Below are 72,089 nucleotides of genomic sequence, written 5' to 3'. Positions count from 1 at the left end.
TCCCCAGTCATTCGACCGACGTAAAGGAGGAATATGCATAGGAGAAATCATATGATACCGTGGTGACTGTAGTTAGAGAAAATAATTCATCAGACCTGATTAAAAAACCAGGGCGGGCCGTGGACCGGACACACCGTTGGAGAAAGTAATTTATCAGGTAAGCATAAATTCTGTTTCCTCCAACATAGGTGTGTCCGGTCCACGGCGTCATCCTTACTTGTGGGAACCAATACCAAAGCTTTAGGACACGGATGAAGGGAGGGAGCAAATCAGGTCGCCTAGATGGAAGGCACCACGGCTTGCAAAACCTTTCTCCCAAAAATAGCCTCAGAAGAAGCAAAAGTATCAAATTTGTAGAATTTGGTAAAAGTGTGCAGTGAAGACCAAGTCGCTGCCTTACATATCTGATCAACAGAAGCCTCGTTCTTGAAGGCCCATGTGGAAGCCACGGCCCTAGTGGAGTGAGCTGTGATTCTTTCAGGAGGCTGCCGTCTGGCAGTCTCATAAGCCAATCGGATGATGCTTTTAAGCCAAAAAGAGAGAGAGGTAGAAGTTGCTTTTTGACCTCTCCTTTTACCAGAATAAACAACAAACAAAGAAGATGTTTGTCTGAAATCCTTTGTAGCTTCTAAGTAGAATTTTAGAGCACGAACTACATCCAAATTGTGCAATAAACTTTCCTTCTTTGAAACTGGATTTGGACACAAAGAAGGCACGACTATCTCCTGGTTAATATTTTTGTTAGAAACAACTTTCGGAAGAAAACCAGGTTTAGTACGCAAAACCACCTTATCTGCATGGAACACCAGATAAGGAGGAGAACACTGCAGAGCAGATAACTCTGAAACTCTTCTAGCAGAAGAAATTGCAACCAAAAACAAAACTTTCCAAGATAATAACTTTATATCAACGGAATGTAGGGGTTCAAACGGAACCCCCTGAAGAACTGAAAGAACTAAATTGAGACTCCAGGGAGGAGTCAAAGGTTTGTAAACAGGCTTGATTCTAACCAGAGCCTGAACAAAAGCTTGAACATCTGGCACAGCCGCCAGCTTTTTGTGAAGTAAAACAGATAAAGCAGAAATCTGTCCCTTCAAAGAACTTGCAGATAATCCTTTCTCCAAACCCTCTTGAAGAAAGGATAGAATCTTAGGAATTTTTATCTTGTTCCATGGGAATCCTTTAGATTCACACCAACAGATATATTTTTTCCATATTTTATGGTAGATTTTTCGAGTTACAGGCTTTCTAGCCTGAACCAGAGTATCAATGACAGAATCTGAGAACCCTCGCTTTGATAAAATCAAGCGTTCAATCTCCAAGCAGTCAGTTGGAGTGAGGCCAGATTCGGATGTTCGAACGGACCTTGAACAAGAAGGTCCTGTCTCAAAGGTAGCTTCCATGGTGGAGCCGATGACATATTCACCAGGTCTGCATACCAAGTCCTGCGTGGCCACGCAGGAGCAATCAAGATCACCGATACCCTCTCCTGTTTGATCCTGGCTACCAGCCTGGGAATGAGAGGAAACGGTGGGAACACATAAGCTAGGTTGAAGGTCCAAGGTGCTACTAGTGCATCCACTAGAGTCGCCTTGGGATCCCTGGATCTGGACCCGTAGCAAGGAACCTTGAAGTTCTGACGAGACGCCATCAGATCCATGTCTGGAATGCCCCACAATTGAATTATTTGGGCAAAGATTTCCGGATGGAGTTCCCACTCCCCCGGATGAAACGTCTGACGACTCAGAAAATCCGCTTCCCAATTTTCCACTCCTGGGATGTGGATTGCAGACAAGTGGCAGGAGTGATTCTCCGCCCATTGAATTATTTTGGTCACTTCTTCCATCGCCAGGGAACTCCTTGTTCCCCCCTGATGGTTGATGTACGCAACAGTCGTCATGTTGTCTGATTGAAACCTTATGAATTTGGCCTTTGTTAGCTGAGGCCAAGCCTTGAGAGCATTGAATATCGCTCTCAGTTCCAGAATGTTTATCGGTAGAAGAGATTCTTCCCGAGACCAAAGACCCTGAGCTTTCAGGGGTTCCCAGACCGCGCCCCAGCCCACCAGACTGGCGTCGGTCGTGACAATGACCCACTCTGGTCTGCGGAAGCTCATCCCTTGTGACAGGTTGTCCAGGGTCATCCACCAACGGAGTGAATCTCTGGTCCTCTGATCTACTTGTATCGTCGGAGACAAGTCTGTATAATCCCCATTCCACTGTCTGAGCATGCACAGTTGTAATGGTCTTAGATGAATTCGCGCAAAAGGAACAATGTCCATTGCCGCAACCATCAAACCTATTACTTCCATGCACTGCGCTATGGAAGGAAGAAGAACAGAATGAAGTACTTGACAAGAGCTTAGAAGTCTTGATTTTCTGGCCTCTGTTAGAAAAATCTTCATTTCTAAGGAGTCTATTATTGTTCCCAAGAAGGGAACTCTTGTTGACGGAGATAGAGAACTTTTTTCTACGTTCACTTTCCACCCGTGAGATCTGAGAAAGGCTAGGACAATGTCCGTATGAGCCTTTGCTTGAGGCAGAGACGGCGCTTGAATCAGTATGTCGTCCAAGTAAGGTACTACTGCAATGCCCCTTGGTCTTAGCACCGCTAGAAGGGACCCTAGTACCTTTGTGAAAATTCTTGGGGCAGTGGCTAATCCGAATGGGAGTGCCACAAACTGGTAATGTTTGTCCAGAAAGGCGAACCTTAGGAACCGATGATGTTCCTTGTGGATAGGAATATGTAGATACGCATCCTTTAAATCCACCGTGGTCATGAATTGACCTTCCTGGATGGTAGGAAGAATTGTCCGAATGGTTTCCATTTTGAACGATGGAACCCTGAGAAATTTGTTTAGGATCTTGAGATCCAAAATTGGTCTGAATGTTCCCTCTTTTTTGGGAACTATGAACAGATTGGAGTAGAATCCCATCCCTTGTTCTCTTAATGGAACAGGATGAATCACTCCCATTTTTAACAGGTCTTCTACACAATGTAAGAATGCCTGTCTTTTTATGTGGTCTGAAGACAATTGAGACCTGTGGAACCTTCCCCTTGGGGGTAGCTCCTTGAATTCCAGAAGATAACCTTGGGAGACTATTTCTAGGGCCCAAGGATCCAGAACATCTCTTGCCCACGCCTGAGCGAAGAGAGAAAGTCTGCCCCCCACCAGATCCGGTCCCGGATCGGGGGCCAACATCTCATGCTGTCTTGGTAGCAGTGGCAGGTTTCTTGGCCTGCTTACCTTTGTTCCAGCCTTGCATTGGCCTCCAGGCTGGCTTGGTTTGAGAAGTATTACCCTCTTGCTTAGAGGATGTAGAACTTGAGGCTGGTCCGTTTCTGCGAAAGGGACGAAAATTAGGTTTATTTTTGGCCTTGAAAGACCTATCCTGAGGAAGGGCGTGGCCCTTTCCCCCAGTGATATCTGAAATAATCTCTTTCAAGTCAGGGCCAAACAGCGTTTTCCCCTTGAAAGGTATGTTAAGCAATTTGTTCTTGGATGACGCATCCGCTGACCAAGACTTTAGCCAAAGCGCTCGGCGCGCCACAATAGCAAACCCTGAATTTTTCGCCGCTAATCTAGCTAATTGCAAGGTAGCGTCTAAAGTAAAAGAGTTAGCCAATTTAAGAGCGTGAATTCTGTCCATATTCTCCTCATAAGAAGAATCTTTATCTAGCGACTTTTCTAGTTCATCGAACCAGAAACACGCTGCTGTAGTGACAGGAACAATGCATGAAATTGGCTGTAGAAGGTAACCTTGCTGAACAAACATCTTTTTAAGCAAACCTTCTAACTTTTTATCCATAGGATCTTTGAAAGCACAACTATCTTCTATAGGGATAGTAGTGCGTTTGTTTAGAGTAGAGACCGCCCCCTCGACCTTAGGGACTGTCTGCCATAAGTCCTTTCTGGGGTCGACCATAGGAAACAATTTCTTAAATATAGGGGGAGGGACAAAAAGTATGCCGGGCCTTTCCCATTCTTTGTTTACAATGTCCGCCACCCGCTTGGGTATAGGAAAAGCTTCGGGGGGCACCGGGACCTCTAGAAACTTGTCCATCTTACATAATTTCTCTGGAATGACCAGATTGTCACAATCATCCAGAGTAGATAACACCTCCTTAAGCAGAGCGCGGAGATGTTCCAATTTAAATTTGAATGTAATAACATCAGGTTCAGCTTGTTGAGAAATTTTTCCTGAATCTGAAATTTCTCCCTCAGACAAAACCTCCCTGGCCCCTTCAGACTGGTGTAAGGGCATGTCAGAACCATTATCATCAGCGTCCTCATGCTCTTCAGTATCTAAAACAGAGCAGTCGCGCTTTCGTTGATAAGTGGGCATTTTGGCTAAAATGTTTTTAATTGAATTATCCATTACAGCCGTTAATTGTTGCATAGTAAGAAGTATTGGCGCACTAGATGTACTAGGGGCCTCTTGTGTGGGCAAGACTGGTGTAGACACAGAAGGGGATGATGCAGTACCATGCTTACTCCCCTCATTTGAGGAATCATCTTGGGCATAATTTTCTCTAAATTGTTTGTCACATGCATCACATCTATTTAAATGAGAAGGAACCTTGGCTTCCTCACATACAGAACATAGTCTATCTGATAGTTCAGACATGTTAAACAGGCATAAACTTGATAACAAAGTACAAAAAACGTTTTAAAATAAAACCGTTACTGTCACTTTAAATTTTAAACTGAACACACTTTATTACTGAATATGCGAAAAAGTATGAAGGAATTGTTCAAAATTCACCAAAATTTCACCACAGTGTCTTAAAGCCTTAAAAGTATTGCACACCAAATTTGAAAGGATTAACTCTTAAAATAACGGAACCGGAGCCGTTTTTATATTTAACCCCTATACAGTCCCTGGTATCTGCTTTGCTGAGACCCAACCAAGCCCAGAGGGGAACACGATACCAAATGACGCCTTCAGCAAGCTTTTTCTGTGTATCTGAGCTCCTCACACATGCATCTGCATGCCTTGCTTCCCAAAAACAACTGCGCATTAGTGGCGCGAAAATGAGGCTCTGCCTATGATTAGAGAAGGCCCCCAGTGAAAAAGGTGTCCAATACAGTGCCTGCCGTTTTTTTAAACATAATTCCCAAGATTAAAATAACTCCTCAAAGCTATAAACCATTAACCATGCTTATAAAATAATCGTTTTAGCCCAGAAAAATGTCTACCAGTCTTTAAAGCCCTTGTGAAGCCCTTAATTCTTGTTAATAAAATGGCTTACCGGATCCCATAGGGAAAATGACAGCTTCCAGCATTACCAAGTCTTGTTAGAAATGTGTCATACTTCAAGCAGCAAAGTCTGCACACTGTTCCCCCCAACTGAAGTTACTTCATCTCAACAGTCCTGTGTGGAAACAGCCATCAATTTTAGTAACGGTTGCTAAAATCATCTTCCTCTTACAAACAGAAATCTTCATCTATTTTCTGTTTCAGAGTAAATAGTACATACCAGCACTATTTTAAAATAACAAACTCTTGATAGAAGAATAAAAATACATTTAAACACCAAAAAACTCTTAACCATCTCCGTGGAGATGTTGCCTGTGCAACGGCAAAGAGAATGACTGGGGAAGGCGGAGCCTAGGGGGGATCATGTGACCAGCTTTGCTGGGCTCTTTGCCATTTCCTGTTGGGGAAGAGAATATCCCACAAGTAAGGATGACGCCGTGGACCGGACACACCTATGTTGGAGAAATAGGTAATGTGTATTTTTATTACACAAATATTCATTCATTGATAATAAAAGTAGTAATATAAGATATTATACCAAGCAGTCTTGACAGCATATCACTTTGAGGTGAAGTAATATTTTAATTAAATCAAATAACATGAGGGTGCTACATGGCCTTGCACAGTCACACACAAAAAATATGTAATAATGAAACTATAACACTCACAGGTGCTGTATAAGTAGGATGACCATATTGCCGCTTTAAAATGGGACACATATGAAAAATACAGGACAGGTTAAAAAAATGCTTTGAATAATGTTCTGTTATAAGAACCCTGACATGTATTTTTCATATGTGTCCATTTTTAAAGAGGCAATATGGTCAGCCTATGTATAAGCAGACTGGGACCTCTTAGTCTCGTGGCTAACTGCACTTTATGGGGCCCATTTATCAAGCTCCGGATGGAGCTTGAGGGCCCCGTGTTTCTGGCGAGCTCTGAGCAGGCGGACAGACATCGCTGCAATTCAACCCAATTGAGTATGATCGGGTTGATTGACACCCCCCTGCTGGCTGCCGATTGGCTGCGAGAGCTGCCAAGAGCTGCTGGTGCAATGCTGAATACGGAGAGTGTATTGCTCTCCACATTCAGCGAGGTCTGGCGGACCTGATCCGCACTGTCAGACCAGGTCCGCCAGACCTTTGATAAATATCCCCTCAAGTCAATGCAGGAACAGGAGACTTCAACTCTCATAGCAGCAGAAAGAGGCAGGAACTTATAAGTGCAGACAATATTTATAAAATAATATAGAGCAAGTAATGTTATATGATATATGATATAAAATCTATAATCTAAATAAATCAGCAACACATTTCTCAGCCATGATATTTCCTCAGGCAACCTTGTTATTTAAGTTCAGATACATATTGTGGACAAGGTGGACCAACACCTGGTGACGAGGAGCAGCCTGGGCTGTAACCTTTCTTGGAAGATATGAAGGAGACTTGAGCTTTATTTATATATCTTGTGCAATTTGGTTCTGTTCTTAGAAAGACTTTTCATAGGCTCCAATGAGAGCCTCGTTTTCATGCCGTGAGACAAGGCAAAACACCTAGCGCAGCACAGGGGGCAATTTGCCCAGTTTAATGTCCTTTTGTACAAAGCCATGCACTTACTTTTAGATTAAAAAAAAAACAACTTTAACGTAACATTTTTTCGTACACAAAAGTATTTGAAAACATTTAAACAGTGCTCTTTAATATACACAATTGATTTATTTTAGATTTTATTTTTTGGTCCCATTCAAGTGTTTCTGAAATTTTAAGGTCTTCTGCGGTGCAATGTTCTGATTTAGTTGGAACAGGATAACAAACCTGCCCAGTACATTCTAGAAAGCCATTGATAACTGTCTCTTATTGTCCTTATCAGAAAAAGAAGCCTAAGTTACAATATGGCGGCACCCACTGTTTTATGGACATTAGAATGTTACCCTTATATTTTCAATATTTAAAAAAACTAATGTCATTTAATGTCTAATGTTATTTAAAAAAAAAACAATATTCTCAGGCTAACATTTGCTCTGAATACATCATCCTATCAATGATTTATATACGGCTAGATTTAGAGTTCTGCGGCCAAAGGGGTGCGTTAGCTACGCATGCTTTTTTTCTCCCGCACCTTTTAAATACCGCTGGTATTTAGAGTTCACAGAATGGCTGCGTTAGGCTCCAAAAAGGGAGCGTACAGGCATATTTACCGCCACTGCAACTCTAGATACCAGCGTTGCTTACGGACGCGGCCAGCTTCAAAAACGTGCTTGTGCACGATTCCCCCATAGAAAACAATGGGGCTGTTTGAGCTGAAAAAAAACCTAACACCTGCAAAAAAGCAGCGTTCAGCTCCTAACGCAACCCCATTGTTTGCTATGCGGAAACACTTCCTATGTCTGCACCTAACACCCTAACATGAACCCCGAGTTTAAACACCCCTAACCTTACACTTATTAACCCCTAATCTGCCGCCCCCGCTATCGCTGACCCCTGCATATTATTATTAACCCCTAATCTGCCACTCCGTACAGCGCTGCCACCTACGTTATCCCTATGTACCCCTAATCTGCTGCCCCTAACACCGCCGACCCCTATATTATATTTCTTAACCCCTAATCTGCCCCCCTCAACGTCGCCTCCACCTGCCTACACTTATTAACCCCTAATCTGCCGAGTGGACCGCACCGCTACTATAATAAAGTTATTTACCCCTAATCCGCCTCACTCCCGCCTCAATAACCCTATAATAAATAGTATTAACCCCTAATCTGCCCTCCCTAACATCGCCGACACCTAACTTCAATTATTAACCCCTAATCTGCCGACCGAATCTCGCCGCTACTGTAATAAATGTATTAACCCCTAAAGCTAAGTCTAACCCTAACACTAACACCCCCCTAAGTTAAATATAATTTAAATCTAACTAAATAAATTAACTCTTATTAAATAAATTATTCCTATTTAAAGCTAAATACTTACCTGTAAAATAAACCCTAATATAGCTACAATATAAATTATAATTATATTATAGCTATTTTAGGATTAATATTTATTTTACAGGCAACTTTGTATTTATTTTAACCATGTACAATAGCTATTAAATAGTTAAGAACTATTTAATAGCTAAAATAGTTAAAATAAATACAAAATTACCTGTAAAATAAATCCTAACCTAAGTTACAATTAAACCTAACACTACACTATCAATAAATTAATTAAATACAATATCTACAAATAAATACAATGAAATAAACTAACTAAAGTACAAAAAATAAAAAAGAACTAAGTTACAAAAAAAAAAAAATATTTACAAACATTAGAAAAATATTACAACAATTTTAAACTAATTACACCTACTCTAAGCCCCCTAATAAAATAACAAAGACCCCCAAAATAAAAAAATGCCCTACCCTATTCTAAATGAAAAAAGTTCAAAGCTCTTTTACCTTACCAGCCCTGAACAGGGCCCTTTGCGGGGCATGCCCCAAAGAATTCAGCTCTTTTGCCTGTAAAAAAAACACATACAATACCCCCCCCCAACATTACAACCCACCACCCACATACCCCTAATCTAACCCAAACCCCCCTTAAATAAACCTAACACTAAGCCCCTGAAGATCTCCCTACCTTGTCTTCACCTCACCGGGTCCCGATCTGTCCAGAAGAGCCTCCTATGTCTTTATCCAAGCCCAAGCGGGGGGCTGAAGAGTGACGTCCATCCTCGGGCTGAAGTCTGGATCCAAGCGGCGGCTGAAGAAATCCATCATTGGGCTGAAGTCGGAAGTCCATCATCGAGATGAAGTCTTCTATCAAGCAGCATCTTCAATCTTCTTTCTTCCGGAGCGGAGCGGAGCCATCTTCTTCCCAGCCGATGCGGATCCATCCTCTTCTATCGACGCCTACTAGCCGAATGATGGTTCCTTTAAATGACGTCATCCAAGATGGCGTCCGTCGAATTCCGATTGGCTGATAGGATTCTATCAGCCAATCGGAATTAAGGTAGGAAAATTCTGATTGGCTGATGGAATCAGCCAATCAGATTGAGCTTGCATTCTATTGGCTGATCGGAACAGCCAATAGAATGCGAGCTCAATCTGATTGGCTGATTGGATCAGCCAATCGGATTGAACTTTATTCTGATTGGCTGATTCCATCAGCCAATCAGAATTTTCCTACCTTAATTCCGATTGGCTGATAGAATCCTATCAGCCAATCGGAATTCGAGGGACGCCATCTTGGATGACGTCCCTTAAAGGAACCGTCATTCGTCGGGAAGTCGTCGGTGAAGATGGATGGATCCGCGCTGGAGGTCTTGAAGATCAGCCGGTCGTCATCGGATTGAAGAACATAGAAGATGCGGCTTGGAAGAAGATGTTTGCCGGTCCGGATGTCCTCTTCTGCCCGCTTGGATCAAGACTTCAGCCGGAGGATGGACGTCACTCTTCAGCCCCCGCTTGGGCTTGGATCAACACTTCCGAGGCTTGGATCAAGACTTCCGAGGACGGATCGGTGAACCTGGCGATAAGGTAGGAAGATCTTCAGGGGCTTAGTGTTAGGTTTATTTAAGGGGGGTTTGGGTTAGATTAGGGGTATGTGGGTTGTAAATGTTGGGGGGGTATTGTATGTTTTTTTTTTACAGGCAAAAGAGCAGAATTCTTTGGGGCATGCCCCGCAAATGGCCCTTTTCAGGGCTGGTAAGGTAAAAGAGCTTTGAACTTTTTTAATTTAGAATAGGGTAGGGCATTTTTTTATTTTGGGGGTCTTTGTTATTTTATTAGGGGGCTTAGAGTAGGTGTAATTAGTTTAAAATTGTTGTAATATTTTTCTAATGTTTGTAAATATTTTTTTATTTTTTGTAACTTAGTTCTTTTTTATTGTTTGTACTTTAGTTAGTTTATTTAATTGTAGTTATTTGTAGGTATTTTATTTAATTAATTTATTGATAGTGTAGTGTTAGGTTTAATTGTAGGTAATTGTAGGTAGTTTATTTAATTTATTCATTGATAGTGTAGTGTTAGGTTTAATTGTAACTTAGGTTAGGATTTATTTTACAGGTAATTTTGTAATTATTTTAACTATTTTAGCTATTAAATAGTTATTAACTATTTAATAGCTATTGTACCTGATTAAAATAAATACAAAGTTGCCTGTAAAATAAATATTAATCCTAAAATAGCTACAATATAATTATTATTTATATTGTAGCTATATTAGGGTTTATTTTACAGGTAAGTATTTAGCTTTAAATAGGAATAATTTATATAATAAGAGTTAATTTATTTTGTTAGATTTAAATTATATTTAACTTAGGGGGGTGTTAGTGTTAGGGTTAGACTTAGCTTTAGGGGTTAAAAAATTTATTACAATAGCGGTGAGCTCCGGTCGGCAGATTAGGGGTTAATGTTTGAAGTTAGGTGTCGGCGATGTTAGGGAGGGCAGATTAGGGGTTAGTACTATTTATTATAGGGTTATTGAGGCGGGAGTGAGGCGGATTAGGGGTTAATAACTTTATTATAGTAGCGGTGCGGTCCGCTCGGCAGATTAGGGGTTAATAAGTGTAGGTAGGTGGCGGCGACGTTGGGGGGGGCAGATTAGGGGTTAATAAATATAATATAGGGGTCGGCGGTATTAGGGGCAGCAGATTAGGGGTACATAGGGATAACTTAGCTGGCGGCGGTGTACGGAGCGGCAGATTAGGGGTTAAAAAATGTAATAGAGTGGCGGCGATGTGGGGGGACCTCGGTTTAGGGGTACATAGGTAGTTTATGGGTGTTAGTGTACTTTAGAGCACAGTAGTTAAGAGCTTTATAAACCGGCGTTAGCCCAGAAAGCTCTTAACTACTGTTTTTTTTCTGCGGCTGGAGTTTTGTTGTTAGATTTCTAACGCTCACTTCAGCCACGACTCTAAATACCGGCGTTAGAAAGATCCCATTGAAAAGATAGGATACGCAAATGGCGTAGGGGGATCTGCGGTATGGAAAAGTCACGGCTGTAAAGTGAGCGTTAGACCCTTTCCTGACTGACTCCAAATACCAGAGGGCGGTAAAAACCAGCGTTAGGAGCCTCTAACGCTGGTTTTGACGGCTACCGCCCAACTCTAAATCTAGCCGTTAGTGTTTAATGTCCCTTTAAACCAATTGTATATATAAACCTGCAGCTCAGAGTTGCCAACCTCTCATTCGGCTAGAATACGAGTAGTGCATTAGGGTTAAAAAGCAGTGTTAACAGGTCCTAAAGCTGCTTTTTTACTACCGCTGGTATTACGAGTCTTGCAAGTTTAGGGGCCCGCACACTTTTTTGGCCTTACTGCAAAACGACTTACGTAACCTTCGTAAAGTCTTTTTTCTATGGGACTTCCATAGCGCAGGTATTACGAGTCTGTCCTGGAAAGCCAAAAAGTGAGCGGTACACCCTCTACCTCCAAGATCCCTAACGCATTCTAAAGTCAGTAGTTATGAGTTTTACACTACAACGCCGTAGCATAAAACTCATAACTAAAGTGCTAAAAAGTACACTAACACCCATAAACTACCTATTAACCCTTAAACGGAGGCCCTCCAGCAACGCAAATACTAAAATAAAAATTTTAACCCCTAATCTGCCGCTCCGGACATCGCCGCCACTATAATAAACATATTACCCCCTAAACTGATGCACTCCCGCCTCGCAAACACTAGTTAAATAATATTAACCCCTAATATCCCGTCCCTAACATCGCCGCAACCTACATTATATTTATCAACCCCTAATCTGCTGCCCCCAACATCGCCTCCAGTATATTAAATGTATTAACCCCTAAATCTAAGTCTAACCCTAACCCTAACACCCCCTAACTTAAGCATAATTTAAATAAATCTAAATAAAATTACTATAATTAACTAAAGTATTCCTATTTAAAACTAAATAATCACCTATAAAATAAACCCTAAGCTAGCTACAATATAACTAATAGTTACATTGTATCTAGCTTAGGGTTTATTTTTATTTTACAGGCAAGTTTGTATTTATTTTAACTAGGTAGAATAGTTATTAAATAGTTATTAACTATTTAATAACTACCTAGCTAAAATAAAGACAAATTTACCTGTAAAATAAAACCTAACCTAAGTTACAATAACACCTAACACTACACTACTATTAAATAAATTAACTAAATGAAATACAATTAAATAAATCAAATTAAATTAGCTAAATTACAACCCCCCCACTAAATTACAGAAATTAAAAAACAAATTACAGATCTTTAAACTAATTACACCTAATCTAATAGCCCAGCAAAATAAAAAAAGCCCCTCCAAAATAAAAAAAAACCCTAGCCTAAACTAAACTATCAATAGCCCTTAAAAGGGCCTTTTGCGGGGCATTGCCCCAAAGAAATCAGCTCTTTTACCTGTAAAAAAAATGCAAACACCCCCAACAGTAAAACCCACCACCCACACAAACAGCCCCCCAAATAAAAAGCTAACTAAAAAATCATAAGCTCCCCATTGCCCTGAAAAGGGCATATGGATGGGCATTGCCCTTTAGCTCTTTTGCAGGTCCAAAGTCCCTAACCTAAATAATAAACCCATCCAGTACACCCTTAAAAAAAATCCTAACACTAACCCCTGAAGATTCACTTACTTGGAGAAGTCTTCATCCAAGCGTCAAGATGTCCTCAACAAAGCCAGCAGAAGTGGTCCTCCAGACGGGCAGAAGTGGTCCTCCAGATGGGCAGAAGTCTTTATCGAGACGGCATCTTCTATCTTCATCCTTCTGACGCGGAGTGGCTCCATCTTCAAGACATCTGGCACAGAGCATCCTCTTCAAACGACGTCTTCTTCCGAATGAATATCACTTTAAGTGACGTCATCCAAGATGGCGTCCCTTAGATTCTGATTGGCTGATAGAATTCTATCAGCCAATCGGAATTAAGGTAGAAAAAATCAACTTCAATCCTATTGGCTGATCCAATCAGCCAATAGGATTAAACTTGCATTCTTTTGGCTGATTGGAACAGCCAATAGAATGCCAGCTCAATCCTATTGGCTGATTGCATCATCCAATAGGATTTTTTCTACCTTAATTCCGATTGGCTGATAGAATTCTATTAGCCAATCGGAATCTAAGGGACGCCATCTTGGATGATGTCACTTAAAGTGATATTCATTCAGAAGAAGACGTTGTTTGAAGAGGATGCTCCACGCCGGATGTCTTGAAGATGGAGCCGCTCCGTGTCGGAAGGATGACGATAGAAAATGCCATCTGGATGAAGACTTCTGCCCGTCTGGAGAACCACTTCTGCCCATCTGGAGGACCACTTCTGCCCGTCTGGAGGACTACTATTGCCGGCTTCATTGAGGACATCTTGCCGCTTGAATGAAGACTTCTCCCGGTAAGTGAATCTTCGGGGGTTAGCGTTAGGATTTTTTTTAAGGGTGTATTGGGTGGGTTTATTTTTTAGGTTAGGGACTTTGGGCCTGCAAAAGAGCTACAATACCCATCCAAATGCCCTTTTTCGGGCAATGGGGAGCTTAGGTTTTTTTAGTTAGCTTTTTATTTGGGAGGTTGTTTGTGTGGGTGATAGGTTTTACTGTTGGGTGGGTTGTTTGTATTTTTTTTACAGGTAAAAGAGCTGATTTCTTTGGGGCAATGCCCCACAAAAGGCCCTTTTAAGGGCTATTGATAGTTTAGGCTAGGTTTTTTATTTTATTTTGGGAGGGCTTTTTTTATTTTGATAAGGCTATTAGATTAGGTGTAATTAGTTTAAAGATCTTGTAATTTGTTTTTTATTTTCTGTAACTTAGTGTTTTTTATTTTGTGATTTAGCTAATTTAATTTATTTAATTGTATTTAATTTAGTTAATTTATTTAATAGTAGTGTAGTGTTAGGTGTTAGTGTAACTTAGGTTAGGTTATATTTTACATGTAAATTTGTATTTATTTTAGCTAGGTAGTTATTAAATAGTTAATAACTATTTAATAACTATTCTACCTAGTTAAAATAAATACAAACTTGCCAGTAAAATAAAAATAAACCCTAAGATAGCTACAATGTAACTATTAGTTATATTGTAGCTAGTTTAGGGTTTATTTTATAGGTAAGTATTTAGTTTTAAATAGGAATAATTTAGTTAATTATAGTAATTTTATTTAGATTTATTTAAATTATATTTAAGTTAGGGAGCGTTAGGTTTAGGGTTAGACTTAGATTTAGAGGTTAATACATTTAATATAGTGGCGGCGAAGTTGAGGGTGGCAGATTAGGGGTTAATAAGTGTAGGTAGGTTGCGGCGACATTGGTTGTGGCAGATTAAGGGTTAATAAATATAATGTAGGTGGCGGCGATTTTGGGGGCAGCAGATTAGGGGTTAATAAATATAATGTAGGTGGCGGCGATGTTGGGGGCAACAGATTAAGGGTTAATAAGTATAATGTAGGTGGCGGCGGTGTCCGGAGCGGCAGATTAGGGGTTAATAAGAATAATGTAGGTGTCGGCGATGTCAGGGGCAGCAGATTAGGGGTTAATAAGTGTAAGATTAGGGGTGTTTAGACTCAGGGTTTATGTTAGGGTGTTAGGTGTAAACATAACTTTTATTTCCCCATAGAAATCAATGGGGCTGCGTTACTAGGTTTATGCTGCTTTTTGGCAGGTGTTAGACTTTTTCTCAGCCGGCTCTCCCCATTGATGTCTATGGGGAAATCGTGCACGAGCACGTACAACCAGCTCACCGCTGACTTAAGCAGCGCTGGTATTGGAGTGAGATATGGAGCTAAATTTTGCTCTACGCTCACTTCTTGCCTTTTAACGTCAAGTTTGTAAAAACCTGTAATACCAGCACTGTAGGTAAGTGAGCGGTGAGAAAAAAATGCTCGTTACTTAGCACCGCACAGCTCATAACGCAAAACTCGTAATCTAGCCGTTTATTTCCAGGGATCTCCCTTATTTGCCCAAAGTTTTTTTTTTTTACAGTCTCCTATGCTCCTTTATTTATCTGCTCTGAACATTTTCCGCCTTTTTCTTTTTATAACATATACAATCTTAATTTCAAGCATTAAAGGGACAGGAAACCCTAAAATTTTCTTTCATGATTTGGATAGAACCTTTAATTTTAAACAACTTTCCAATTTACTTATATTATCAAATTTGTGTCCAAAAAATAAATAAAAAAGTTCAATAGCATGGTATACATAAACAAGTAAACAGATATGCAATGCCAGCAAACTAGATAAAGAAAGTACTACTGTGATACAACATAACTGAATCAACGGTTCTATCTGTAGTTTAAAGGGACATGAAACCCAAAACTTTTCTTTCCTGATTCAGATTGAACATACAATTTTAAACAACTTTCCAATTCATTTCTATTATGTAATTTGTTTTGTTCTCTTGGTATTTTTTCTTGAAAAGCATACCTAGAGCAGCAATACACTACTTAGAACTAGCTGCTGATTGGTGGTTGCTCAGTTATACCTCTTGTCATTGGTTCACCCAAAGTGTTAGAAGCTAGTTTCCTGAAATGTGATGCTGTTCCTTAAACAAAAAATACCAAAGGAGTACAGCAAGTTTGCTAATTGAAGTAAATTGGAAAGTTATTTAAAATTGTGTGCTCTATCGGAATCATGAAAGAACATTGTTGGGTTTCATAACCATTTAATTAATAACAGAGTGCTTTCAGAGATAATAATAGCATCCTAAGACCGATAGAATGTTTTTGCATCAGTCAAGATGGATCCACTGGATTCGCTGTGTGACCAAATACATAATAAAAATAGCACTTACAATTATATGAAAATTTGTAACTATTTACCAACAGTCTAAGATACTGAAGTGAAATAAAGTAGAGCCTTGTCCCCGAGAAAGAGTATGAGAGGGAAGAGAGAGAGAGGAAATAAATAATATAAAAAACTGTATCTACCTCCATTGAGTTTTGTAAAGTTAGACACATATTGTGTGACATTATGGTCTAAAGAGCTATGGGGTAAAAGTGATGCTTCATAAAACATCTAGAAATAAACAGTTTAATGTAGAGGCACAATACACCAGTGAGACAAAAGACTAACAGTCAGTTTCTATATATTACAGGGGGGGGGGGGGATTTGGCTTCTCAAAGGTCCCATATCTCCTATAGAGACCAGGGTTATTATGATCAAGGAATATATGTTCCTCCATCCTAGGCTGACCATATTGCCACTTTAAGAAGGGACACATAAGAAAAATACATATGTCAAGGTTCTTATACAAAACATTTCTTTAAACAGCCCTGAAAACAGCCCTGATATATGTATTTTTCATATGTGTCCCTTTTTAAAGCAGTAATATGGTCACCCTACTCCATCTGCTAAAGATATTTCACTATTTCCAGTACTTGGATCCATGTTAGGTGTACGAGAATCACAGTGACACACCAAGGATAATTTGGTAGCTAGGAGTAGATACATGCATACGTGTCTGGGTTCCTAATGTCTACCAGTAGTGAATCACTAATCCTTGGGACAAATGTAAATACTCAGGTCCATAGAGATCTGATACATGGGCAAAACCACCAAAAGTGAGCTGCATTACCCACTAAGCCGTAATGCCTCCAACACTTATCAGTTCTTTTAAGAAACACATGGTAAACGTTTAATGGGACCCAATGCCATTGAGAGTATTTTTAAATAAAGCCAAAATAATGTCACACAATAAACAGCTGATTTAGCATATATTAAACTTTTCTCCATGAGGCTTGAAGATAATAAAGTAGGCCTTTAATGAAATGGATTGGTAATGGATAAGGAGCAGCCATAGCAGAGTTACGGAGGTGGTACCAACTTTTTAAGCACACTTTGATAATTTGATTGGAGAGTAAATGGGGGACTCCTCTAAGGACAGGAATCCATAACATATAATCTAGTTCTAGAAAGTCCAGAAGAGAGGCTTGATGCAAATCTCTCCATCTGGTAGATTCAAGCTGCAGACCCCATGCCTCCTCATGCTAGAGCATTGCAGCTTCATAGTACAATTTTACATTATATAGACATATAAAGAAGTGCATTGGAGCCCTTTGCAGTTAAGTAGATAAAAACATGTAAAAGCATATTTATACAATATTCATACTTAATAAAGTGTTAGTGTGTATTAACTAATATTTTACATTCAAAAATATGTTCTATGTATTTATAAATAGATATGCCTATATATATCTGTATATATCTATACCTATACCTATATATATATATATATATATATATGTGTATATACATATATATATATATATATACATATATATGCAGAAACTGAATGAGGAATAGTGCTATCACATGGTACAAAATAGAAGAAATCTCATCAACTAGGTATCGGGAGAAGAGTGACGTCACTTTGAAGGAGTCAGATAAGCCTTTATATATTTTTTACTTTTTTAACTATTTTTTGATATTACATACATTTTTTATATATTGCTTTTTTCATAGGTGCATTTTTAACCAGTGTGATCACAGTGCTTGTTCTTTTATCTGAGTCGTATCGTTTTATCTGTTTTTTTGCTCGTTTTATATTTGTTATATTAGTTTTTCATCGTTTTCTATTTGTATCTGTTTTTTGGATTAAAAGTATTTTCTATCACATTAATTTATTATACAATTAGCAGCATTTATTTACTTGGTCGACAGCCTTACCCTCATACATTCAACGAGTTAGAGGGTATTGAGCAACTTGACCTATATTAAGTAATTGGCCTAATATTGGTTTTAACTGTGTCAGCTTGTCTAAATAAAGTCTTTTCAAATTTTCTTTTGTCTTGTTTTTTCTTTTGGTCTTAGGACCTATAGAACACTGATATTCAATTGATTAGTGCACATTGATACTGGTGATAACAGTAACACTTTGTTACAATCGCCTAGATTACGAGTTTTGTGGTAACAGGGGTGTGGTGCTAAAGAGCATTTTTTTCTCACCGCTCACTTTCCTGCAGCGTTGGTATTACGGGTTTTCAGAAACCCGGCGTTAATAGACAAGAAGTGAGCGTAGAGCAAAATTTTGCTCCAAATCTCACTTCAATACCAGCGCTGCTTAAGTCAGCGGTGAGCTTGTGTAACGTGCTCGTGCATGATTTCCCCATAGGAATCAACGGGGAGAGCTGGCTGAAAAAAAGTCTAACACCTGCAAAAAAGCAGCGTAAAACTCAGTAACACAGCCCCATTGATTCCTATGAGGAAACAAAATGTATGTTTACACCTAACACCCTAACATGAACCCTGAGTCTAAACACCCCTAATATTACACTTATTAACCCCTAATCTTCCGCCCCCGACATCGCCGACACCTACATTATAATTATTAACCCCTAATCTGCTGCTCCGGACACCGCCGCCACCTACATTATACTTATGAACCCCTAATCTGCCGCCCCCAACGTCGTCGTCACTATAATAAACATATTAACCCCTAAACCGCCGCACTCCCGCATCGCAAATACTAGTTTAATATTATTAACCCCTAATCTGCCGTCCCTAACATCGGCGCCACTATATTAAAATTATTAACCCCTAAACCTAAGTCTAACCCTAACACCCCCTAACTTAAATATAATTTAAATAAATCTAAATAAATATTCCGATCATTAACTAAATTATTCCAATTTAAAACTAAATACTTACCTATAAAATAAACCCTAAGCTAGCTACAATATAACTAATAGTTACATTGTATCTAGCTTAGGATTTATTTTTATTTTACAGGCAAGTTTGTATTTATTTTAACTAGGTAGAATAGTTACTAAATAGTTATTAACTATTTGCTAACTACCTAGTTAAAATAAATACAAAAGTACCTGTAAAATAAAACCTAGCCTATGTTACAATAACACCTAACACTACACTATAATTAAATTAACTAAATTAAATACAATTAAATAAATTAAATTAGCTAAAGTACAAAAACAAACACTAAATTACAGAAAATAAAAAACAAATTACAGATATTTAAACTAATTACACCTAATCTAATCAAAATAAAAAAATGCCCCCCCAAAATAAAAAAAAAACCCTAGCCTAAACTAAACTATCAATAGCCCTTAAAAGGGCCTTTTGCGGGGCATTGCCCCAAAGTAATCAGCTCTTTTACCTTTAAAAAAAATACAAACAACCCCCCCAACAGTAAAACCCACCACCAACACAACCAACCCCCAAATAAAATACTAACTGCCCTTTTAAGGGCAATGCCCACCCAAATGCCCTTTTCAGGACAATGGGGAGCTTAGGTTTTTTTAGTTAGTATTTTATTTGGGGGTTGGTTGTGTGGGTGGTGGGTTTTACTGTTGGGGGGGTTGTTTGTATTTTTTTTTTCAGGTAAAAGAGCTGATTTCTTTGGGGCAATGCCCCGCAAAAGGCCCTTTTAAGGACTATTGTTAGTTTAGTTTAGGCTAGGGTTTTTTTTTATTTTGGGGGGGCATTTTTTTATTTTGATAGGGCTATTAGATTAGGGGAAATTAGTTTAAATATCTGTAATTTGTTTTTATTTTCTGTAATTTAGTATTTTTTTTTGTACTTTAGCTAATTTAATTTAATTTATTTAATTGTATTTAATTTAGTTAATTTATTTAATTATAGTGTAGTGTTAGGTGTTATTGTAACATAGGTTAGGTTTTATTTTACATGTACTTTTGTATTTATTTTAACTAGGTAGTTAGTAAATAGTTAATAACTATTTAGTAACTATTCTACCTAGTTAAAATAAATACAAACTTGCCTGTAAAATAAAAATAAATCCTAAACTAGATACAATGTAACTATCGCCTAGATTTCTGCGTTAGCCGTCAAAACCAGCGTTAAGGGCTCCTAACGCTGGTTTTTACCGCCCGCTGGTATTTAGAGTCAGTCAGGAAAGGGTCTAACGTTCACTTTCCAGCCGCGACTTTTCCATACCGCAGATCCCCTTACGCCAATTGCGTATCCTATCCTATCGGAACAGCCAATAGAATGCGAGCTCAATCTGATTGGCTGATCCAATCAGCCAATCAGATTGAACTTGAATCTGATTGGCTGATTCAATCAGCCAATCCGATTTTTCATACCTTAATTCCGATTGGCTGATAGAATCCTATCAGCCAATCAGAATTCGAGGGACGCCATCTTGGATGACGTCATTTAAAGGAACCTTCATTCGTCGTTAGTCCGTCGCTGACGAAGGATGGCTCCGCGTCGGCTGCTTCAAGATGGACCCGCTCCGCTCCGGATGGAAGAAAATAGAAGATGCCGTCTGGATGAAGACTTTGGACCCTCTTCTGGACCTCTTCTTGCCGGATAGGATGAAGACTTCGGACCTCTTCTGGACCTCTTCTTGCCGGATAGGATGAAGACTTCGGACCCTCTTCTGGACGGATCGGTGATACCCGGCTGGGTGAATACAAGGTAGGGAGATCTTCAGGGGCTTAGTGTTAGGTTTTTTAAAGGGGGTTTGGGTGGGTTACATTTTTTTATTTTGGGGGACTAATTAGAGTAGGTGTAATTAGTTTAAAATTCTTGTAATCTTTTGTTATTTTTTGTAATTTAGTGTTTTTTTTTTGTTGGTAATTTAGTGTTTTTTTTGTTTGTAATTTAGTTTAGTTGATTTAATTGTAGGTAATTGTAGGTAGTTTATTTAATTAATTTATTGATAGTGTAGTGTTAGGTTTAATTGTAACTTAGGTTAGGATTTATTTTACAGGTAATTTTGTAATTATTTTAACTAGGTAGCTATTAAATAGTTATTAACTATTTAATAGCTATTGTACCTAGTTAAAATAAATACAAAGTTGCCTGTAAAATAAATATAAATCCTCAAATAGCTACAATATAATTATTCATTATATTGTAGCTATATTAGGGTTTATTTTACAGGTAAGTGTTTAGTTTTAAATAGGATTAATTTATTTAATAAGAAATAATTTATTTCGTTAGATTTAAATTATATTTAACTTAGGGGGGTGTTAGGGTTAGGGTTAGACTTAGCTTTAGGGGTTAATACATTTATTAGAGTAGCAGAGAGGTCCGGTCGGCAGATTAGGGGTTAATAAGTTTAGGTAAGGTATCAGTGACGTTGGGGGGGCAGATTAGGGGTTAATAAATATAATGTAGGTGTCGGCGACGTTGGGGGCAGCAGATTAGGGGTTCATAGGGATAATGTAGGTTGCGGCGGTGTCCGGAGCGGAAGATTAGGGGTTAATAATAAAATGCAGGGGTCAGCGATAGTGGGGGTGGCAGATTAGGGGTTAATAAGTGTAAGGTTAGGGGTGTTTAGACTCGGGGTACATGTTAGGGTGTTAGGTGCAGACTTAGAAAGTATTTCCCCATAGGAAACAATGGGGCTGCGTTAGGAGCTGAACGCTGCTTTTTTGCAGGTGTTAGTTTTCCTATGGGGGAATCGTGCACGAGCACGTTTTTCAAGCTGGCCGCTACCGTAAGCAACGCTGGTATTGAGAGTTGAAGTGGCGGTAAATATGCATGTACGCTCCCTTTTTGGAGCCTAACGCAGCCCTTCAGAGAACTCTAAATACCAGCGTTATTTAAAAGGTGCGGGGGAAAAAAAACATGCGTTAGCTAACGCACCCCTTTGGCCGCAAAACTCTAAATCTAGCCGTATTAGTTATATTGTAGCTATCTTAGGGTTTATTTTATAGGTATTTAGTTTTAAATAGGAATAATTTAGTTAATGATCGGAATATTTATTTAGATTTATTTAAATTATATTTAAGTTAGGGGGTGTTAGGGATAGACTTAGGTTTAGGGGTTAATAACTTTAATATAGTGGCGGCGATGTTAGGGACGGCATATTAGGGGTTAATAATATTTAACTAATGTTTGCGAGGCAGGAGTGCGGCGGTTTAGGGGTTAATATGTTTATTATAGTGGCGGCAATGTCGGGGGCGGCATATTAGGGGTTAATAAGTGTAGGTAGGTTGCAGCGACATTGGGGGCGGCCGATTAGCGGTTAATACATATAATGTAGGTGGCAGCGATGCCCGGAGCGGCAGATTAGGGATTAATAAATTTATTATAGTGTATGCGATGCGGGAGGGCCTTGGTTTAGGGGTTAATAGGTAGTTTATGGGTGTTTAGTGTACTTTGTAGCAGTTTAGTTATGAGTTTTATGGTACCGCGTTGTACATAAAACTCTTAACTGCTGACTTTCAAATGTGGTTCGAATCTTGGCAGTAGAGGGTGTACCGCTCACTTTTTGGCCTCCCAGGACAGACTCGTAATACCAGCGGTATGAAAGTCCCATAGAAAAAAGACTTTACGAAGTTTATGTAAGTCGTTTTGCGGTAAGGCCAAAAAAGTGTGCTACCGCAACACTCGTAATCTAGGCCTTTGTTTGTTGTGTTTATTTAGTTTATTTTGTTTATTCTGTTATTCCCTAATACGATATACATTTTTATCGTTCAATATTTTGTAGTTGATGAGTTTTCCTCTATTTTGTACCATGTGATAGCGCTATTCCTCATTCCTTTTCTGCATGTTTTTTACATTCTAGTCTGGCTGGTGGTATCTAGGCTTAACTAGAGAATTAGCAGCTCCACAGGGTACATTTATGTATGTATATACACACATGTATACATATATTGACACACTTATTTGAATTTTCTAACTCTAACTGAGTGCATCTAAATAGACAAATACGTGGGCACAGTATCTATTAGGACAGTGCTTTGAAATATATCCTTTTTTTCATATATATATATCAAAATAAGAGAGGTATTTAATCGCTCAGAGTATACCAACTACATACACAAAAGGGAGGAGAAATACTTAGTAGGTGGAACTAATAAATCTATTCCACACTTAATAATGTCCTACAAAAAAGTTCCAGCCTTAGATAGTTATTTCCAAATGTGGTAGGAACCAGTCTCCTGTAAAACTTCACCAGATGACACTTATGTATCTCTGCAGCTCAGTCCCAAATGTAAAGTACAAGGTGCGCACATGAAGCTGAAAGAGAAGAGAAGAACAAGCTCCTGGTGAAGTATGTCCCAAACAGATTTAAAGGGACAGTCAAGTAAAAAAAAAAGTTCATGATTTAAACAGGGCATTTCCAATTTACTTTTATAACCAATTTTGCTTTGTTCTCTTGGTATTCTTAGTTTAAATCTAAACCTAGGAGGTTCATATGCTAATTTCTTAGACCTTGAAGGCTGCCTCTAATCTGAATACATTTTGACAGTTGAATGTTCACCACTAGAGGGCATTAGTTCATGTGTTTCATATAGATAACATTGAGCTCATGCACGTAAAGTTACCTAGGAGTGAGCACTGATTGGCTAAAATGCAAGTCTGTGAAAAGAACTGAAATAAGGGGGCAGTCTGCAAAGGCTTAGATACAAGGTATAGTAAAAAGAATTTTAATATAACTGTGTTGCTTATGCAAAACCAGGGAATAGGTAATAAAGGGATTATCTATTTTTATTTTTTTATAAATTTATTTTATTGGGCATCCAAAATGAAAACAGTATTCACATTTACATACAGTTGTCATCACATACAAGTTATATATCATTTACATGTGAAAAATTGCAAACATGAAAACTCCTTTCGGTGAGAATATTGGATTCCGCTTTTATATATAAATCATTTTAACATACATATAAAACTTTTCAAAACCATAACTGCAAGCCAGACTGAACTTTCTGTGGGAGGAACACGAATGTCACTGCGTGAAATTATAGTATGTGTTTTTAACTAAGTGCGCACACCCCCTCTCTAGGTTGTCCGTTGTCATGCATTTTCGCCCCTGATTGACCCCTGGTTCTCGAATCTGTGTTCTGTGTAGGCCTCCCACATTGACACCAACTGTGCGTACATATCTGAGCATCTAACCCTCATGTAGTGATATTCTTCCATTTTGAGCGTGTCATTACACTTGTGTATCCACTGTGACACATCTGGTACACTATGGGACTTCCAATTCTGGGCTAATAGGTTCTTCAAACTATTGCTTAGAATTCCCAACATCTTTTTTTGTGCTGTAGTACATTTTTTAGGGTAGAGTAGGAATAACCAAATCTTAGGTTCAAGAGGCACAGATCTACCCAACACCTTGGAGGACTCTGCAGCTATGTGTTCCCATAAGTGAACTATGTTTTTACAAGACCACCAAATGTGAGACATTGTGCCCTTCTCTGTACCGCATCGCCAACAGATATTAGTTTGTGTGTGGAAAAGCTTATGTATTCTGACTGGTGTCATGTACCACCTATGTAGAATTTTGAGGTTTAGCTCTGTCAAGTTAGCTGATACTGATGATTTTGCGATATTATAAAAGACTCTATTCGCCTCACTCTGGTTGATATTTATTCCAAGTTCATTATTCCATCTCTCAATGTAATATGGAACCTGTCCAGGGGGTTGTATCTGTAGAATTTTATATAATAAGGAAAGGGAATGACCTATCGGTTTTGGGGAAATGCACATATTCTCAAAGTGCGTCAAAGGTCTAATTAGGTTCTTCCTGTCACAGTGTTTAAAAATAAATGAAACGCATTGATGGTAAAACAGCCAGTCTTTAAACATCAGTAATCCCTCCACTACCAGATCGTCTCTGGCACGAAGGGATTGTTCATTTCCCAACTGGAATACCTGCAGAGTTCTATTTGTCGTGTTGGAGATGAAGTGTGAGCAACGTGATCCCGCTGCAAAGTCTGTATTCTCAGAAAGGGGGGGCAGCTGGGAATGTTTGGAAGATATGTGTGGAAATTTTATTAGTATACTGCTCCAGACTCTGAGAGTCTAGGAGCACAACACTTGGGGGACACCCCCTCTGTCTGTAACATCTTGTCTAGTCCAACATTGGGCACCTAGATGTTTAATATTAGACATCTCATGTTCTAATTGTACCCAGGCCTTTGACTGCTAATTATAGAACCAATCTAAGATTCTTTGTAGAAAAATGGCGTATCTATATTTAACCAAGTCAGGTACCCCCAGCCCGCCTTTCAATAAAGGTGTACACATAATATGTCTATTTATTCTTGCGCTTTTTTTGTCCCAGACAAACTCTAAGACTTTGGACTGCAGAGACGAGAGGAAGTTAAGTGGCAGCGGGATGGGTAGCGCCTGTAATACGTACAGTACGCGTGGAAGGACATTCATTTTAAAGATATTTATTCTCCCCAACCAAGAGGTATGTAGAGATCTCCAGGAGGAAAGGTTGGCTATTATACTTCTCTGCAGGGGGATAAAATTGGCTTTGAATAAGTCTTGTGGGTTTTTAGTGAGCAGGATCCCAAGGTATTTTAAGGACTTTTCCTGCCATTTGAAAGGGCAGATCTCTTTTAGTTGGGTAAGGTGTGTTTGTGTGAGGGAGATATTAAGTATTTCCAACTTTGTCTGATTAATAAGGAAGTTTGATGCGAGTTGGAAGTCGTTCAGATGTTGTAGTATGTGTGGTAGGGATGTGATTGGTTCTGTGATGGTAAATAAGATATCGTCTGCATATAACATAATTTTATAATCCTTTTCTCTAACCCTAACTCCCTTGATATTTGTATCGTTCCGTATAGTCACATCTAAAGCTTCTACCGCACAAGCGAGCAGCAGAGGGGACAGGGGACACCCCTGTCTCGTACCATTGCTAATTAGGAAGGGCTTGGATAGTATATTGTTCACTCTTACTTGCGCCGAGGGGGAACTGTATAATGACATGATTTTCGCTATAAATGAGGTCCCTATGCCAAATTTTTCTAACACCTTCCTCAGAAATCTCCACCGGACGCGGTCAAAATCTTTTTCCGCGTCTGTGGAGACCAGGACCAGTAGGGTATTCCACGAGACCGCATAATCTATCAGGTTGATGGCTCTCACAGAATTGTCCCTAGCCTCTCTGCCTATCACAAACCCCACCTGATCTTTATCAACTATCCATGGAATAACGGGGTTCAGCCTGTTTGCTAGTAATTTCGCATATATTTTTATATCATTATTAAGTAGGGATATGAGCCTGAATTTCTCCACTCTATCTGCCTTCTTTCCGGGTTTAGGGAGTACGACTATATGTGCCATCAATTACTCTTCCAGGAAGGGGTTTTGTTCAGATATATTTTGGAATAGATCTAAAAGGTGTGGTGACAGGATGTCTATAAACTTTTTAAAATAGTAAGTCGTAAAGCCATCAGGGCCAGGGGCTTTTTTATTTGGTAGTTCTCTGATTATGCTTTTAATTTCATTTAGAGTGAAAGGCTCGTTGAGGCGAGCCCTTTCCTCCTCCCCTATGTCGGGCAGGGCTAGTTGGTCCAGAAAGGTATCGATATTCTCTGGTGGGGATTCATTCAGGTTGTATAGTGTTTCATAGTATGCCCTGAAAGCCTCAGCTATATGTGTAGATGCGGCGTTCTCCCGCCCCTTGGGGTCCCTAATTTTTAAAATGTAGGTTTTATTAATTTTGCGTTTCAGTTTCCTGGTGAATAATCTGCTACATTTATTGTGTCCCTCGTAATTCTGTTGTTTTAATTTAAGGGCTGTGATTTTGCATTCCTTATCAAATATTGTGTTAAGTTTGCTCTTATATTCCGTTAAGAGATCTAAAGTGTGTGTGTCGCTAGGATTCTGTTTATGGGATCTCTCTAGGTCTTCTATTTTGTTTAACACTGAATTTAAATAAGCTCTTTGCTGTTTCAGCTGGTGCGCTTTCGTGCTCATTAATTCCCCCCTAATGGTTGCTTTATGTGCACACCAGCGGTATCTAATGTCCACCTCAGCATCCGAATTGAACGAAAAAAATTCCTGTAACGCTTTCTCTATTCTCTCCGCATATAAAGGGTCATCTAGCAGTCTGTCCTCCAGTTTCCACATATAACTAGCCCTGTCTCTAGTGTCCCATCGCATATGACAGCTGACCATGGAGTGATCTGTCCATGTTGTGGGGAGTATCTTGCAAGCTTTTACCCAGGCTAAGCTAGTGACGTCTGCTAAGATATAATCTATTCTCGAGTATCTAACATGTGGGTGGGAATAGAATGTATAGTCTTTTACTGACCCGTTTAGTATCCTCCAGCTGTCATGCAGCGCGAGGTCCCGTAAGTGTTTTCTGATTCTATGAATAACTACGTGTGGAGTGGATGATGTCCCTGTAGAGTTATCTAGCGTGGGGTCTAGTGTACAATTGAAATCCCCGCATACTATTAAGGAGCCCCTTACTACGTCTAATATGGCGCTGGTCTGGGTTTTAAAAAAGGTATCCTGCTTTGTGTTTGGAGCATATGCGTTGACCAGAGACACTTGCTTATGACATAAGGTACCCACCAATATGAGGAATCTACCCATTTTATCTTTTATACACTTATGAACCTGGAAGGGTATATTCTTTTTGAACAATAAACCCACTCCTCCCTTTTTAGCTGTGTTAGAGGCGTAATAAGAGCTCCCAAACTTATATCTAAATGTGTGAGGTTCCCTATTCTTTAGGAAGTGTGTCTCCTGCAAGAAAATCACATCACCCTTCTTTTCATTAAAATCTCTCATGGCAGTATTCCTCTTAAATGGGCTATTGAGTCACTTAGCGTTAACCGTGAGGAAGGTTATGCCCTTCTGTCTATCTAGGGGGTCCATGTGATGTGTTGGATACAGTATTGGCAGTGGGATGACCTCCCTTGACTAGCATGTGTGAAACAACCCCCATATTAGTTCACGTGTTCCTCCTTAGTCTGGTGCTTAAAAATTTGAAACGTCAGCTTGTGCAGTTTTTTCAAAAGAAACATTAACATAAAAAACCTTAAAGGGACACTGTAACCAAAATTTTTCTTTCATGATTCACATTGAGCATGAAATTTTAAGCAACTTTCTAATTTACTTCTATTATCAAATTTTCTTCATTCTCTTGGTATCTTTATTTGAAATGCAAGAATGTAAGTTTAGATGCCGGCCCATTTTTGGTGAACAACCTGGGTTGTCCTTGCTGATTGGTGGATAAATTCATCCACCAATAAAAAAGTGCTGTCCAGAGTACTGAAACCAAAAAAAGCTTAGATGCCTTCTTTTTCAAATAATGATAGCAAGAGAACGAAGAAAAATTGATAATAGGAGTAAATTGGAAAGTTGCTTAAAATTGCATGCTCTTTCTGAATTACAAAAGAAAAAATTTGGGTACAGTGTCCCTTTAACACAACTATAAAATAACCAAAAAGAACAAAAAGATGGCGCATTGCCATGAGTCTTGAGGGATGCAAAACAGCAGCATAGCCCTCTTTTTACATTAATAATTTCGACCTCTAATAAAACTTACAGTGCATACAATTCCCAAGCGTTTAGTCATACAATTCCCAAGCGTTTAGTCATACAATCCTCACCAACCTTAACCAGTCATTTCCAACTATCTTAAACATAGTAAAGAAAGAAAATGGCACAATCTCACCCATATGCATTCAGCTTCATGTCTCTTGAGCGGTAGAAACCAAGTCCCCATCTTTAGAAGATGTTTGGAGTCTGTCCCTTCTGCGCTTGCTGGACTTTACCACCTGCCAGTGGTGTTTTCCCTGTGAAGGCCTAGAGTCCAAAGTCTCTCCAACTGTATTAGTCTCCTGGGAGACACAATCTGTAGGAGTGTTAAAAGCAATATTTAGTCCCTTGGAGAGAGCTTCCAGATCTTGAGGTTCCTTGTAGGTGAATACGCTACCGTCTTGTGTGACCACCAGGCTAAATGGGAATCCCCATCTGTATCTTATCTTTCTGTCCCTGAGCTCGCTGGTTATAAAGGAAATTTCCCTTCTTCTTTGTAATGTGTTTGGGCTCAAGTCCACAAAGATTTGGAGATGATGGTCTAGGTAGGTTATGTCTCTTAGTTGGCGGGCCAGATTCCATATTTCTTCCTTGTCCCTGTGTCTGAGGAATCTTAAGATCACATCCCTTGGTGGGGCTTTATCTGGAGGGGGAGGTCTAAGGGCCCGATGAACCCTGTCGAGTTCCACCTTTGCAGCTTGTTGATCCTTTTTCAGGTGGCAAAATAGATCTTGAACATAATATTCTAGGTCAGCATTACCGATTTTCTCCGGTATACCCCGGATCCTTAGGTTGTTTCTGCGATTTCTGTTATCTAGATCGTCCATCTTGTCTTGTAGAGCCGAAATCTTTGCCTCATGTATATTAGATTGCGTTATAATTGTGTCAGTCATGGAGTTCAATGTTTCTTGTGTGTCTTCCAAATCCTCCACTCTATATCCAATCTAAGAGATTTCCTTTCTTAGTGTAGTGAGTTCAGACTTAATAAGGGTTCTCAAGGAATCAAAATTCCATTTAGATGGGAGATTGGCAATGTCTGCTTTTAATTGTGTCATAATATCTACCGGGGTAGCCTGCTGTTGCGCTGTGTCTGATAGCGGTTGTGTAATGCCCCCGCCATCACGTTGCTCCAGGTTAGTGGATTCATTAGTGCCAAAAAAACTGCTTACTGATAGGGGTAGGACAGCTTGTTTAAGGTTTTTATCCGCTTTAGCGCCCTTTTTTAGAGACCATTTTACACTCTCAAATCTTCTCCTCAGCAGGTGTTCCAAACCACACTGCCCTGTGTATCAAGATAGTGTTATATGACCCTTCAGGGCCCTCTGTATGAATTTATAAGGTGTGGGCTGTTTGACTTCCGTGCTGAGACAATTTTTATACTGTCGCTATAAAAAGATGGTGTGGCTTCATATCCGTTGGGTATAGCATATTTCACATGCGATGAATGCACTGGGCAGGAAGAAATGCTAGTTGTATGCGTAGTGAGTCTCACCCTGCCATCGTTGTCGACCGCATGGCTACTCCTCACTATGGTCTGTGAATTGCTGCAGCATGGTTATGTGTGTAATGCGAGCTAGGGAGACTATGCCTGAGCTGATGTCAGGGTGGTGTAGCTGTGCAGTGTAGTGCCTGAGTCCTTAAAGCATCGCTAGTAAGAAACTTTATGGGCTGCGTCTGTGTTGGCCTAAAAGTGCCTTGTGACAGTTTTGCGGTGGCCCGTAAATCTGAAAGTGCGTAGGGGCTCTTTTTGTTTATCTTTATATTTGGGGCCAGGAATCAAGCCATCTCACCTTCCGCTGTCTCCCCTAGCCTCCGTGGTCTCCCGGTGACAAATTACGGCACACTGTGAGGTCTAAATCCAGCTCTTACGAGAGGGCTAAGTACTGTTCAGCCCGGAGCTCTAACACAAAGCGGCCATGTTCCGGCACGGCCAGACTCCGCCCCCGGGATTATCTATCTTTTTAAACAACAAAAATTCTGGTGTTGACTATCCCTTTAACACATCAGTAGTTTAAACAATGCACACTCACGTGAAGTAACCTCATTGATAATGAGGTATTTTGCAAGCCTGGTTAACAGATGATTCTCATACGATAATCCCTTTTTCCCCACTGCACTGCTGCTGGTCTGTGAAATTCCACTCTCTTGGGTTTCTAGATCCACAGTTAGTAAGTGGGCTGCTCCAGTGGGAAAGAAACTCCTTTAAGCTTGTGAGTAGTGAAAACTTTATTAGGGAAAACATAGCTGTTGCTAGCAGAAACGACTGCACCAAGAGAGATTGGTTTGTTCTCTGCAGGATCCAAAGAGTAGACTGTTCAATGCTGGATCCGAACCCTGGCCCCACAACAAGCTATAAAATCATTGCTATTGGGGCAGTCGTTTCTTCATGTGAGTGCGCATTGTTTAAACTACTGATGTGTTAAGTCTGTTTGTGACATACTTTACCAGGAGTACTTTTCTTATGCACTTGTTCTTCTCATATATATATATATATATATATATAAATATGTATTTATGAATAAATAGAACAATAGAACATATTCTTCTATATGAAGAACATTGGAGTGTGACATTTTCATGTCAGGTTAGCGCATTTGAGAATATCCGATCGGGTTAGCTCAAGAGTGGGGTGTTAAGTTTTTGTCCCACTTTTCTTTCTCTATTGACTTCTATGGGGGAATAGGTTACAATGCAATGTAGTAAAAAAAGAAAGAAAGAAAAAAGAAAAAGAACAAATATTAAAAGTTGCACAAAAAAATCAGCCTATATAAACTTCACCAAATGTCTTCTATTTTTTACTTATCAGTTATCCCAGTTTTGTTACTTTGATATAAATAAGGCTATTTATTGCTACTGGGGGATCGTTATTACTAGGTTGTCAGCTTTAAAGGAATAGTCTAGTTAAGTTTTCATCATTCAGATGGAATAAATTAGAACGTTGCTTACAATTGCATGCTCTATCTGAATGATGAAAGTTTAATATTGACTAGACTATTCGTTTAAAGACATCTCTTATTTGAAAGGTGGGACTCCTACTGTTTCAAATGAGGGTTCTTTCAATATATACGGTATTTATTTGGTAAGGAAAGGATAAAGGAATCTTTAGAATTGCCATAACCCCCAAAACATGGCCAATGCATATAGGGAGAGGTGCCGGAAACTAACAATGGACTTTGCTGGGGGAATATAACTTTATACTCACAATTCTGTTAAAGGGACAGTCAAGTCCAAAAAAAACTTTCATGATTCAGATAGGGCATGTAATTTTAAACAACTTTCCAATTTACTTTTATCACCAATTTTGCTTTGTTCGCTTGGTATTCTTAGTTGAAAGCTAAACATAGGAGGTTCCTATGCTAATTTCTCAGACCTTGAAGGCTGCCTCTAATCTAAATGCATTTTTTCACCACTAGAGGGCATTAGTTCACGTGTTTCATATAGATGACATTGAGCTCATGCTCGTGAATTTACCATGGAGACAGCTCTGATTGGCTAAAATGCAAGTCTGTCAAAAGAACTAAAATAAGGGGGCAGTCTGCTGAGGCTTAGATACAAGGTAATTACAGAGGTAAAACGTGTATAATTATAACTGTGTTGGTTATGCAAAACTGGGGAATTGGTAATTAAGGGATTATCTATTTTTTAAAATAACAAACATTCTGGTGTTGACTGTCCCTTTAATGGTAGCAATACAAAATAAAATGAGATTATAACCACATTTTTAGTTAAACATTACATAGGAATTTAATTTAAATTAAAGGGATAGTAAACCCCAAAATTTTCATTTAGGATTCAGATAGAACAAATAATTTTAAACAACTTTCCAATTTACTTATTTTATCACATTTGCTTCATTCTCTTGTTATCCATTGCTGAAGGAACAGCATTGCACTACTGGCAGGAAGCTGAACACATCTAGTTACCCAATCACAAGAGACAAATGTATTCATGCACCAATTAGCAGCAGCTCCCACTAGTGTAGGATATGTGCGTATTATTTTTCAACAAGGGATACTAAGAGAACAAAGCACATTTGAAAATAGAAGTGAATTTAAAAGTGTCTTAAAATTACATGCTCTATATGAAACAGACAAGTTTAATTTTGACTTTCCTATCCCTTTAATTTTGTGTATACTTCTCAAATTTTCAATACACTTAAAGGGATATGAAAGTCGCATGCATTTTTTTATTACATTTTCTTCTATCATCAAATGTTTTTTGTTCTCTTTGTATCCTTAGTTAACGATTATATTTAGATATGTTCAGGAGTGTGCTCATGTCTTGAGCGTTTTATGGCAGCAGAGTTTGCAACAATGGTTTTAAAAATGTTAAAAATTGTATACATTGTTGAGCACTATAGAACAGTTGTGTTTGCAGCAATTTAACAATGTTATACATTTTTTCAAACACTACTGTTATATAGTGATTAAAGCATCCAACAAAAAACGCACCCAGCTAACAGTAAACTGCTTCAAACAGGCAGGTTGATAAAAACAAAGTTTATTTCTTCAAAGGCAGTGCCAAAGCGATACACTCACAGCAATAGCACATGGTAATGGCACATCCTAAATGAAACATGCAGCTGAATGGTCAAACGCGTTTCGTATGTATCCAACTAACTTTCTCAATGACCATATGAATAGTCAAACGTGTTTTGTATATATCCAACTAACTTTCTTAATAACCATATGATATTGTAAGAACTCTATAATACCTCCTTAAGTATTGCTCTTCCTATCCCCTGTATAGACTATTTAGGTCACTTCCTGCTAACTAACTTTGCTTGAATATTTTGTTCCTAACTCAACTTTGTCTAATCATATTCCAGACTCCTTCAAGCTTCGTATAATCTGACAGCAGTTCCTGAATAAACTTTTGTATTGCCTGCCTGCAATTGCTGAGTTCCGCCATTCTAGGTATCTAACCTGTTAACAAATAGCATTCTGCTGTGACGTCACTCTGGACTGCGTCCTTCTGGGCTTTCACAGCCTTACAGCCTCGTCTCACAGCTTCGTCCTCCAGTGCTGCTGGCAACTAAGATTCTACCTTCACTTCCGGATCACGCTCAGCTCTTCACACGCTGTTGTTAGCAGCCTCCTCAGCGAACCATCATTCATACGGAACTCCGCTTCAAGGCTTCCTATATCCAGCACCTAACCGCAAGTATATCTGCAAACTGCAGATCTCTATCAATCTGCTTGTTACGCTTGTAATTGTTGCTTACTAATTTACCTGAGCATTCTTTATGTTGCAACCGCTTCTAACTATGCTTGCTATACAAACTGCCTAGAACTTTTAAGCTTTGACTCTTACCTCTGCTATTGAACTCAAGTATATCACTTGGCTGCTTGGTTGTCTGAGTCATTAAGTTTGCTCCAATAATTTCTTTCAAAGAACTTTCCTGATCTTATATAGCTAGTATTCAATTTGTTGGGAATTCACATTCATTCATTCATTCATACCACTGTCTTAATAGTTAAGCTGTTAACAAGATTTGTTCTGAAACGGACTATGTTTTGTCATTCTGTTTGGAGAACTAATTATCCATACAAAGCTAATACTCAGTACCTCAACAAATTCCTCCTGAAGCTGTCTTACACTCTTACTTAACGCTGTAATACACCTGAGGGATATGCTCTGTGTATACAATACTTTCAAACGAATTAAATGCTATTTACCTCTAGCCCATTTAATCCACTAATATAATCTGGGTTTAAGGTCACTTAGCTACAATCTCATATTTTTCCAAAGGTTATATTCTAGACCTTACATTATATTCAAGCCTCTATACTAATTGAGTTGCATTTGAAAATGGACCCAAATGAGATTAGTAATCAGTTTGCTAATATACATCAAAAGATAGATTATCTTGCTAGAGGACTTACTGAGGTACAAGCAGAAACCAATGCATTAAAAGCATTGATTAAAGATATAGTATCCCCAAGATCAGTTGATATACCTGAACCACATATACATCCTCCAACTCTTTTCTCAGGTAAAAGGTCGGATTTTAGAAATACCTGTCTACTCCTCTACTCAATGAAACCATGTACATATCATTCAGAAAAAATAAAAAGTATGTTCTACAATTTCCTTCCTTACTGGGGAACCCAGAGCATGGGCCAACTGATTTTTCGAAACAAATGATCCTATACTGGGTTCTCTAGAAAGCTTCTTATCAGCAATGGCCAGCTTGTATGAGGAATCTGACAAACAGATAAAAGCTGAGACCAGATTGCGTGCCTTGAAACAAGGAAAACGCCCCATAGAGGAGTATGTTACAGAATTCCAGATGTGGTCCACTGATTCCATGTGGAATCCGATAAGCTTAAAAAAACAATTTAGGCTAGGATTATCTGAGTCCTTAAAGGACAAACTTTCAAGGTTGGACATGCCAGAAACCCTTGAAGGTTTAATAAAACTAAGTACAACTTTGGATCGACGTTTAATAGAGAGACGTGCGGAAAGATTGCATAGCGATGTTATACAAAAGAGATCTACTTATTAGAGTGAAAGAACAGCATCAACAACTACCCGCATGGAAATTGGTGTAATAAAAGGACCTCTATCACAAAAAGAGAAAAATTGATGATGCATATCAAATTTATGCTTGTATTGTGCCGATAAGGAACATGTGGTCTCTATGTGCCCCATATTAAACCGGCAGAAGAAGGGTAAGAAATATATCTTTAGTACTCTAACATCTAACCAAAAATCATGTCAACTCACCCTTTCTTTGTCGTTACAGTGGGATCAACAAGAGCTCAGGACTGAAGCAATAATTGATTCCGGTGCTTATCGCTTATTCATCGACTCAGAGTTTGTCAAACACAATAAAATACCAATTATACTGAAGCAAAATCCAGTTTTCATGAAATTTATTGATGGTTCTTTAATCCAAAATGGCCTGATCACTTACAATACCATACCACTTTTTCTCACTACTCAACAGGGTCACACTGAGTTTATCACTTATGACGTTATTCCCACTTCACTTCATACCATAATCCTTGGATACCCCTGGTTACTTAAACATAACCCTACTATTGATTGGTCACAAAATGCTGTCTCTCTTCTTTCTAACTATTGCTTAACTACATGCTATCCACATCCCACCATAGCAAACATTGAAAACATTTTACCTCCTGAATACCATGATTTACAAGATGTTTTCGATATTAAAGAGGCTGAAACACTTCCCCCACATATAATCTATGACTGCCCCATTGATATTATACCTGGTTCAGATATACCATTTGATAGAATCTTTCCTCTTTCACAGAAAGAACTCCAACACTTACGAGAATATCTTGACGATAATCTTTAAAAATGCTTCATAGAGCCCTCTACCTCTCCAGCTGCAGCAGGTTTTTTCTTTGTTAGAAATAAAGATAACACACTAAGGCCAATTATAGACTATAGAGCTTTAAATTCAGTAACTATAAAAAAGCGATACCCACTTCCACGCATCCCTGTACTTCTTGAACAACTTAATGGAGCCACAATCTACACAAAGTTAGATTTAAAGGGTGCGTATAACCTAATCAGATTGAAGGAAGGAGATGAGTGGAAGACTGCCTTCAGATCAAGGTATGGGTTATTTCAATATAAAGTGATGCCATTTGGGCTTTGTAACGCCCCAGCCACATTCCAACACTTTATAAACAACATTTTCAGAGATCTGACTCCAGAACATTGCAGCCAGCAGAAACCAACTACTCCGTCAGAGACAAAGAGTTACTCGCCATAAAATCTGCCCTAGAGACGTGACGACACACTCTAGAGGGAACCCCAAAACCTTTTGTTATATTCACGGATCACAAAAACCTTGAATATTTAAAAAAGAATAAACTCTCTTGTCACGACAGGTAAGATGGGCCCTATTCTTGGATAGGTTTGATTTCTACATCACTTACCGCCCTGGAACTTTGAATGTTAAGGCAGATGCTTTATCAAGAATGAACGATTAAGTCCAAGAACTTGAGAAAGAAACTTACATCATACCTCCAAACAGAATCATAGGTTCCCTAACATCCTTCGAAAAATAAATTCTCAAAGCCTTAGAAAAAGAGAACCCCTCCACTATGACCTTCCTCACAAAGGCTAATTCTGGCTTATATTTTAACAAAAACATGATATATGTGCCAAATACCCTCAGAGACTTAATTATGTCACATTTCCATGATTCTCCAATGTCAGGACATCCTGCTGTACATAAGACTATGGAGCTAGTAAGAAGATACTTTTGGTGGCCTCACATGAATCAGAATATCCACAAATACGTGACCTCTTGCGATGTTTGTGCTAGGAATAAAATTGACCACAGGAAACCCTTTGGATATCTAAGTTCTATACCTATTCCAGACAGTCCATGGTCTACTATTTCAATGGATTTTTTTGTTGAGTTACCACCTTCACAACAATACAACACAATTTTAGTTGTTGTTGATCATCTAACAAAATTAGCCCACTTTATTCCTTTAAAACATCTCCCTAATGCAAAAGAAACTGCCACTACATTTCTCTCGCATATGGTAAGGCTTCTTAGACTACCAACTACTATAATAACAGACCGAGGGACTCAATTCACCTCATTTTTCTGGAAGGCACTATGTAACATTCTCAAGACCAACTCCCGACTCTCCACTGCCTTCCATCCACAGACGAATGGACTCACGGAAAGAGTCAATCAGATACTTGAACAATATCTTAGATGCTTTGTATGCCATTTACAAGATGATTGGTTCACGTATCTACCCATGGCAGAATTTTCCTATAACAACTCCATCTCTAGCTCCAGTAAAATGACCCCATTCTTTGCTACATACGGTTACCATCCAAAAACTCTAACTCTCTCCAATACCGACAATAAATCCCCTGCTGCAACTGATTACGCTACCACTTTAAAGGAAGGTTTTGATCTCTTGAAGATTCATTTATCTGAAGCTAAATTGAATCAAAATTTACTATGATTTAAGACATAGACCTAGTCCTGACTATAAGATTGGCAATCTTTTACTGTCCAAAGAAAAAATCCTGTGTATACAATACTTTCAAACAAATTAAATGATATTTACCTCTAGCCCATTTAATCCACTAATATAATCTGGTTTTAAGGTCACTTAGCTACAATCTCATATTTTTCCAAAGGTTATATTCTAGACCTTACAGATATGGTCATTGAGAAAGTTAGTTGAATACATACGAAACGCGTTTGACCATTCAGCTGCATGTTTTATTTAGGATGTGCCATTACCATGTGCTATTGCTATGAGTGTATCGCTTTGACACTGCCTTTGAAGAAATAAACTTTGTTTTTATCAACCTGCCTGTTCGAAGCTGTTTACTGTTAGCTGGGTGCGTTTTTTGTTGAATGCTTTTGTATTTGCTGAGGTGGTAGTGGATTGCTTCTTTACTGCACCAGTCCTGTGTTGGCAGCGTCATACACGTCATCATGATGTCAGATGTGTGTACCTTACGTGAAGATCACTGTGGTAAGCCGATACAGCCACACTGAAAGTGAATGTCAGACCGCTTCCGTTGAGTTATGGTGATTAAGACTTGTTCACACTCCAGAGCAGTGATTAAGACTTGTTCACACTCCAGAGCATATCTTGATATGTTATTCAACAAAGGATACCAAGAAAAAAAAGTATGTTTTAAAATAGGAGAACATTGGATTTTTTAAATTTGCATCATAAAAGTATAATTTTGGCTTTAATAACCATTTAAAGTGACATAACTTAAAACTGAAATTTACATAAACGCTATTTAATTTTGAAAAGGATAATTTTTGCAACACTCATGTACTAACAAATGTGTGCTAGCAAATGTTATCCCTGTTTCAGTAATAGCATATGTCATTTAAACACTGCACCAAAAAACATATCATGATTTTCATCATTGTTGATAAATACATCTCTGAGCATCTGACATGTTTGAATGAGGGAGCACAAGGCATATGTATATATGCCATGAGATCAGTAAAAAACTATTACTAAAATAGTGATACCGTTATTTGAAAGCATTTGTAATGGAAAAATACACCCCTCTTTCATATGAGGGGTATTTTTTCTGTGTTGTACGCTATCCTTAGTGTCTAGTTGCTCCTTTGAGGCCACTCCCACCAAACAGTACATACATAAAGTAGGTGATTTGCCAGTTTTATTTTTTAAGGCAATCATCTAATAAAGTTATTAGAAGTGGGGTCAATGTCCCTATGCTGTTTTAAGGGTTTTATTGGGACTCTAACACCCTCAGACTTCATTGTCATATAATGAAGATAATATGAAGACATCCTAAAAATCAACCTTTACAATTGCATTAATTAAACCATGTTTCAATACTTTGAACAGTTCTATAAACAGGAGCGTCTTTCAGTGCTTTACATACTTTACAGTATTGAATTTGAAAATCAAACTTCCCTACTGGTTTGAATCTGGGCCTCCAGTTAAAATAATGCTGGTATCTTTGATTATCTTTATCCAGCTTCAGAAGATAAAAAGCCAGGTCCTTAGGACTGTGAAAATCATCTACATGTATAAATGAATCTGGGGGTAGAAAACGTTCATAGTTAGCACGAGGAGGTCCCATTACCACTGGCACATTTCCTGAGCTGAGTGAATTATACCATAGTTTTTCAGTGATATAGTCTTTATGGATACTGTTTTCAAAAGCCAGGTAGAACTTGTATGTAGAAAGAATCATTGTGTGATTATTCCTAGGGAGCAACATCTTGCCACGACCATATATGTCAATTTGGATGTATTTTTTAAGCTCCATATAGTATTTGGTCCTCTGGTAGTTTGGATTCCAGTTACTAACTGCCCAAGCTACAAGTTTAGTCTTTAAAGGAATTGTAAAATTTTCATGTGAATCATGCTTCTCCAGCCATCCATAAGGAGTGAAGATATCAGAGTCTGCCCGGTAAGTCATGGTGAGGTTGACAAGGTTATCCATAAATTCCAAATTTTGACTGCGAGATGGAGACTCTAAATTGAACCAAATCCAATATTGTTTTGAGGGTCTTTGCATTTTGGGAAATTGTTCTTTAGAGCTACATACATTTTTGTGATGCAGAACAACAGCGTCAGCTTCTGCGTATAAATTGCGGTCCACTGTGTAGAAACAACCAGGTGTGTCAAAGGGATAAGGACATTGGTTGAGTGGGAACTGGTACTGAAAGGGCCATGTCCAAAGGAGAATAATAAGAGGTTTTTCTTCTATCAAAGATGACCCATGTTTTGAAGAAGTTATTGATGTTTCTTTGTCTATCTTATCTTTTTCGTGGTTGTATTTGTTAGTATTCAAAACCAGAGAGAACAAAATAAATGAAAATATCAGTTGCAGGATTGTAAAGAATAAGATATTTTTGAAAAAAATCATATTCATGGCTTTCACAGTTTATGGAACTCTTTGAAATAAAGAAACGACACACTGGTTACAGCACCGTAATCTTACTAAGGGTTTAAGAAATGTTTTCACTGCATCTTTACCATATAATCTGAAAGCTTAGATGTCTTCCTGTTGTGGCTGTTGGACAAGAGAAGTAAAATATTAATAACACACTAAACTATAAAACAGTATATATAAGTATGATAATATGTTGTAAATACCTTCACGTAGGCTTGTATAGATTTATAATTATAATTTACTGCCTCTGCAATTGATTCCTGTAGTTACTGTTTTTTCCATTGTCCACTATTTAAAGGGACATAAAACGCATGATTCAGATAGAACATACATTTTTAAACAACTTTCCAATTTATTTATATTAACAATTTTTTTTCATTTTCTTGTTATCCTTTGTTAAAAAGCAAGAATGTACGCTCAGAAGTGAGCACGTGCCTGCAGCACTCTATGGCAGCAGTTTTGCAACAATGTTATACATTAGCAAGAGCACCAGAGGGCAGCACTCTTTCCTGTTATGTAGCGCTTCAGACATGTGCACGATGCCTATCTGGATATCTATTTAACAAAGAATAACATGAGAAGGAAGCATATTTGATAGAAGTAGATTGGAAACTTTTTAAAAATAGTTTTCTCTATCTGAATCATGAAGTGAAATAAATGTAAAAATTTAGTAACTCAACTCATAGGGGTAGATTTGACAAAGGTCGAGTGGACATGATTCGCTGTAGTGAATTATGTCTGTTCGACCTCGCTAAATGCCAACAGCATATGCTGTTGGCATTTATCATTGCACAAGCATTTCTGGTGAAATGACAGTGCAATGCTGCCCCCTGCTCTCTTACGACCGCTGTTTCTTAACTTCTGTTTTAGGCGGACCTGAAAAGATGGGGCTTCAAAGCAGCATGCGCGGCTTAATAAATCGACCCTTTGGGTCTAATGCTGGAGTATATTTGGCAATGTAATCAGGACCATAGTTTTTATCTGATATGGTCATATGACTTGACAAGTTGAAGGACGTGGGGTCTGACAGGAGCAGCAGGGCCATTTAATTTTATTTATGTCCTTAACTGACTGCTTCCCCTGGTCACTTGCGGGTAGTTAGGTTGCCAGCTGTGATCTACAGAATTACTTAAGATATCAAGCTTTTATGAAGGTTAAAAAGCTTCTTTAATAACAAATGAAAAGTCCATAACCATGGAGGGATTTGTCATAAGGCAAGGAAAGCAGCTGCCAAAGGTTAATTATTCTTTAAGAATTATTGTCTAGGGAAATTACTATTTTCTCATGGGCATTGGGGGTGTATTTATGGAAAAGCCAACTAAACCTGACTTTCAAAGGGCAACAGATAGTCATCTGAGATAACTCTGCCTGAATCTGCTATTATGAATCACAGGCATGTTGTATGTAGGCACAGTTATAATCTACAATCAATTAGATAGCATCGAAGAGGAGAAGCAAGTAAAGTAAGCAAATACACTCTTACAAAGGAGTTCAAAGGCTCACACACTTTCTCATCACCCAGTGGATGTGCAGTCCTTCTTTTAGGATTTTTTAGAGGGGGTGCGAGCGGCTGCTATTGGACGTTATTTGTTGCTCATGATAGCCCACCTCACAGCGTGATAGGTCCCTGTTAGTGTGAAAATGCGAATGGATTGGCTACCTGATACATCAATCAAGTGATGTATACTAGTGTGTCATAAGGCTTATGACGAAAAAGGGGGCGTGATGTGCAGGGTGGAGTTAACCGGCTGTTAGCGCCAATCAGAGAGTTGTCACAGGGGTATGTATCTGTGGAATTATCTGATTTGGCAATCATGTTTACATTGAGACATAGCAAATACAGCTGTTATAATATCTGAGAGAGCATCCGATCTGTGGAAAACTTTTAACGAGAACATTCCATGTAAATGTTGAGCCAATATCGGACTAAGAGGTCCAGCAATCAGAGAGTTGTGGATCCTTTCTAATAGTCAAATCTAGATTAACAATCGATGAATGATGATAAATTGCCTTGTTTAACGTAGGGTATACGTCAGGCATAACAAGTATTGAGTGTATGTGAATCTCACAGGACTTGTATACTCATGTGCGTCTCTACTCAATATAACCTTTATAAAACACAAATTGAGGGACAATATTAAGAACAATATTGGTAACAATGTTATTAAATAATCGAGTGCTAGGTGCACCTATTACCGGTCCTAGTAATAAAGAGAATAGTGTATATCTATACCTGAGATTAAGTATGGCCATTATCGAGCAGTGCTGCTTTGATGAAGGTAAGTCCCCAACTTTTTATCTCATAAGAATTATATCTGTAATCCCCCAATACTAAAAGTGGGATAAATCACTCTCCTAAAGATGTAGGGGGGAGGATTATTTTATTATCCATTGTGTATCACAAGATACTTTACTGAATTCAGGAGATAATAATGGCACACAGTTATAGGAATATATCATAAGGATTATGTCTGTTAGTGCCCCATTGTTATAACTAAGATATATAACTCTCCCAGAGATGTTGGAGGGAGAATTTGTTTTGTTATGTATTGTAAGGCAGCAAAATAAATTCATGGGGTAATACTGTGACACAAACGTAGTGATATGACAAATTATGTGCTGCATATTAAATGGAGGGAGAATGTTTGTTTCACATTAGTCTCTCTCATATATTTGCCTTAGATATTTCACATTGGTGTGACTCTTGAATTTGTCTTGGATACTATCATCTCAACATATTGTTTAAGGTGACAGCATATATATTTATTATTTTTGTGGTCATACTTATAAATCCAGATTACTCCTATCACCTATTTTATGAAATAACGTGACAGTATAAATATCTCTTTTATGATCTTACTTGTAAATCCAGGTCACTCCTATCACATATATTGTGGAGTGAAGTTTAGTGTGTCCCTGGATGTGTATACATGTAAGATCATGTTTATGAGATCACAGTTGCTTGAGTCTAGGCACGTGAATTGGCTTTAATACTTGGCATCATTACCCTATTATTTATGATTTTTTAATGACTGTATTAATATATTACATCTGGGCAGTGTTACAGATATTGGGTAATAACGTCTAGGGGCAAATAAGATATGTTACTACAAGAGTGTGATAAAATAAGAGGGTTGGATCTATAGGAGAACTAAGGGTATTTACCTACTCTTGAAGGCAGGACCCCCCCTGTCGGGGTTAATGTAACTACCATAATATGGCTGTCCTTAATATAGATATACAGTGATGTTAGCTCCAAATCCCAGTTTTGGTGAAAATTGATTAATATGGGTAGAGATCTAGAATATAAGGTCGCTATATAGACCGCTGGATTACTAGATCTTAGGTTTAAGGTTTAAGTTTTAAAGTGGAATAGATATTTTTATTCAATATACTGAATGCATTCTTAGTGGAGTCAGGGGCCTATCTATCAAGCTCCGTACGGAGCTTGATAGCCCGTGTTTCTGGCGAGCCTGCAGGCTCGCCAGAAACACCAGTTATGAAGCAGCAGTCTAAAGACCGCTGCTCCATAACCCTGCCCGCCTGCTCTGATGAGGCGGACAGGAATCGCCGGAATTCAACCCGATCAAGTACAATCGGGTTGATTGACACCCCCGTGCTGTGGCCAATTGGCCGCGAGTCTGCAGGGGGCAGGGAATACGGACTGAATCCGCACTGTCAGATCAGGTCCGACAGACATATGATAATAAGGCCTCTTAGTATTCAGTTATATGTAAGATGGCTTAATTATTCTGTATTTAGTATATTATGCATAAAGTCAGATAATGGGTGAGTCGGAAATGGGACAAAATAAAATTTTTTCGTGAAAATCAGTGAAATGATAAGATGCTCCTAATTCTGGAGTCTATTGTTGATAATAATGTGCTTGTGAACGATCAAATAATGTCTTTGTATCACTTGAAGAAGTCAAGTTAAAGAATGGACATCATTTGGATATCACAAATAAAAAGGGTATAATAAAATCATCATGGGGTGATATACATGAAGTGCAAAAAACAACTTGTGATATCATGGGGGAAAGTGAAACAAAAGGTATGACTATACATAAAATCTGGTGAAACACACAGTGATTTACTGTGTAAAAGAAATCATGACAGTGGGGCTTATAAATACACATAATAGTTATTGAATTCATTCATGCCATTAGGTTTAACTGAATCTAATAAGTAGATCCATTTGCACTCCATCTTTAGCAATGCTTGTTCAGTATTTCCACCTCTAATTCCTAAGGATGCTTTTTGGATTACTGTGTATTGTAATCCCGTGGTTGTGATGTTATGATGTCATTGAAAATGTTTGGCAACAGATGTAATTTATTGCCTCTATTTTCATCTCTATTGGCATTCTTGATGTTATTGGCGTGTTCAAGGATACATACCCTCACTTCTCTTGTAGTCATCCCAACATAGGCCATTTTGCATGAACAAAAAAGTGAATATATGACACCTATGTTTCTACAGGAGAAATGGGAAGACAATTTGTATAGTCTGCCAGTTTTTTCTGTTATGGTCTTAGTTTTGGATACCAGTTTTCCTCTTAGATTAGTGGGTCTTTTATACCCTACTGAGACTCCTTCTACAATTGCAGACTTCAGAATTAAATCATTCTGCAATATTTTCCAATGATTGTTTATGATGTGGACTACTTGCGTCATCTGGGGGTTATACGTAGTTATCAGTCTTGGGTAATACAATTGTGTGATGTCATAGAGGAGGTGTGGCGAATATTGAGAAATTCATTGATTGGTCAAGATAGGTTTAAATGGTCAGCGGTAATTTTTAACAATACAGTCTGAGGAAACGGCGTTGCACGCCGAGAAACGCGTCACTGTCTGAGATTTTTTAAAAGTATTTTAATTAAAGCATTTTTATATATTACAACTGTCCTGTTGACTTACTGGAGTCAATTTATCTTGCACCATACATTGGTACCTGTTTGTTGAATCTCTTTTGGGCGGTACAGCGAGTGGATCACTACGGAGAGAATACGTCACTACAGCCTGCTGTGTAACCATTGTTCTAGAGTCAGCCGAGCGGCTCAGAAGCCTCAGTCCATCCAATTTGCACTACAGTGTGCTTTGTTAAATGTGAGTACATTGACATAGATCTTTATTGCTGATTCAAGGTTGTGTTGTTGTTGCTGCACTTAGAGACACCTTTGTATTTTTTTCCCACTTCCAGGTAAATTCCAGTATTTTATTTTTAACTGTTGGCTGACACTTATTACCCATAATTATTTATTTGGCAACTCTATATTTAATACAAACCTGGTTAAAGTGTTTTTAAATTGAGCTTAAGCTATTGCATAAATGCAATAGGGGAATGGTTAAGGTGTATGCACTGTTATTCGTAAAAATGTAAAGAGTCTTAGTTGTTAAAGGTAACTTGTAAATAAGTCCTTGTAAGGCCACTGCAAAAGTTAGGCTGTTTATAGAGATAGAGACGTGACGGTGTTCCCCAAAACAACCCCCACAATATTATTCACAAGGGACCACTCCCAGACATCCGTATATATAGAATGAAATAGAATAAATTGACTGACTCACCACTATCCAGTCTCTTGGTGAGATGCTTCCTCAGATTCGGAGGCTGTATCCAGTGTTAATGTGAACAGTTAAGCCATGTAATCCAGGTATCCTTATTTTCTGCCTACTAGTTTTACTTTTGAGGCCATAAAAAATGTCCACCTGAATCCCTTGGAAGAAAAGACAGTCCAATGCAGTGTGCCGCTAGCTCACCAACCGCAGTTAGTATCCAAATCCTGTGCTCACTGTTTGGCCAAATGATAAGCAAAGCTTCAGAAAAAATGTATAACAGGAGCACCAGGTATATGGATAAAACATAAACTTTATTAGAACATAAAGATACCCTTTATGTTCTAATAAAGTTTATGTTTTATCCATATACCTGGTGCTCCTGTTATACATTTTTTCTGAAGTATTGCATAAATGATTATTCCTGGTTGTGACTTATATTTCCCAATAAAGATAAAAATGTGTGAATGTAATGAAATAATATTTTTCTAAAAATTCCTAAACAGTTTTGCTGAGTTAACACATACTCTTCATCATGGAGCTAATCCTTCTATACTTAATTGTGTACTTTTTTACAATTAGTCTAGCTAGTTGTTATGTTATATTTGTTTAGTCTTCACGACAGGTAATAATCTAAGCAGTATTTAAAAATTTATAACATAATTTTTTTTTCCCCTAACTTAAAGGGACATGAAACCCAATTTTTTTCTTTTGTGATTTAGAAAGAGCATGTCATTTTAAACAACTTACTAATTTACTTCTATTATCTCATTTGCTTCATTCTCTTGATATCACTTGCTGAAAAGCATATCTAGATATGCTCGGTAGCTGCTGATTGGTTGCTGCACATAGAGGCCTTGTGTGATTGGCTCACACATGTGCATTGCTATTTCTTCAACAAAGGATATCTAAAGAATTGAGCAAATTAGATAATAGAAGTAAATTGGAAAGTTGTTTAAAATTACATGCCCTATCTGAATCATAAAAGTTTATTTTTGACTAGACTGCCCCTTTAAGGAAAGCAATATTTAGAAATTACCTACCACTATATAACTCAGCTCCCCGCAACCCTTTCTTTCTGTTTCAAAGTATTAATTTTGGGAGAATATACCTAGGATCTTTCCCTAGGTTTAGTCCTTACTGGGGGGTATTTGAACAAATTTAATCCAATATGGATATTCAAAATGATATGGCTAATCGCCATCAGAAAAGATTACAAGAATTAAATGCAATCTTTAATGTCTCAACTAGAGAAAATATACAAATTAAGGAGGAGGAATTGAACAATGTTCTATGCAAATTACACCAAACATTACACAAGCAATCTAAGAGGTGGTGAAACTGGCACTTCTTTGAGAAATATGCTGAAAAAAAACATTATCCCAAGCGGTCTGAGGATGAAGGTTTTTCCTGCCTTCACCCTCAACAATGATGATTTAGTCAAACAATGGGAGACTGCATTGTCTGAGTGCTCTTTGAAATTAATACAAATATTAATAAAACATGACAAGTTGGAGCTTACTAAACATGACACTGAAATCAAAGAGTATAAAGCTCAATTATCTAAATTTAATGATACAATTGACTACAAAAGCAAGTATGATAAATACCAGAAATAATTGGATAAACTTGAGCTAGAATTAATAGCTACCAAAAAACAAAAATTAAAGAGATATTGAAGGCTTTAAAAAACAAAAAGTTTATCGCTGGCGCAATGATACAACATTCAGACGCCGAACTAACAGATATTTGGTCCAACAACCTGAGAGTAGCGCAGAAAGTGAATCAGATATCTCTGACAATGAATCAGATATTAGCATTGTTAATGAACACACAGATAGTGCCGGCAACACCTCAGGGGCTAGACCTAAAACCTATAGCTCAGTACAATCCTCTACAGCCTCCTCTTTTTTATCCACAACCCCACACAACGTAACTCCCCCTGTCACCCAGACCAACCAGACGACTACACAGAACAGGCCCAGTGAGACAATACACAAGGAGGAGGGAATTAAGTTCCTTCTCCAAGATAAGGATGAACAACTGAGAATCATCAACCTATCTGACCAAATACTAAATTCTGCACACAGATCAGTACTTTCTAGAGGTTTATCTTTCTGTCCAGTTAATTCACTGAACAAATTTGAATTAATTAAAGACATTCACTTATTCTCTAGAAAACTGTTACTGAAAAAGTTATATGCTTATAATCCTAATACTTTTAATGCAGAAGACTTGGTCACAGCTGATATTCTACAGGAATTATCAGAAGATGCTACAGACATTCTAGCCAATACAGTAGCACAGTGATTTGCAACCTTTTTTTTGCCGTGGCACACTTTTTTACATTAAAAAATCCTATGGCACACCACCATCCCAAACTTTTACAAAATCACACATTGTAGCCTAATACAGGATATATATATATATATATATATATATATATATATATATATATATATATATATATATATATATATATATATATATATATACACTGTACTGTGCTGTCATGCCATGCCTCCTACAAACTATACATGACATATTGACATTCATTCACAAACAATCATAATGATTGTTTGTGAATGAATGTCAATGTCATGGTTGTAAATGATGCCTGATGAGCCTGTCACATACATACCAATATTTCAAAATTTGAAAGAGGGACATCCCCGCACTGTGGTCAGTCTGCCGCGGCACACCTGAGGATCTCTCACAGCACACTAGTGTGCCACGGCACACTGGTTGAAAAACACTGCAGTAGCATCTAGTCCCCAGGCCTGGAAATCAAACTTGAAACCTAAATCTACCTATGCTCCCTCTCTATCAATGTCACCAGAGATACAGATTTTCTGTAAAATAGTCTGCCAAAAGATTGAACAACTACCTGTCTATAATGCAAAGCATAATGTAACTGCAAATGAATCACATGCATTGAAAGACATTGAATCCTGGCATGATATCATCATAAAACCATCTGACAAGGGTGGAAATGTAGTCTTATGGCCACGACAAATGTATATGGATGAAGCTACCAAACAATTACCCAATATTACTTGCTATAAACAGTTAATTTTTAATCCTCAGAGTTCGTATTTAATCCAATACAACAATCTGATCAATGATGCCTGGGAAGGAAATATAATTTCCAACTCTGAGAAAAAGTACTTAACTAGGGAAAATCCCAAAATTGCCACAATGTATTTTTTACCAAAAGTACATAAAGACCCTACAGTACCCCCAGGAACTGAAACCGCTGACGCCATGTGGGCCAAGCTGCAGGCTGAGAGAAGTCAAAAGGCTCAGGTGGGGTAAACTTTGACATTGTAATCGATCAGGAACAGAAGCGCAGGCCAGAACTTCTGACACCATGTCATGAGATGCAGGATATATGCAGGACACAGCAATGATGGTACAACTCTATTTTATTACAGAGCATAGAAACATACATCTAGTCAGGTTGATTTCACTAACTAACTGCGACACAGACTCCCGGACCTAAGCCCCGCCCCCAACCAGTGACATCACATCCTGCTCTCATCACATCTTCCCCTTTTTCAAAGGCGAAGCATACATTTAAATATAACAAATAACAAGGTATACGAACAGAGTATACAACAACATTTTTTTTTCCGAACAATATATAAACAAATAGGTTCAGAAAATATAAACAAATAAATTACATCCTGACTTGGACATCGGGGTAGACTACCCTAGTCCACAGTGACCATGGTATTATTCTGCCCATACTTCCGGTCACTGTTCTAGCTAAAGTCAGTCCCTATATCGGGCCGGAAGTTTCACCACTCTTCCGCTTGATGTAACTCTGCATGATCTGTCCTCTGATACAGAAGATGGTGAATTAAAGTCCGCTGGAGGCAAAGATATACCCCCGCTGTGATCTTGCTGAGGGGAAGGCACCTCTCTTAGAACAGGGGATCCCACCGGCGGTGGTACTGAGGCATCCAGTTCCAGACTCTCAGGTACAGGCTGAAGATGTCTTCGGTTACGGCGTGTAACCGTCCCTCCCTCAGTAAGGACTGTATAAGACCTTGGTTCTGGAGAGTGGCCAACTACCGTAGCAGGTTTCTTCCATTTCTTCTCATCATCCAGTTTAATTCTGACAGTTTGCCCCACATTCAGTTCCTGTAAGGGCCTGACAGAATGTCTCCTGTTGTAGAAGAAACGATAACCCTTCATCCCTCCTAAGGACTTCGTCCCGAGGAACAGGGCCAGGCGGCTTGAAGACACCCACTGAGGGTAAAGTGGTGTGAATCCGGCGTCCTAGCATCAGCTGTGCTGGCCTAAACCCAGTAGCTTGAATGGGCGTCGCCCTGTATGACAAGAGGGCCAGGTACGGCTCAGATTGCTTTAAAATGAATTTTGTTGTTTGAACTGCCCTTTCAGCCATTCCGTTGGCCTGTGGATAATGTGGACTTGACGTGGAATGTACAAAGTCATATTCCCTGCTGAAAGCACTGAACTCTGTAGAAGCAAACTGCATACCATTATCACTCACCAGCTCCATTGGAATGCCCCACCGGTCGAACAAGCTCTTCAGGCGAATGATAACGGCTTGACTTGTGATATCATTCAGGGGTGCAATTTCTAAATACCTGGAATAGTAGTCGATCACAACAACTTTTTCCCGTGCAGTTCACACAAATCAGCAGCTATTTTCTGCCACGGCCCCGCAGGCAGCGGAGTAGAAATTAAGGACTCCCTTCTCTGAGTAGGCCGGCGTTCCCGGCAAAAGGCACATTTAGACACGTGATTTGCAATGTCGGAGCTGATCCCAGGCCACCACACAGCTGTAGCTGCCCTTTCTCTGCACTTTTTAATGCCTAAATGGCCATCGTGAATCCTGTTTAACATCTCCTTCCTCATGCTGACAGGAATTACAATGCGGTCTTGGAACAGCACCAACCCCTCCAGCTCCATGAGCTACGACCTCTCTGGCTGGTAAGCACTTAAAGACATCCAGGCCAGCCTTCTTTTATGTACTTTATAACCTCTTGCAGATCTGTGTCCAAATATGTCTCTTTCTTTATTTCCTCCAGTTTCCTTGAAGAAATGGACTTAGAGGCCAGAACTGAATCAACATACACTTTCACATCAGATTCTTTGGAGGATTCTTCAGCAGCAGCCAGCGGGAGCCTGGATAGTGTATCCGCCACAACCAGTTGTTTAACCGGCACATGCACTGCCTGAACATTGAACCTGAGCAGTCTCATTAAAAGTCTCTGACATCTCAAAGGTGTTTTGTCAATGTCATAAGAGTTGATTAGAGGGACTAGCGGTTTGTGGTCAGTTTCCAGACTAAATTTCTCCAAACCCCCTAGATAACGCTGAAAGCGCTCACAGGCCCAAACTGCCGCCAGGCACTCTTTCTCAATTTGAGCGTATTTTGACTCTGCAGCCGTCAGTGTGCGGGAACAGTAGGCGATGGGCTGTAGTTTATTTTCATTTAACTGCAGGAGAGCAGCCCCCAACCCATAACTGCTTGCAATGGCACTAACCACAGTCTTTTTTGAAGGGTCGTAGAACCCCAGCACTGGGGCAGACCCCAGCAGAGACTTGGCCTGCATAAAAGCTTTTTCTTGTGAAGGTCCCCAGACCCAGGCAACGTCTTTCTTAAGCAACTCTGTGATAGGGTGTAAAACTGTTGATAAATCTTGAAGAAACTTGCCCACGTAATTTACAAGGCCCAATATCTGTCTCAGCTCATGTACATCAGAAGGACTTTTCATCTGTTCAATAGCACAAATTTTCTCGGGGTCTGGCTTGATGCCATCCCCGTTGATGATATGCCCAAAGTAACATAATTCAGTTTTCCTAAAATGACATTTTTCTTTATTCAGCTTCAGCCCAGACTCTTTGATAGCCTGTAGCACACAACTTAAATGCTGATCATGCTCCTCCACTGTAGACCCATACAATAGAATGTAGTCCATGACGACCGCTGTGCCCACGTGGTCACTCAGGAGAGAACTCATTTCCCTTTGAAAGATTTCAGGAGCAGAGGATATCCCAAAGGGGAGTCTGCAGAAGCAGAACCGACCTATCGGTGTGATAAAGGTAGTCAGTTTGCGGCACTTTGGATCCAGGGGGATCTGCCAAAAGCTGCTAGAAGCGTCTAATGTGGAAAAGAACTTTGCCCCAGCCAACTTTGGAGCTATATCTTCTAATGTCGGCAGCACAAATCTCTCTCTCTTCACTGCCTCATTCAACCTTTTCAGGTCCAAACAGATGCGCACCTTTCTGTTTTTCTTTGCAACTGGAACAATGGGGGCACACCAATCAGTCGCTTCGACAACCTCAACCTAAATTCAGCAAAAGACATTACAGTGATATCTGCTCCTGTGTCAATCTTAAAATCAACTTTGGCTCCCATTACAGTAAAAGTAACTTTCCAATCTTCCTCTGAGCTTGTCCGTTCCACAACGGACCCCACAAAAGACACTTCCTTACCCTCCTGGTCACTGTCCACCTGCATCTCCTTAATGTTTTCAGTTTTACACACCACTTCAAAATGGCCCATTCTGTTACATTTTCTGCATCTTTTATTTTTGGCCGGGCATATAACACTTTGATCATGGGCACGGTAGCACCGTGTGCATCGGGCATGTTGCGCCCATCCACTTCCAGGCCTTTCCATTATTTTAGATCTACCGCTCACACTGTGCCTTTCACTAGCAGTTTTCCTGGACTGTTGCACTTCATCCACAATACTCTCAGACCTCAGATCAGCACTCTGCTTTTTCACCAGTTCACTCTGGCAGGCCATCCTAATAGCCCCATCTAATGTTAAATCAGGCTCTAACTGCAGCTTCAGTGAGACTTCAGCATCTGCAATTCCAATAACTATTCTGTCTCTGATTTGCTCTTCTTTAGCAACACCAAACTCACAGAATTCAGCTAGTTCATACAGGCTGCGCACAAATGACTCCACAGATTCTCCCACACGCTGATTACGTTTGTGAAAACAAGCTCTCTCATGAATCACATTTCTTTTGGGCACAAAGTGGGCACTGAGTTTATTCATAACTATATCAAAGTTAAATTCTCCCCTTCTTGGAAAGTAAAAGCATTGAACACTGGCTCCACATCTTTCCCCATAGAGTATAAAAGAGAATTAACTTGTACATCACCACTCTCCTTGTTCAGTTTGGAAGCAATCCTGAAGCGCTGAAACCGCTGACGCCATGTGGGCCAAGCTGCAGGCTGAGAGAAGTCAAAAGGCTCAGGTGGGGTAAACTTTGACATTGTAATCGATCATGAACAGAAGCGCAGGCCAGAACTTCTGACACCATGTCATGAGATGCAGGACATATGTAGGACACAGCAATGATGGTACAACTCTATTTTATTACAGAGCATAGAAACATACATCTATTCAGGTTGATTTCACTAACTAACTGTGACAAAGACTTCCGGACCTAAGCCCCGCCCCCAACCAGTGACATCACATCCTGCTCTCATCACAGAAGCCATCAAATATTTTCTATCTACCAACAACTGTGACAACAGGGCACACAACAAATTTATAATAAAACTACTACATTTTATCCTGACACACAATTTCTTTACATTCAATGACAGATATTTTTTGCAAACACAAGGTACCGTGATGGCCACTGCCTGCGCACCGACTTATGCAAATTTATTTCTTGGATACTGGGAACTTTTCTGCGTATTTTCTGATTAATTAAAACTATATACTGACCATATTCCCTTGTGGCTAAGGTATATAGATGGCGTTCTATTCATCTGGGAAGGAACATCGAATAAATTAGAAAAAATTCATGAATAAACTGAATAAGAATAATAGGAACATAAAATTAACTCATTTAGCAAGCCAACAGAAAATCTGTTTCTTGGATTTGACCATTTAAGAATGATGATGGATTTATTAACACCACCATCTATCAGAAGGAAACAGCTACCAATACTCTCCTACACAATTCCATTGCCCATCCACCTAGCACTCTAAAGGCTATACCTTATGGCGAATTCTTATGCCTACGTCGTAACTGCTCCAGCACTGAAATATATATGATAGAAAGTACTGCTCTAATGCAGAGACTAATCATACAAGGGTATAGCAGAAAATTTGTTAAGAGAGCTAAGTACAAGGCACTAAGAATAAGAAGAGATGAATTACTGGTCCCTAAAAACAAAATCTTGAATGAATTTTACCCAAGACTACGTATAACCCCCAAATGACGCAAGTAGTTCACATCATAAATGATCATTGGCAAATATTGCAGAATGATTTAATTCTGAAGTCTGCAATTGGAGAAGGAGTCTCAGTAGGGTATAAAAGACCCACTAATCGAAGAGACAAACTGGTATCCAGTCACTTTGTTAGATCTGTAAAGAAAAAAGACAGTGATCCAGGAATGTATCCCTGTAGTACATGTTCTGCGTGCAAATATGTATGGAAAACTAAGACTATAACAGAAAAAACTGGCAGACTATACAAATTGTCTTCCCATTTCTCCTGTAGAACCATAGGTGTCATATATGCACTTTTTTGTTCATGCAAAATGGCCTATATTGGGATGACTACAAGAGAAGTGAGGGTATGTATCCTTGAACACGCCAATAACATCAAGAATGCCAATAGAGACGAAAATAGAGGCAAAAAATTACATCTGTTGCCAAACATTTTCAATTACATCATAACATCACAACCACGGGATTACAATACACAGTAATCCAAAAAGCATCCTTAGGAATTAGAGGTGGAAATACTGAACAAGCATTGCTAAAGATGGAGTGCAAATGGATCTACTTATTAGATTCAGTTAAACCTAATGGCATGAATGACTTCAATAACTATTATGTATATTTATAAGCCCCACTATCATCATTTCTTTTACACAGTAAATCACTGTGTGTTTCACCAGATTTTATGTATAGTCATACCTTTTGTTTCACTTTCCCCCATGATATCACAAGTTGTTTTTTGCACTTCATGTATATCACCCCATGATGATTTTATTATACCCTTTTTATTTGTGATATCCTAATGATGTCCATTCTTTAACTTGACTTCTTCAAGTGATACAAACACATTATTTGATCGTTCACAAGCACATTATTATCAACAATAGACTCCAGAATTAGGAGCATCTTATCATTTCACTGATTTTCACAAACAATTTTTATTTTGTCCAATGTCCGACTCACCCATAGAGGCCTATTTATCAAATGTCTGTCGGACCTGATCCGACAGTGCGGATCAGGCCCGTCAGACATCGCTGAATGCGGAGAGCAATACACTCTCCATATTCAGCATTGCACCAGCAGCTCTTGTGAGCTGCTGGTGCAACGCCGCCCCCTGCAGACTCACGGCCAATCGACTGCTAGCAGGGGAGTGTCAATCAACCCAATCGTACTTGATCAGGTTGAACTGTGGCTATCTCTGTCCGCCTCATCAGAGCAGGCGTACAGGGTTATGGAGCAGCGGTCTTTAGACTGCTGCTTCATAACTGCTGTTTCTGGCGAGTCTGAAGACTCGCCAGAAACACGGGCCCTCAAGCTCCATTCGGAGCTTGATAAATGGACCTCATTATCTGAATTTATGCATAATATACTAAATACAGAATAATTAAGCCATCTTACATATTACTGAATACTGACTCCACTAAGAATGAATGCAGTATATTGAATTCAAAAATCTATTCCACTTTAAACCTTAAACCTAAGATCTAGTAATCCAGCGGTCTATGCTGCGACCTTATATTCTAGATCTCTACTCATACGAATCCATTTTCACCAAAACTGGGATTTGGAGCTAACATCACCGTATATCTATATTAAGGACAGCCATACTATGGTAGTTACATTAACCCCGACAGGGGGGGGGGGGTCCTACCTTCTAGAGTAAGTAAATACCCTTAGTGCTCCTATAGATCCAACCCTCTATCTTATTTTATCAAACTCTTGTAGTAACATATCGTACCTATTTGCCCCTAGAGGTTATTACCCAATATCTGTAACACTGCCCAGATGTAATATATTAATACAGTCATTAAAATATCATAAATAATAGGGTAATGATGCCAAGTATTAAAGCCAATTCACGTGCCTAGACTCAAGCAACTGTGATCTCATAAACATTATATTACATGCATACACATCCAGGGACACACTAAACTTCACTCCACAATATATGTGAGAGGAGTGACCTGGATTTACAAGTAGGATCATAAAAGAGATATTTATACTGTTACCTTATTTCATAAAATAGGTGATAGGAGTAATCTGGATTTATAAGTATGACCCCAAAAATAATAAATATATATGCTGTCACCTTAAATGATATGTTGAGATGACGGTATCCAAGGCAAATCCAAGAGTGACACCAATGTGAAATATCTAAGGCAAATTTATGAGAGAAACTAATGTGAAACAAAAATTCTCCCCCATTTAATATGCAGCACATAATTTGTCATATCACTATGTTTGTGTCACATTATTACCCCATGAATTTATTTTGGTGCCTTACAATACATAATAAAACAAATTCTCCCTCCAACGTCTCTGGGAGAATTATACATCTTAGTTATAACAATGGGGCACTAACAGACATAATCCTTATGATATATTACTATAACTGAGTTTTACGCTACAAAGCTGTAACATAAAACTCATAACTAAAGTGCTAAAAAGTACACTAACACCCATAAACTACCCATTAACCCCTAAACCGAGGCCCTCCCACATCGCAAACACAAAAATAAAATTATTAACCCCTAATCTGCCGATCCGGACATCGCCGCCACTATAATAAACATATTAACCACTAATCCGCCATACTCCGGCATCGCAGACACTAGTTAAATATTATTAACCCCTAATCTGCCGCCCCTAACTTTGCCGCCACCTAGCTACATTTATTAACCCCTAATCTGCCGCCCCCAACGTCGCCGCCACTATACTAAATTTATTAACCCCTAACCCTAAGTCTAACTCTAACCCTAACACCCACTAACTTTAATGTATTTAAAATAAATCTAAATAAAACCTACTATTAATAATAAATAATTCCTATTTAAAACTAAATACTTACCTGTAAAATAAACCCTAAGATAGCTACAATATAACTAATAGTTACATTGTATCTAGTTTAGGTTTTATCTTTATTTCACAGGCAAGTTTGTATTTATTTTAGCTAGGTAGAATAGTTAGTAAATAGTTATTAACTATTTACTAACTAGCTAGCTAAAATAAATACAAATTTACCTGTAAAATAAAACCTAACCTGTCTTACACTAACACCTACCCTTACACTACAATTAAATAGATTACATAAATTAAATGCAATTAACTAAATTACAAAAAACAAACAAACACTAAATTACACAAAATAAAAAGAAATTATCAGATAATTAAACTAACTACACCTAATCTAATAGCCCTATCAAAATAAAAAAGCCCCCCAAAATAACCCCCCCTAGCCTAAACTAAACTACCAATAGCCCTTAAAAGGGCCTTTTGCGGGGCATTGCCCCAAAGAAATCAGCTCTTTTACCTGTAAAAAAAAATACAAACAACCCCCCAACAGTAAAACCCACCACCCACACAACCAATCCCCCAAATAAAATCCTAACTAAAGAACGTAAGCTCCCCATTGCCCTGAAAAGGGCATTTGGATGGGCATTGCCCTTAAAAGGGCATTTAGCTCTTTTTCCGCCCAAACCCTAATCTAAAGATAAAATCCACCCAATAAACACTTAAAAAAGTCTAACACTAACCCCTGAAAATCCACTTACAGTTTTTGAAGACCCGAAATCCATCCTCAACGAAGCCGGCAGAAGTCTTCAACGAAGCGGCAGAAGTCTTCATCCAACTGGGCAGAAGTCTTCATCCAACCGGGCAGAATTCTTCATCCAGGCGGCATCTTCTATCTTCATCCATCTGGCGCGGAGCAGGTCCATCTTCAAGACATCCAGCGCGGAGCATCCTCTTCAATCGACATCTTCTTGAACAACAAATTCTCCTTTAAATGACATCATCCAAGATGGCGTCCCTTGAATTCCAATTGGCTGATATAATTTTAGCAGCCAATCGGAATTAAAGGTGAAAAAATCCTATTGGCTAATGCAATCAGCCAATAGGATTGAGCTTCAATCCTATTGGCTGATCCAATCAACTAATAGAATTGAGCTTGCATTCTATTGGCTGTTCCAATCAGTCAATATAATGCAAGCTCAATCCTATTGGCTGATTGGATCAGCTAATAGGATTGAAGCTCAATCCTATTGGCTGATTGCATCCACCAATAGGATTTTTTCACCTTTAATTCCGATTGGCTACTAAAATTATATTAGCCAATCGGAATTCAAGGGACACCATCTTGGATGACGTAATTTAAAGGAGAATTTGTTGTTCAAGAAGACGTCAATTGAAGAGTATGCTCTGCGCCGGATGTCTTGAAAATGGACCCGCTCCGCGCCAGATGGATGAAGATAGAAGATGCCGTCTGGATGAAGAATTCTGCCTGGTTGGATGAAGACTTCTGCCCAGTTGGATGAAGACTTCTGCAGCTTCGTTGAGGACTTCTGCCGGCTTCGTTGAGGATGGATGTTGGGTCTTCAAAAACTGTAAGTGGATCTTCGGGAGTTAGTGTTAGGCTTTTTTAAGGGTTTATTTGGTGGGTTTTATTTTTAGATTAGGGTTTAGGCGGAAAAAGAGCTACGTCGATTGAAGAGGATGCTCCGTGCCGGATGTTTTGAAGATGAATTTTTTCACCTTTAATTCCGATTGGCTACTAAAATTATATTAGCCAATCGGAATTCAAGGGACACCATCTTGGATGACGTAATTTAAAGGAGAATTTGTTGTTCAAGAAGACGTCGATTGAAGAGGATGCTCCGCGTCGGATGTCTTGAAAATGGACCCGCTCCACGCCAGATGGATGAAGATAGAAGATGCCGTCTGGATGAAGAATTCTGCCCGGTTGGATGAAGACTTCTGCCCAGTTGGATGAAGACTTCTGCAGCTTCGTTGAGGACTTCTGCCAGCTTCGTTGAGGATGGATGTCGGGTCTTCAAAAACTGTAAGTAGATCTTCGGGGGTTAGTGTTAGGCTTTTTTAAGGGTTTATTGGGTGGGTTTTATTTTTAGATTAGGGTTTATGCGGAAAAAGAGCTAAATGCCCTTTTAAGGGCAATGCCCATCCAAATGCCCTTTTCAGGGCAATGGGGAGCTTAGGTTTTTTAGTTAGGATTTTATTTGGGGGATTGGTTGTGTGGGTGGTGGGTTTTACTGTTGGGGGGTTGTTTGTATTTTTTTTTACAGGTAAAAGAGCTGATTTCTTTGGGGCAATGCCCCGCAAAAGGCCCTTTTAAGGGCTATTGGTAGTTTAGTTTAGGCTAGGGTTTTTTTTATTTTGGGGTGGCTTTTTTATTTTGATAGTGCTATTAGATTAGGTGTAATTAGTTTAAATATCTGATAATTTCTTTTTTTATTTTGTGTAATTTAGTGGTTTTTTTTTTGTAATTTATCTAATTGTAGTGTAAGGTGTTAGTGTAAGACAGGTTAGGTTTTATTTTACAGGTAATTTTGTTTTTATTTTAGCTAGCTAGTTAGTAAATAGTTAATAACTATTTACTAACTATTCTATCTAGTTAAAATAAATACAAACTTGCCTGTGAAATAAAAATAAAACCTAAGCTAGACAATGTAACTATAAGTTATATTGTAGCTAGCTTAAGGTTTATTTTATAGGTAAGTATTTAGTTTTAAATAGGAATTATTTAGTTATTAATAGTAGGTTTTATTTAGATTTATTTTAATTACATTTAAATTAGTGGGTGTTAGGGTTAGGTTTAGACTTAGGGTTAGGTTTAGGGGTTAATACATTTAGTATAGTGGCGGAGACGTTGGGCGCGGCAGATTAGGGGTTAATAAGTGGAGGCCGGTTGCAGCGACATTGGGGGCAGCAGATTAGGGGTTAATAACATTATGTAGGTGTCGGCGATGTTGGGGGCAGCAGATTAGGGGTTAATAAGTATAATGTAGGTGTCTGCGATATCAGGAGTGTAAGATTAGGAGTGTTTAGACTCAGGGTTCATGTTAGGGTGTTAGGTGTAAACATAACTTTTCTTTCCCCATAGGAATCAATGGGGCTGCGTTACAAAGCTTTACGCTCCTTTATTGCAGGTGTTAGACTTTTTTTCAGCCGGTACTTCTTATTGATGTCTATGAGGAAATCATGCACGAGCACATAAAACCAGCTTACCGCAGCTCACCGCAGCACTGGTATTGGAGTGCGGTATTGAGCTAAATTTTTCTCTACGCTCACTTATTGCCTGCTAACGCCGGGTTTTTGTAAACCTGTAATAGCAGCGCTGTAGGTAAGTGAGCAGTGACAATAACTTAGTACCGAGCAGCTCTTACCACAAAACTCCTAATCTAGCCGATTGTTCCCAATATCGTTCTTAATATTGTCCCTCAATTTGTGTTTTATAAAGGTTATATTGAGTAGAGACTCACATGAGTATACATGTCCTGTCAGATTCACATACAATCAATACTTTGTTATGTCTGACGTATACTCTACGTTAAACAAGGCAATTTATCATCATTCATCAATTGTTAATCTAGATTTGACTATTAGAAAGGATCCGCAACTCTCTGATCGCTGGACCTCTTAGTCCGATATTGGCTCAACATTTAAATGGAATGTTCTCGTTTAACGTTTTCCACAGATCGGATGCTCTCTCAGATATTATAACAGCTGTATTTGCTATGTCTCAATATAAACATGATCGCCAAATCAGATAATTCCACAGATACATACCCCTCCGTCGATGGATAAGACAACTCTCTGATTGGCGCTAACAACTGGTTAGCTCCACCCTGCACATCTTGCCCCTTTTTCATCATAAGTTTTATGACACACTAGGATACATCACTTGATTGATGTATCAGGTAGCCAACCCATTCTCATTTTCACACTAACAGGGACCTATCATGCTGTGAGGTGAATGATCATGAGCAACAAATAACGTCCAATAGCAGCGGCTTGCACCCCTCTGAGGAAGCGTTTTTTGTGAAACGCGCGTCAGGGATCCTACAGGAGCCGCTTTGTCTCTCCTTGTCTTTTATTTTTAACTGTTGGCTGACACTTATTACCCATAATTATTTCTTTGGCAACTCTGGGGTCGATCCGATAAAAATCGTCGCCCGCAAAAGCCGGCGACGCCAATATTTACGCTGGTTTGGTATCACATATACGGCGTAACCTAGAAGTTACGCGCGTATATTTTTGCCGTCGCCCGTAGTTTTTTGGGCCATAGGCAGGTATACCAAACCAGCGCAGTTTGGTATCCAATATGCAGCGTAAGGACTTACGTGGCGAAAATGGAGAAATCTTACTCCATTTTCACCTCGCCACAAAAAGCAGCCGTAAGAAGCCTTACGCTGACTATTGGAGCCCCGTAACTCCCTAAACTAACTAGAAAAGAAACCTAACACCTAACGCATGCGCAATGTCTATCTACCTGTCACCCGCGATCTGCTAAATAAACCTAACACCTAACGCATGCGCAATGTCTATCTACCTGTCACCCGCGATCTGCTAAATAAAACCTAACACCTAACGCATGCGCAATGTCTATCTACCTGTCAACCGCGATCCACCCCCCCCCGAAATCCCTAATAAAGTTATTAACCCCTAAAACCGCCGCTCCCGGACCCCGCCGCCATCTACATAAACTAACCCCCTACTGTGAGCCCCTAAAACCGCCGCCATCTACCTTATCTATCCCCTAATCTGACCCCTTACACCGCCGCCACCTATATAAAAATTATTAACCCCTAATCTAATCCCCCTATACCGCCGCCAGCTATATTAATATTATTAACCCCTAATGTAAGCCCCTTACACCGCCGCCATCTCTATTAAAATGATTAACCCCTAATTTAATCTACCTACCCCGCCGCCAGCTATATTATCTATATTAACCCTAAGTATATTATAGTTAAAATAGGTATTACATTATATATATTAACTATATTAACCCTAATTATATTAGGGTTAATATAGTTAATATAGTTACTATAGTATTTATATTAACTATATTAACTCTATCTAACCCTAACAGCCCTAACTAAATTTATATTAAATTAATCTAATTCATATTATAAACTAAAATATTCCTATTTAAATCTAAATACTTACCTATAAAATAAACCCTAAGATAGCTACAATATAATTAATAATTACATTGTAGCTATGTTAGGGTTAATATTTATTTTACAGGTAAATTGTTAATTATTTTAACTAGGTATAATAGCTATTAAATAGTTATGAACTATTTAATATCTACCTAGTTAAAATAATTACCCAATTACCTGTAAAATAAATCCTAACCTAAGTTACAAATACACCTACACTATCAATAAATTAAATAAACAACAAATATCTATCTAAAAATACAATTAAATAAACTAAACTAAATTACAAAAACAAACAAACACTAAATTACAAAAAATAAAAAAAAGATTACAAGATTTTTAAGCTAATTACACCTATTCTAAGCCCCCTAATAAAATAATAAAGCCCCCCAAAATAAAAAAAATTCACTGCCCTATTCTAAATTAAAACAAGTTCAAAGCTCTTTACCTTACCAGCCCTTAAAAGGGCCTTTTGTGGGGGCATGCCCCAAAGAATTCAGCTCTTTTGCATTTAAAAACATATACAATACCCCCCCCATTACAACCCACCACCCACATACCCCTATTCTAAACCCACCCAAACCCCCCTTAAAAAAGCCTAACACTACCCCCCTGAAGATCTCCCTACCTTGTCTTCACCACACCGGGCCGAACTCCTAATCCGATCCGGGCGATGTCTTGCTCCAAGCGGCAAAGAAGAATTCTTCCTCCGGCGATGTCTTCCTCCAAGCGGCAAAGAAGAATTCTTCCTCCGGCGACGTCTTCCTCCAAGCGGCAGCAAAGTCTTCTTCCTTCCGGCAACATTTTCCATGAAGCGGCATCTTCAATCTTCTTTCTTCGCTCCGCCACCGCGGAGCATCCATCCCGGCCGACGACTGAACGACGAATGAGGTACCTTTAAATGACGTCATCCAAGATGGGGTCCGCCGAATTCCGATTGGCTGATAGGATTCTATCAGCCAATCGGATTGAACTTGAATCTGATTGGCTGATTCAATCAGCCAATCAGATTTTTCTAACTTAATTCCGATTGGCTGATAGAATCCTATCAGCCAATCGGAATTCGGCGGACGCCATCTTGGATGACGTCATTTAAAGGTACCTCATTCGTCGTTCAGTCGTCGGCCGGGATGGATGCTCCGCGGTGACGGAGCGAAGAAAGAAGATTGAAGATGCCGCTTCATGGAAGATGTTGCCGGAAGGAAGAAGACTTTGCTGCCGCTTGGAGGAAGACGTCGCCGGAGGAAGAATTCTTCTTTGCCGCTTGGAGGAAGACATCGCCGGAGGAAGAATTCTTCTTTGCCGCTTGGAGCAAGACATCGCCCGGATCGGATTAGGAGTTCGGCCCGGTGTGGTGAAGACAAGGTAGGGAGATCTTCAGGGGGGTAGTGTTAGGCTTTTTTAAGGGGGGTTTGGGTGGGTTTAGAATAGGGGTATGTGGGTGGTGGGTTGTAATGGGGGGGGGTATTGTATATGTTTTTAAATGCAAAAGAGCTGAATTCTTTGGGGCATGCCCCCACAAAAGGCCCTTTTAAGGGCTGGTAAGGTAAAGAGCTTTGAACTTGTTTTAATTTAGAATAGGGCAGGGAATTTTTTTTTATTTTGGGGGGCTTTATTATTTTATTAGGGGGCTTAGAATAGGTGTAATTAGCTTAAAAATCTTGTAATCTTTTTTTTATTTTTTGTAATTTAGTGTTTGTTTTTTTTGTAATTTAGTTTAGTTTATTTAATTGTATTTTTAGACAGATATTTGTAGTTTATTTAATTTATTGATAGTGTAGGTGTATTTGTAACTTAGGTTAGGATTTATTTTACAGGTAATTGGGTAATTATTTTAACTAGGTAGATATTAAATAGTTCATAACTATTTAATAGCTATTATACCTAGTTAAAATAATTAACAATTTACCTGTAAAATAAATATAAACCCTAACATAGCTATAATGTAATTATTAATTATATTGTAGCTATCTTAGGGTTTATTTTATAGGTAAGTATTTAGATTTAAATAGGAATATTTTAATTAATAATATTAATATTAGATTTATTTTAATAAGAGTTTAGTTAGGATGTTAGAGTTAGATAGGGTTATTATACTTAATATATATATAATATAATAACGATATTAACTATATGAACCCTATTATAATTAGGGTTTATATAGTTAATATATATAATATAACTATATTAACCCTAATATAATTAGGGTTAATATAGTTAATATAGCTGGCGGTGGTGTAGGGGGATTAGATTAGGGGTTAATACATTTATTATAGGTGGCCGCGGTGTAGGGGGATGTAGATTGTAGGCAAAAGAGCTGATTACTTTGTGACAAAGCCCCGCCAAAAGCCCTTTTAAGGGCTGGCAAAAGAGCTGTTACTTTGGGGCATGGCCCGCAAAAAGCCCTTTTAAGGGCTGGCAAAAGAGCTGTTACTTTGGGGCAATGCCACGCAAAAAGCCCTTTTCAGGGCTATTTGTAGGGTTAGACTTAGGTTTAGTGGTAGGGATAGTTTAGTATTTTAGGGGTTAAATAATTTAATATAGATGGCGGCGGGGTAGGGGGATTAGATTAGGGGTTAATAATTTTAAAATAGCGGCGGGGTAGGGGCTCACTTTAGGGGGTAGGTAAGGTAGATGGCGGCGGTGTTAGGGGCTCACTTTAGGGGGTAGGTAAGGTAGATGGCGGCGGTGTTAGGGGCTCACTTTAGGGGGTAGGTAAGGTAGATGGCGGCGGTGTTAGGGGCTCACTTTAGGGGGTAGGTAAGGTAGATGGCGGCGGTGTTAGGGGCTCACTTTAGGGGGTAGGTAAGGTAGATGGCGGCGGTGTTAGGGGCTCACTTTAGGGGGTTATAGATTTAATATAGCTGGCGGCGGTTTAGGGGTTAATAACTTTAATAGGTAGCGGCGGGCTCCGCGAGCGGCGGTTTAGGGGTTAATACATATTTTATTGTTAGGCTAGTGAGGGGGGATAGCGGATAGAGGGTTAGACGTGTCGGGCTATGTTAGGGAGGCGTGTTAGACTTGTCGGGCTATGTTAGGGAGGCATGTTAGACAGTGCGGGTGATTTAGACTTTAGTCAGGTTTTGTAGGCGCCGGCAGTTTCTAACGTGCCGCAAGTCACTGGCGACGCCAGAAATTTGTACTTGCGCAGATTTCTGGACATCGCTGGTTTGTCAGACTTACGGCACGTTAGCATCTGACGGCGACTTATATAGGATAGCTCGAGTTGCGAGCTGAAACTGCGGGCGACGCCGGTTCCCTCGCTTGCGCCGCAAACTACGATCTATATCGGATCGCGCCCTCTATATTTAATACAAACCTGGTTAAAGTGTTTTTAAACTTAGCTTAAGCTATTGCATGAATGATTATTCCTGGTTATGACTTATATTTCCCAATAAAGATAGAAATGTGTGAATGTAATGAAATAATATTTTTCAAAAAATCCCTAACCAGTTTTGCTGAGTTAACACATAGAGGCCTATTTATTAAAGGTCTGTCAGACCTGATCCGACAGTGCGGATCAGGTCCGACAGACCTCGTTAAATGAGGAGAGCAATACGCTCTCCGTATTCAGCATTGCACTAGCAGCTCTTGTACAATTAGTCTAGCTAGTTGTTATGTTCTGTTTGTTTAGTCTCCATGACAGGTAACAATCTAAGCGGTATTTAAAAATGTATAACATCATTTTTAAGGAAAACAATATTTAGAAATTACCTGCCACTATATAACTCAGTTCCCCCCAACCCTTTCTTTCTGTTTCAATGCACTAAGATACAAACAACTAGAAATACTAATTGTACAAAGAAATACACTTAGGATTATTAGAAAAGAATACCACAAAGAAAATTATTTCTTTAACTCCAAATAATCATATGAATATGAGAATTACTCTATTTGTTTAAAATGTTCCATTACATTCATACTTTAATACTTTATTGTTACAACTAGGAACAAACATTCACACAGAAGTAGCCTGAAAGGGTTAAAAACACTTAAACCCAGTTGAATTAAATGGATATAGTCAGCAATGCTCAATGTATTCAGCCTGATGCCCACAAAATTATTGTGCAAGATAAGCTAAGCCCTTACAATCCGAGGGCTGTTTTACTTTTAAATAGTTAGATTTTTTAAAGGTAAATAGTAGGCACCAGGATTCAACAAATATATAGGTATATACAGATTCTATTATTCACTAGGCAAGCGGTTAAAAAAGCGACAGACAGGAGGGGCGGAGCCTAGCCACGACTGTTAATGGCTGCACATTGAGAGTGCTCTGACACCGAAATACTCTCAGTGTAAGGTTAAACACGACATGCAGCACTAAAAATGATCTTGAAGCAGCACAATTGACTGGTGTACATATATACACTGAAGCGGACACCTAATCAAGCACGGCTGGATATTAATAAGAATACAGAGCCAGGCCTACAGCGACGCCGAGAAGGAGTTACAACTCGCATCTATCTGAAGCCCTTCAATGCCGCGGCCTACCTGTGAGGAGTAACAGAGAATCGCACACTGAGTGGCCGGAGCACTGGACAACATCTGAGTAGCCCCCTCCTTGAAGTCCGAAATAGACCCAGTAACGAAGCGCTTGCCGGCGCACACCTGACCGCGGCTAATTAATCTCAGAGCCGTGAAGAGGCCCCGGTATACACCGGTGACTTACCTACTACTGGCAGGCGGCATTAAAGATCCCTACGAGGTGACCGCGGCAGAGAGGACCGACCGGAGGGGTGTTGAGTGGCGCCCTGGTGCGTAGTACAAAACCAAGCGGAGAGGTGGCAAGTAACTGGCAGTACACGTGCAGTAGAGAGCAAGAGTGTGCACTTGCAGAAGCACACGTTAGATATTAAAACAAAAGATTACATATACATAAGGGGATTGATTATATGGTTGCAGAGAAAACTGGGGGCATAGAGGTACTAACCAAGTGGCCGAGAAATAAACGCCGCTAGGCCGCCACACTTGTGATTGATACGCACTTCCTAATAGCAGCTACTCTTGTACATAACCCCTAACAATAAGGGGTGATAGAGACAGATGTGAAAAGGGAAAATTGCATTACAGGCCCAACTCTGTGAGCAACGTTAATATGACAAGCAAGAGAGGCCCCAAGGTACACAAGGCCCTGCATACATCAAATATGGACAGTTATTTGATACCTCCTGACTCAGGACAAAATCAACCAAAAGACATAACAGAGCCTGGACTTTCACAAGAGACAGCTTCCTCCCAAGGTACTGAGCCTAAACAATGTGATTATATCACAAAAGAAGATATTAGACATTTATCATCTAAAAAAGATATAAAGGAGGCCATTATGGAAATGAAAAATATGTTTGGGGCCCTTAAAAAAGACATTGCCACAATAGATCACCGCGTTACACTAGCAGAGGAATCACAAGAGGCGCTGCGTGCTGATGTACAGCATAACTCTAATTGCATTCAATCACAAGACATGACTGTTCAAAATCTAACTGAAAGGATTGAAGATTTAGAGAACAGGAGTCGACGGAATAACTTGAGACTGAGAGGAGTTCCTGAGACTGTGACCCCGATTGAAATAAATGAGTACATTCAGAAGCTGTTAAAATACATCAAAAATAACCCTGAAGAAGAGGATATTCATGTGGAGAGAGCCCACAGGGCCTTGCGACCTAAGCCACCAGCGAGAGCACCCCCCAGGGATATTATAGTCAAGCTCCTATCATATAGGGACAGGGAGGAGATACTCCGCCACGCCAGAAATAGACAGCCACTATCATATGAGGGAACAGAGATACAGGTCTATACAGATTTGTGCCCTGCAACCCTTCAAAAACGGAGGGAGATGCGCTTTTTGACACTGCAACTTAAGGAGCAAAGGATCCCATATAGATGGGGTTTCCCAACATGCCTCATTGCCACTAAGGACGGAGCCACAGCCACTTATCGCACAATATCTGACCTTCCTGCTTTTAACCAGGCACTTGGAACACAAATCAGGCCTCTACACCCTGCAGCAGAACCTGCACAAGGAGGAATTCACATAGAAGAGAGAGTCCCACAAAACAGAAGACTGCCTTAAACATCTTACTCTCCCACTGGAATAATGTACTGTGTCTGCATAAGTGAATATATTGAGGCTGCAGTACATTGTAAAGGATAGATGCTTCACTCAAGACATGGGTCTTCATGTCTAGCAGCTAAGTATATAATTTATCTTGAATGCACATAGTTAGCCTGATAATGATAAAGTTATAATATGTCACATGCCCCATATTAAATGTATAAAGCTAGCACCCAGGAACAGCAGAGCAACTGGCGGCCTACACATGGCTATAGTGGTCGCTACAAATGTTATTGTCTGGGACACTTCAATTCTTTTTTGATTTATGTATGCCATGCTTAAGATCACAGACCTATGGGACTATATTTAACCACTGTTATACTGATATGTCACAGCACCCCCTTGGAAATTTTGCATGAACTCCCTCTAGCTGTAATGCAAATGTGTGGACTACCTGTGATCAAGCATTAACCACTTACCATATAGAAAATACTATAGAAAGAATGTTGTCACTGATTTTGCACATGTTACTGCACTGTTTAAATGTTCATTGTTATCACTAGATTTAGGAGCATACCAGTTAGTTGTGCTCACCATTTTATGTTATAGAATCGAGTCTGGGACCAGTACATTTTTACTCACAGCCTTGTCCTATGTTAATTGTTTTATTTTTCATATGCTCCATTACATGCTCTTATTATCTTTGGTTTGATAGTGCGGAATACTGAGCCGCCCTATGCAACTCAGACACCATATCTTTTAAATCACACAGACTCCTCATGTAATTACTATCTAAAAGCTCTATGATCACCTTAGCCCCCCATCATTAATAACTAGAACGGGAAAGGTGAGAATGAAAGAGGGAGTAAAGGAGAGGGAGACATGGCCGAGTATAGCATAACCTGAGGCATATCTGAGGTTATATGGAATGCAGAAACCTCCCCACACGAGGTCACTAGCCCCTCAGAAAGATTTCATGCGTAAGCGACTAGGTAGTCTCATATATTTAATAACATAGCACTGAGTATAAATAGATCCCAATAGAGATATAGAGTGCTGACACTAGGTATGAGAAGAAAGGGATAGGTGTGTGAGACCAAAAGGGAGCTGAGATACCCAGCCCACTAGAACGTGTATAGGATACCTAGTAGCGCACCTTAGATACTATAGTTAGGCTATGGACAGGACCTTATAAGGAGTATGTCCCTGACTCGATAAGTAAAGCTGAAGATATGTTTTGTTTATTGTTTGTCGTGTTTACCTACAAAATATAGAATTCTTAAGTATAAACCAATTGCTGAGAGTATAAGGGTTACTACCCCCTTTGATTTGTATTACTTGTTAGTAGAGATTCACTCTACACTCTTTACTTTATTCTTATTCCGAACTATCTCTGTTCTCTCTTCCCCCCTGCCTGAGATAGGGATATTTGTCTTCACCCCACCCACATACCTACCCCCTCTGAACCTTACCTACTGCTTATATCCCACACTGACCACACCCAGTCATCTATTTAGCTTACCCGCCTTTCCCATCTTTACTTGACTTCTCCCCTCCCCCGTATCCTCACCCCTTTTTTTTTTTTTTCCTTTTTTTTTTTTTCCTTTTTTCCCCTTTCATTCTATTACCCTCTCCCCCCCCCTACCACCCCCTGATCAACGCCTCTCTCCTCCACACCCATTTGCCTTATTAGCCGAACTAAGTGGCCCTTGAGTGCTCGCTCGATACAATGAGAGGTTCCGGGAATCTTACCATAGACCTTATTACAATCAATGTCAAAGGACTTAACAGCCCTGGGAAGCGGTCAATTGTCACTAGGGACCTCCAGAGGATGGGCGGGGACGTTGTGTATGTTCAGGAGACGCACTTCTCTAAATTTAAAGAACCGAAATGGTATAATCAAAAATTCCCAGTAGCACATTTTGCATCTGGCCCATCTAAAAAAAATGGGGTGGGAATACTATTCGGGGCTAGGGTGCCTTTTCGGATGGAGCAGACAATAAAAGACCCTGAGGGTAGGTTTCTGATGCTAATTGGGACGTTATATGGAAAATATGTAACATTTGTTAACGCCTACTTACCTAATGTAGCACAAGATGTCTTTTTTAAAAAGCTAACAAATAATATTCTGGAAAACCAGAAGGGGATTGTCTTCCTAGGTGGAGACTTTAACGTTTCATTCTGTCCTACACTAGATACTTCAGACGGTCTATCAAGTACTAAGCACAAAATTGTGAAACAAATAACTAAATGCATGAGGGACCTGGTCCTCCACGATATATGGCGTACAATGCACCCATCTACCAGGAATTACTCATTCTATTCTCATCCACACAGGAAATACACGAGAATTGATTATATTCTCACGGATCCAGCAGGATTATCTATTACCACCAGCAGCAATATAGGTCAGATCACCTGGTCTGACCATGCCCCTGTGAGATGCACCATCGAATGGCCGGAAATGCCTGTTACCCCGTTTGTATGGCGCCTTGATGAGGCCTTGCTGGATGACCCATTATTAAAGCAGGCACATAAGTGTGTCATAAGAGGCGTCTTGATTAGACACACTTCGATCCTTCGAAGGGAACATAGACACCGATATAACGTCCTTCTTCAAAAAGTTGAGCAAGCTGAAACTGCACATAAAGTACGACCTGCAGACTGTGCATTGCAGGAGGACCTTGCTGAAGCCAGGGCAGCTCTTTTGACCCATATACAGGCTGAACAGCAATCTAAAGCCCTTAAGCTCCGACAGTATTACTTCGAACAAAGTAACAAAGCAGGCAAACTCCTAGCGCGAGCACTAGCACGCCAAAGACTGAAAACATATGTATATGAGATAATTGACTGCTCTGGTAACAAACACCAAGAAGGGTCGGCTATTGCTGACACATTTGGAAGCTTTTATGAAACCCTATATAATTTGCATCCTACAGTCCAAGAGGAGCGGGATCAAACCCATGGGGATCCCCAGGAGAGAGCCATACTAGACTACTTAGATGGAATAGAGATGCCTGGGCTGACACAGGCAGAGGCATCTAAGCTTGAGGCACCATTCACGATCAAAGAGATCCAATCAGCGATCAAGCTCCTGCCGGGAGGTAAAAGCCCCGGCCCAGATGGCTTTGGCATGCGCTACTACAAAGCATTCTCAGACAAGCTAGCACCACGCTTACTTAAGATATTCAATAAGCTGTCAGAAGGGACCTCACTGCCCGACTCTATGCTTGAAGCGCACCTCACAGTCATACATAAGCCAGGAAAACCTGAGACCCAGCCTAGTAGCTATAGGCCAATCCAACTATATATTAACAAATAAATATATTCACATACTAATAATACTATGACATCTTAGCATCTCCCTATATGCTGCCATTACATGCGGCAATCTGTCTCACTACCCTTGAATAAACACGTTATATCCCTTAAACGCGTCCGCCTATAAATCGTATATTCTATGTATTTGCCTTAAAGACTAACGGCTAGATTTGGAGTTTGGCGGTAAAAGGGCTGTTAACGCTCCGCGGGTTTTTTTCTGGCCGCACCATAAATTTAACTCTGGTATCGAGAGTTCAAACAAATGCTGCGTTAGGCTCCAAAAAAGGAGCGTAGAGCATTTTTACCGCAAATACAACTCTCGATACCAGAGTTGCTTACGGACGCGGCCGGCCTCAAAAACGTGCTCGTGCACGATTCGCCCATAGGAAACAATGGGGCTGTTTGAGCTGAAAAAAAACCTAACACCTGCAAAAAAGCAGCGTTCAGCTCCTAACGCAGCCCCATTGTTTCCTATGGGGAAACACTTCCTACGTCTGCACCTAACACTCTAACATGTACCCCGAGTCTAAACACCCCTAACCTTACACTTATTAACCCCTAATCTGCCGCCCCCGCTATCGCTGACCCCTGCATTACACTTTTAACCCCTAATCTGCCGCTCCGTAAACCGCCGCCACCTACGTTATCCCTATGTACCCCTAATCTGCTGCCCTAACATCGCCGACCCCTATGTTATATTTATTAACCCCTAATCTGCCCCCCACAATGTCGCCGACACCTACCTACACTTATTAACCCCTAATCTGCCGACCGGACCTGAGCGCTACTATAATAAAGTTATTAACCCCTAATCCGCCTCACTAACCCTATCATAAATAGTATTAACCCCTAATCTGCCCTCCCTAACATCGCCGACACCTACCTTCAATTATTAACCCCTAATCTGCCGACCGGAGCTCACCGCTATTCTAATAAATGTATTAACCCCTAAAGCTAAGTCTAACCCTAACACTAACACCCCCCTAAGTTAAATATAATTTTTATCTAACGAAATAAATTAACTCTTATTAAATAAATGATTCCTATTTAAAGCTAAATACTTACCTGTAAAATAAATCCTAATATAGCTACAATATAAATTAC

At 39.3% G+C, this 72,089-nt stretch overlaps 1 protein-coding gene across 1 annotated transcript; it reads right to left on the bottom strand.

Annotated features, from left to right (window-relative positions):
- Positions 1-38,776: 38,776 nt before the first annotated feature.
- Positions 38,777-54,372, bottom strand: LOC128636251 (3-galactosyl-N-acetylglucosaminide 4-alpha-L-fucosyltransferase FUT3-like). The gene is made up of 2 exons (XM_053689288.1): positions 54,351-54,372; positions 38,777-39,675 (listed from the first exon to the last, which is right to left on the bottom strand). Exons 1-2 carry the CDS (start codon positions 54,370-54,372, stop codon positions 38,777-38,779), a joined length of 921 nt encoding a protein of 306 aa, XP_053545263.1.
- Positions 54,373-72,089: the final 17,717 nt, after the last annotated feature.

Source organism: Bombina bombina, chromosome 7 (assembly GCF_027579735.1).
Source record: "Bombina bombina isolate aBomBom1 chromosome 7, aBomBom1.pri, whole genome shotgun sequence".
Taxonomy (NCBI): domain Eukaryota; kingdom Metazoa; phylum Chordata; class Amphibia; order Anura; family Bombinatoridae; genus Bombina; species Bombina bombina.
Note: the sequence above shows the minus strand (reverse complement) of the source record. Positions and strands in the feature narration are given on the sequence as shown.

Coding starts and splice junctions, on each gene's coding strand:
- LOC128636251 (XM_053689288.1), bottom strand. CDS start 54,372: ATGGGGGAAAGTGAAACAAAAG. Junction 39,676..54,350: donor GGGGGAAAGTGAAACAAAAG/GTATGACTATAC, acceptor CATCTTTGATAG/AAGAAAAACCTCTTATTATT.